At 28.4% G+C, this 72,089-nt stretch overlaps 4 protein-coding genes across 9 annotated transcripts in view; 3 read left to right on the forward strand and 1 right to left on the reverse strand.

Annotated features, from left to right (window-relative positions):
• LOC107455897 (zinc finger SWIM domain-containing protein 1) overlaps positions 1–3,273 on the forward strand; it is a 7,763-nt gene extending 4,490 nt beyond the window's left edge. The window contains exon 4 of the mRNA XM_043044343.2: positions 2,727–3,273. Coding sequence (XP_042900277.1) covers positions 2,727–2,861 — 135 coding nt within the window. The 3' untranslated portion in view covers positions 2,862–3,273. The remainder of the gene's footprint in view (positions 1–2,726) is intronic.
• Positions 3,274–6,651: 3,378 nt separating this feature from the next.
• LOC107455911 (sodium-coupled neutral amino acid transporter 7) lies at positions 6,652–36,297 on the reverse strand. 3 transcript variants are annotated; one of them, XM_043044346.2, is made up of 12 exons: positions 36,135–36,297; positions 32,730–33,083; positions 28,569–28,803; positions 21,709–21,885; positions 20,630–20,751; positions 18,884–19,082; positions 14,950–15,085; positions 13,566–13,658; positions 13,405–13,462; positions 11,535–11,797; positions 8,900–9,099; positions 6,652–7,672 (listed from the first exon to the last, which is right to left on the reverse strand). In XM_043044346.2, the coding sequence occupies exons 3-12, from the start codon at positions 28,777–28,779 to the stop codon at positions 7,491–7,493; spliced, it is 1,641 nt and encodes a 546-aa protein (XP_042900280.1). In that variant the 5' UTR covers positions 28,780–28,803; positions 32,730–33,083; positions 36,135–36,297; the 3' UTR covers positions 6,652–7,490. The 3 variants fall into 3 exon arrangements, with proteins under 3 accessions (XP_042900280.1, XP_071040394.1, XP_042900281.1); XM_071184293.1 differs by lacking the exon at positions 36,135–36,297 and having other exon boundaries at positions 32,730–33,248; XM_043044347.2 differs by lacking the exon at positions 36,135–36,297 and having other exon boundaries at positions 21,709–21,852; positions 32,730–33,017.
• Positions 36,298–46,926: 10,629 nt separating this feature from the next.
• LOC107455896 (cathepsin L-like peptidase) lies at positions 46,927–57,122 on the forward strand. The gene is made up of 9 exons (XM_043044348.2): positions 46,927–47,286; positions 49,308–49,410; positions 49,602–49,751; positions 51,241–51,393; positions 53,559–53,682; positions 54,553–54,653; positions 55,459–55,622; positions 56,641–56,751; positions 56,954–57,122. The coding sequence occupies exons 2-9, from the start codon at positions 49,315–49,317 to the stop codon at positions 57,051–57,053; spliced, it is 999 nt and encodes a 332-aa protein (XP_042900282.1). The 5' UTR covers positions 46,927–47,286; positions 49,308–49,314; the 3' UTR covers positions 57,054–57,122.
• Positions 57,123–67,162: 10,040 nt separating this feature from the next.
• The window catches only part of LOC122269753 (cathepsin L-like peptidase), a 22,382-nt gene continuing 17,455 nt past the window's right edge, over positions 67,163–72,089 (forward strand). The window contains exons 1-3 of one of the 4 annotated variants that reach the window (XM_043044350.2): positions 67,163–67,494; positions 68,683–68,795; positions 71,905–72,054. In XM_043044350.2, coding sequence (XP_042900284.1) covers positions 68,700–68,795; positions 71,905–72,054 — 246 coding nt within the window. In that variant the 5' untranslated portion in view covers positions 67,163–67,494; positions 68,683–68,699. Of the gene's footprint in view, positions 67,495–68,682; positions 68,796–69,457; positions 69,597–70,753; positions 70,867–71,904; positions 72,055–72,089 lie in introns of those variants that run through there. The other 3 variants (XM_043044351.2, XM_071184295.1, XM_043044349.2) reach the window with 3 other exon arrangements.

A 72,089-nucleotide genomic window follows, 5' to 3' on the forward strand; every position in this document is an offset into this window, starting at 1 on the left:
AAGAAACAGTTTAATTAATAAAAATTTGTTAAAACAACATTTTCTTACAAGGCATTTGCCTGTCGTCATTACATCTTTTAATAAGTAGTGCATGGCCTAATTATAATGACCCAGCATTTAATGAGATTCTGAATTTAACCCGGAAAATTTAGCCTTTTGTTTGTTACAGTATTATAAATGCATTAGAGAAATGAGAGTATAATTTTTGAAATAATAAGAATATCAAAGTAAAGCATTGTCATAACAAGCCATTATAAGCTATGGGGGTTCATGAAAGTCTACAATTTTGTGACCAACACCATGATTGTTACGTTGGAGTCAGTATTACACACAAGCTGTCTGTACACCCCAGTACCCATCCATCTGAAACTGAGTTGGCTTCAAGTCGCCTCTAAGAATCAGAATTGATTTTAACCACAAGGATAACTCAATGCCTTTACCCACTGAATCATTGCGATTTATAATATTACAATTATGTATTTTTTAATTAAAATTTTATAACCGGTGTTGAGCAGCTGGCCCAATTTTGAGTTTACAACTATCACTGTTCAACTCTGTTGCCTTGTAATTTTGAACCCAATCCAGAAGACAAGGGAGCTCCTGGATCAAGCTAGCTTTTTTAGAACACTTTTTGGTGAAATTAACCTACATTTGCGTTACATGGAGAAGAAAGCTATGAAAACTTTCCATGGTTAGCCGGATGCCGAGGAGATTCTAACCCATGATACAGATACTATTAAGGAATTAAGGATAAGCTCTGTAGTCAGTGTGAGCCAGGAGCAGAATTTATACCAACCAGCCACAGCTGGATTAGAATCTGAGTCACCTCATTGGGAAGTGAATACTTAATCTAAACCATCCACAACTCATTAATTATGTATTCAAAGTAGTGACGTCTCCTTTTTTTGTGCTTTTGTTTTTAAGATTTTATAAACTGAAATATTTTTAACACAGACATGCTTCAATGCCAGTGAAATGTAACAGTTTGGAGGTATGCTGTGTATGCCTCCTAGTCACAGCACATACATCCTTTGATTTTATTATCTTGAGTCAGGGTTGGCAAGGTTTAGGACAGATATGGATTAATCCACGGTTTAAACCGTCCTGTCCAAAACTGTCTTAAACTGTCCAAAACCCTTTTAATCAAATTATGTCACAATTTTATCTGAACAATATTTAAGAGGTAAAATAAACATAGAACTGATAACGTAATGATAATTAAATATAATAGAGAATATTTGTTTTCAAAAGTATAATGTTTTATTAATATTGTTTGACTCTTCAATTTAAACAAAGGAAGATGGATCCGTAATCAAGTTCAATTGGTCCTCTCATTCAGTAGTACATAACTGAAGTTTGGCCTTGCCATACAGGTTAAAATATTAGAAACTAAGTCATAAACAGGTTTATTTATCTATAATACTATTCAAGAATACTTTTATTTCATTCATGTTCAATTCTTTTAGCATAGTGGTGATACATCACCAGTGTCAGTAACTGAAACTGATGTTATGCCCTTCAAAATTGTTAATACATTTTTCAGTTATCTTGTATTTTCAACTTAAACTAATATATTTATATTTAAAAACAATTTTTTTAAAATAGATGTATTTTTTATCATCCTGTGATGCAGAAATTATAAAATTTTTTTAAAAAAATATGAAAGGTTAATTTTTGAACAAATTTAGTATTTTTTTAAGAAAAATTATTATTTTTTAATACTGCCATATTTGTCCTTATGCAAAAATATTATTTATCAGTATTAAAAGCATATTTATATTTAAAGGATTAGGTATTCACTTTTGTTGTTCAATGAATTGTGGAGCTTCAAAAATTATAAACCTTTTCCTATTATATTATATTATTTTCTTTTAATAAGTTTAGTAAATTGTATAAAAAATATCAAATATTTATTGATACATGTAATTATTATGTGTACAATGGTTACACCTATAGAATTTTTACCTTTTACCAAAGTTCAAGGTTTTGGACACTTTAAGACAGTTTTACCCAGTTTAGGACAGTTTTACCCAGTTTAAGACAGTAAAACCTACGTGTCCTGTCCAAAACCAGTTTAGGACGTCCAAAACCTCAACCCTGTCTTGAGTACTTAACTGTATTTGATACTGTACCTACTCTCTCTCTATCACTTTTGTACTATTAAACTCAATATTTACCAACCACAAAAAAACATAATTGTTGAATAAGTAGTGTCAAAACAAGGTTGGCAATTTTTTGACATTGCATCTGTTTTTAAACAGTTTTAATTATGTATTGATAAAGCCATCACATCAAAAACTATGACAATTATTTTTAATACAAATATTGCTATCCATATTTTTATTTTTAAAACTATCACTGAAAAAAGTATCTTTAAAACTGAAATTTCATGCTTTGCTGTAACTCCTTTTCTAAAACAACTGCAAATAAATTCTGTTATTTTGAAGGAAAAAATATATTTTTGAGCTTATTCATGTCCATAAGATTATTTGAATTTCCAGAAATATCTTGGAAATATTGATTTGTGTAGTAGATAGGCAATGCTCTGAGTTATAATTTATTTTTTGAATTTAACTTTGAAAGCAGTAATTTTTCATTTAATTGTAAATTTTTTAATTTAATTGTAATGTTCAAAAGTAAAAATTCTCTAAGTTCTTTGACATTTTGATATTAATTGTTGTTTATGTAAAGATCTTGAAAGTATTCTAATTTTTCTCTGGTTTCAGATGGATTCAAGTGGTTATGCTCAAGTATTAGATGCATGGCTAGAAAAACGAGCTAATGAAGACACATTTTTAAAATTTTTGCAAGATGCAAATGCAATGCATAGAAAAGATTCTGCAAAGCACTCTGTGTGGTGAAGTAAAAATAATTAGCTTTTCTTATTATAAGACTTGAAAGTTTTGACGAAAATTGACATTTTTAAAACTGGCAGGTTTAATTTGTTACTAAACCTTTATATGTTAAATAGTTGAGGTAGTTAAAATGCTACAGGTTTGGCAAGTTTTTTTTTCTTATACTTATGTTTAATTTAACTTCATGAGAATTTAATTATGTTGTGCAGTAAATTAGTTTTTTTTTTAAAATTTAATTTGCTAAGATGCATATTTACAATTATTTATCTAGTCTTGAAAGAGCTTATTTTTGTTATATCTGTCATATTTATTTGCTCTAAATAAGTTTTTGTGAGCTTTCTTTTGTTTTAAAGATATATATTTATCTATTATGTTATTTCAATTTAATAAAGTTTTATTAGTTGGTTATTATTATAAATATGTTGTATTTGTTAAATATGTAGTATGTGTTGAAAAGCACTGGTATAGGTACACTTGAGTAGTTTATTTAACACGAAGCTGATTCTGCTGTAGTTACCCCAATACAATTACAAATCAGACAATTGACCACATGCCTAAGACCAGCAATCAGTTTTTGCATAAGAAATGACATATTTGGATCCACGACAAATTAAAAAAAAAATTTATATATACCATGTTTTTTTTTCATCAATTGCTTAGACACTAGCTGCTTTTTGATGAGCTAACAAATCAAGTAAAACCCATTTGAAGTAATACAAGTCATTGTGCGTCTTTTAGGGCATTAGTTGTGTACTTAAAAATCTGCTAGTTTGAAGACCAAAATGTCATATTTGACTTTTACGCCTCTGACAATTCTGCACAAGAAGGTCTTATTTCCATCATTAAGCGTTGCAGAAAAAAAATAATCATCCAGTCCTTTACGTGAAAAAGCCAGGATTTCAAAAAATTAAACTTAATTTTCTGTAAATCTGATATTTTCTACAATACTGCATCAGAAAATATATTTTGTTGGAGAAATTGGTCACTTTAGTGAATCTCGTAATATTCTTACATTGAAGTAGTATTAAAAAAAATTATTTCTACATTTCATTTCCAAGTAGTTAAAAATTCTTGTTCTCATGGATTTGAAAGCTAAAAGCTGTTGCTCCAAAGTTGTCTGCTTTTAAAATCCGAAATCATTGCTGCAAATATATCTAAGCATTGTAATTATCAATATTTACCTTTAATTTTTTTAAAAAAAATTACCGAAAACTAGTTTTATTTATTTTAACTGGTCTTCTCTTAAGTGGTTTTAAGCCACAAAAAAAAAACTGCTTTTATCTTCATTAAAATTTGTGTATCCTTTCTGTATTGATATTGCAAACCAGCTATTATGGAAATTAGTCGAGGTTTAACTGTAGTTGCATGGTCAACAAATTCTACGCTTTCCACTGACAAGCTTTTCAATGCCTTTTAAATATATAATGAATCGTTTCTTCAGTAGTTACATGCAAAGAGTTAAGATACCATACGTATATTCAATTTTAAAATGGAATACTTTTTATAGCATAATAATTGACAATTAACATTAGAACAGAATGAAATCAATCATCGTTCGTCCATAGACATACTTTAACATATGTCAAAACGGCAAACGATAATTTTTATCATATTTCTATTTTTTACTTGAAATATAATACTTCTTTTAAGAACTGCAGTGGTTCAGGAGATAGAGCATTTGCCTCCCAATGAGGTGGTCCAGATTCGAATTCCAGCAGTGACTGGTTAATTTGAATTCTGTTCCTGGGTTACACCAACCACAGTGCTGAAGTGAATATGCTCTGGTAGACGATCATGGAGGAGATTCCCCTTGCCGTCAAGCTGACCTTGGAAGGTTTTTGTGGTTTCTCTCTCCATGCAATGCAAATGCGAGTTAGTTCCATGAAAAAAAAGTCCCCCACGAAATGGTTTGTCACAATGCTTGATCCAGGAGTTCCCTTTTCGTCTGAATTGGCTACGGAGTTAAACATTGATAGTTGTAAACTCAGAATTGGGTTGGTTGTTCAACTCCAGTTATAAAATAAAATACTTCTTTTAAGCTTTGCTAATTACAAATTAACACTGATTTAAGTTTTGTTATCTAAGGTTAATAGAGATTTTAATCAAACTGATTTAAATTAACTAACCCTAGTGTACACTAGACCCCTTTAGTAAAGAGCACTAATATATCACTCCATTGAATCAAAGTGCCTTGGTGCAACGTTTCATCCATTGCCTTCTACTATACTGTGAAGTTCAGTTGACACAAAGAAGAAAATGATAAACCTTTGGTAATCATTATTATACAAAGCGTTTGTGTATTATTATTCTGCAGTTAGTAATTTTGTTGCAAAAGGTTTCTTCTTGAAGAATCTACAAAGTTTTAATTGAATATTGATAGAAAAGTTGATTAAATCTACTGTTAGTTTTAAATCACTACTGATATCAACATAAAATTCTTATAAAAAATCAATTCATGAACATCTACATCATTGATAAAAATTTAAATAAGCAAGTAAAATGTTAAAAGAAATCACATGCTTAGTTAATTTTCCGTAATGATGCATTTTAAGTAATAAGATTGATTAAATATATGGTTGATAATGCTACTAAAATTTGAATGAATGCTAGCTGTTTTATTCATGACAGTATTCATCAAATTTATAATTGTAGTTTTTAGAAAATTTTACATTGAATGAATATTTGTAATCCTAGTTAGTTAAAAATAAAGAGACTTATATTTGTCGATTTTGCAAATTTTTTTTTTCTCTGACATTAAAATATTAATTTATGACCCTAATATTTTAAATTTAATCTTTGAATTATTCAAATGAAAATTACCAAAACAAGGAAAATAGAAGTATATATGAAATATTTATATATAATCTAATATTTAAAAATATTGATAAATTTTTACTCTTTTGTAACTTAGCGATGAAGATTTTTTGCTTGTTTTTATTACAGAAACAATTGTATATATCTTCTATTTTTATTTGTATCAATTTCATTTTAGTATTAAAATTTCAACACAAATATAACCATTTTTTCGCTCCCAACTTGAGCTATATTTCATTTTTTCCCACCTGTTGAACAGTCTTAGGCTATCTGATGCAGGCAATAAATAACATTTGTTGTATGGCTCATTATATTTAACTCTGTAACTTAGAAATTTTAAAACCAAACTCTGAAGATGACAAAACTTCTGTGTCAAGTATCAGGATGTACTTCTTAATGTTGAGAATTTCTAAAAAGCTAACATTTATTTCCTTACAAGGAGATAAAAACTCTCATGATAATTAGTTTTATGAAGGAGGTATTCACATATTTTGCATTAGCATTGCGGTTGATATAGAACATGTATGTTGTACAAATTATTCAGCCATTAACGAATTTATTTTATTTCAAATATAGATCATTTGTAGCAGAGCCATTTCAGTCTTATTATTTGTAATAGTATATTATATACACTATTATATGATATTGATGTTTAGGTATATGTTTATAGCTGCTCGCAATTTTATTTGTTTATTGCTGGCTGAAATTTTATAATGAATTCTTTCCATTATTTTGACTGCATAATTGAAGCATTTCTTTTAAAACTTTGAATTGCAATAGATTTGCTTTTAAAATATTCTTTTAATTTTAATAAGCACAAAAACGTAGATTCAAAAATTTTAGTCTGCTTTATGAAATAAACAATATTAAAACTGCATAATTGCTATAAAATTAGCAATAGAGGCAGAAACCCGAAATATACAAGTACTGTTAAACTTATTAATATTTGTAAAATTTTTAGGAATAATAAATGTCTTCAATATTTTATAAAAATTATTTAATTACATGTAAACAATAATATACTTTAAAACAATATAATATAAGTCCAATATCCAAAATAACAATAGATCCCTTATTAAATAAGTTTAATAACATATTATTGATGAAATAGTTCAGTTCTTTTTATGTCTTTTTTGACAAAAAGACACTTAATTTGTCAGTTTAATTTATTAAGTTTTCAACAACATAACTGAACAAGAAAAAAAAAATTTAAATGCATAATTTTAAACATTTGATATGCTCTCTGTTTAGTCAATCAAAATATCATAAGGCAAAATGATTGTGCGTGTAGAAATTGAATTATGGATAGGACTTTCACAAATTACACTATTTACATAAATATTTAAGGAAAACATATTTTTTTTTCACAAACAATGAATTATTCTTGATTATTTATATACAATTATTGAATCAAGCTTTGAAAACAGAAATAAACACACACAAAAAGCTCTGTTTTCTTAGATTTCTTTGGAAAATTTTTTTCACGATGTGAATTTTTTAATTCACCAGTTCCTAATTACACCAAAAAAACAAAACAAATTCACATCTTTTTTTCCCAATTAAAATCTTAAATAGTTAAAATGCATGAGCATCTAATCCATGGACATTTGTTTCAACTGATAAACCAATTTCCCCAAATCTCAAAAGTCAACTTTAAATGCCTATTATTTGCCAAGAATACTTATTCAGTATGTCCAAGACACATTCTTGAAATATTACATAAGCTTTAATATACTTCATGCACTATCTCTTGTTGCTGCACTTATGATTGTTACACTAAGGTTGAAACAGGATTTTAGTTAAAATTATAACAAGACTAGATCACAAGCAAAGCACCTCATCAGCTTCACTTCCACTGCCATTCATAAAGCAGTCTACAAGGATGATTCCACAGAAGAAAGCACCAACGGCTGCCAGAAGAATACCTGCAGCAATTAGTAAATAACTTTTCTTTCTTTTTAAATCCCGATCAGTTTGTAGTGTTACTTGTATGAGACAAATTCCTGAAAATAGCATGGATATAAAAAATTTGAGTTTTAAGCAATTAAATATTAAAAAGTAAAATATTGTATAATGTGCCCAATATAGGTGTTATATTTAATCTGAAGACTTGGATAGTGTTGTGTAGAGTTTAATGGCAAAGAACTGGATTCCTTTATACCGCACCAAATATAAATAACCTAACATACTTGAGGTAAACTCATTAAATATTATAAATTAAGCCTGATGCAAACAAATTTGTATTTGTATGCAAATTTAAAGGAAGTGACATACTATTGAAGATACTGTAGGTATCATTTCATGACCTGTATAATGAGACTCATTTTAAGAGGCTTTTTTCTCCTCCAAAATTAATTCATCAAAATATTTGTTTGCATTGAACACTTTCCTAGTCTTAAGAAAAAGATTCTAACTTGAAACATATAATAGGGTGAATAGCATTTTTGAAAAGTGCTTAATTTTCCCTTTTTCCTTTATGTTGATTTTCGCTACGAATTAGGCAAAAAGACACGGTTCACATTGTTCTATTCAACGTTTTCTCAATTAATTCAAGCCCAATCTATTTCGGAGTATTGTCAGTCCGTAGCATATGAAAACGCCATTCGTTTAACATTATTCAAAATTTCATGATTTTTCACAAAAACAATGCCATAAGTTTTTTTTTTGACATGACGGTTAAAACAAGATAAAACCGTCAATTGTCAAAAACGTTTTGACCCTGCCTAATAATATTTTTTTAAAGTGCTTAAAAATATTTTTTGAGTGCTTAAAAGGTGCTTATTTTTGTTGGATAATTTGACTATGCATTCTGATATAAATCTTAAAAATAACATAGCTAGAGAGTTTTTCTGACATGATTAACATATACACATATATATATATATATATATTTACTGGAAAATAGTAATTAATGTGTGGCTAAATGTTTCAATTGCAAAAAATTATTAGTTTGTACACGTTGCTTAAGTTAATTTTTACAGTATACTTATATACTCTAGTTGGAGCTTTAATTGCTTTCCTAGCTTTGTTATTATTTATTGACAGTCATTTTTTGATGTGAAAGCACACAAAATAAATGTTAGTGAAAGATTCGAACACAGTCACATAGTAATTATAAAAGTACAAATTTAAAATTATTAATTAGCTTTAATAAATTAAGGGTTTCTTGAAAGTAGGTGTTCAAAATATATATTTGTGCAAACTCATAGGTAGATTTAAAATATAATTACCAGGATAAATGAAAATATTAGCTGAAGAGACTGATCCCAAAGCATGAATCACAGTGCCAATGCTTTTAGTATAAAGTGCAATTAGCAATGATGAGCTGAACCACAAGCTTGCAATGATGATTCGACGTCTTTTTTCTCCTATCATAAATTCAGCAGCAGATAGTTTTCGCAATTCAGAATAGAGTCCATCCACGGCACCCCTGTAGCATAAATAGTTTTTAACTCAACATGATACCAATTATTTAAAAATATTAATTTATGAAGTTTTAATTGTACGTAAATTGCAGCTTTTGAGTCTAAAAATATTTTTCTTGCTCACATCATCAAATCATTTTAATCAGACTAATGTTTGGTGTAACTAACAATGAATCTTTTCAAATGTAGTTGTTTGTAATAGCTTGAAACTTCTGTTAAATGTAAAAAGAAGAAAAATTGCTTATCTAAGGAAAATTACATCCTAATTAATCATCAACAACATCATATTAAAAATATCAGAATTTAAAAAACCAAAACATGTGAAAAGTGTTAAATAAAGTAATAAATAACTGCCTAAAAAACTATCATCAAACGATGTTGAATTACAATGGGATCATCACAAACCATACGAGTCAAAAAGTGATATTTCAAAATCGAAATTCGAACGGCGTAATAACATCGTATTCAAAATATCGGAATTAGAAAACAATATGTTAAAGGAACCGAAAAAAGGATAGATAAATGCTGCTAAACTATCAACTAATGACAAAATTATGATGGAATCGTCACGAAACGAGCGCTTCGAAAAAAGTGATGGGCCCAATTTCGAAAATCATATGTCGTAAAAACGCATTAAATATGTAGGATTTAATTTGAAAAACCATAGGGAAGCAGCTTAAAAACAATTGAAAAAACACGGAATTTTTTTCCTTCTAAAAAGTCTAATAATAAAAAAACAATGTTCTTTACCAAATAAGAAATTTTCAAAAAAAAACTAATGAGTAAAATAAAGTAATAATTTCCATTCTTCATGAAATTGGGCCCTAAAAATAAAACCTGGATCGAATTCAGAATATTTTAGTACTTATAACTTTTTAGTTTTCAAGTGGAACAGCAATTCCCCTGTTTCCTGCGAGTTCTTAATAACGAATTTAATTGAATTCATTTGCCAAACCTTGGTGATAGAGGATTAAGAAAATTAACAATAAAAAATAATAATTTATAAGAGATAATAAGACACTATCCCTATAAATTTCTCAATAAAAATAACAATACACAATCTGAAGTCCATCCAGCCTTCTATCTGTCATCCTGTCTGTTAACCATACGCCCTTTTTAAGTTGAAAGTTTTCTATGTCGGAAACCATAGCATAGGGGTGCACAACCTGCGGCCCTTCGACTACTGAAGTGCGGCCCGCGAAAGCTTCTAAACACAATAAAAAATTTTTAAAATATGACTATTTTTAATCGCACTTTTAAGTCATCACGTTTTGACACAATCAATTTTAACAGATTCTTTAGTAAATGTACGTTTAACGCGCTTTCTTTAAGCCCATTTTATCGTAAATATAAATGATTTTTTTTAAACAGTTATTTCCGCTTCTCTACGTGATTTCGAAAATCCCGAATTTTTAATCTTTTCGCAATCAGATCGCAAATTTAAATAATCACTTTTTGTGCTCTTTATTTGTGACGATTTCATCTTGAATCTAAGTGATTTTTTATCTTTTTTTTAAACAATTTTTTTCGGCAGTTATTGCTATGCGTTCCCACGTATTATAAAAAATTCCAATTGTTCTATTACGACATACAAATTTTAAATCATGCATTTGACACGCTTTATTCGTGCTGAGTTCAGCATAAATATATTTTTTTCCCAATTATTTCTATACTTTTCCACATGATTTTGACGATCCCGTTATTTAACTATGATGTTATTACGACACGTGATTGTTAATCGCGCAATTAAATAATCCCTTTTTGATACGGTATTTCGGTACAGTTTTATCGTAAATCCTAGTTACTTTTCCTTCGTTTTTATTTCCGCAACGAATATGATTTGGTCGAATGTGGTAATGAATTGTGATTTGATCAAAAACCTAATATTCGGCAAAAAAAGAAGGAAAAAAAGACTGAACGCCGTACACGTGGGGCGAAATAGCAAAATCTTTTAGCAGCATAGCAACACTGAAACTAAAATTTCAATGCTCAGAATAATATTTCCTGGAAAAACATTCATAAATTAACTCTAAAAAATAAGGCCAATCAAAACGTTTTTGAAAATGTCGAAAAGCGAAACAGAGAACATAAAAATCAATCTTAATTTTTGAAAATTTTTTTTAAAGCTGAACATCTCAGTTTTTCAATTACCAGAAAAAGCCAAGAAAAAAGAATTAAGTCAACAGAAATGCTATTAAAAATTACTGCGTTATAATGAAAACGTCTAAAAAATCTTTTTTTTTNGGAAATGTTAGCCAAATATAGCATATTTGACTCTTGCTAAATCAAAATCCCTGACTTTTCCAGATTGTGGCGCAAAAATTTTAAAATTCCCTGATTTTTTTTGGAAATTTCCAAATTTTCTGCCTTTTTCCGATTTTCCAGGTAGCGTAGCAAACCTGAACTTAATAATGATAAGTAAGATTTGTACATAAATTACCTTCCACAAAGTGCAAGGACAGGATACGTGACAACCATCTTGATGATAAGTGCTCCAATGCCCACCATGACAACTGGATCACTGGCATCGTACATCTTCATGACATTTGGAGAGACTAGAGACCCGAAAGTCAAGTAACCAAAGCAACCAATGACTGAATAAATTAAGAAGAGAAAAACCATTGACAGACAGCAGGATTTCGTCAAGTTTTTCAAAGTTCGTTCTCGCATGCAAGCATATACTGGTACTACTACTTCTTGACACTGGAAATAGTAAAATTAACACTATCAAAAAATATTATAAAGGAAAATGATTTAGTTAATACAAATATTATTCATAATTATAAGCTTGTAAAATTATGATTATAAGCATGTCAAAAGATATAGTCGAAGAAAGATTCTGAGGAAAAAAAATGTATTTTTTTCCTCTAGAGAGCAAAAATAACTGATTTTTTTTTTACGATTGTAAAATTACTTGAAAGGGCCGAACCTACATTATGCGTTGTATGGCTTTTTTGTACACTTACTGATAACAGCATCGTAAAAAATCATTATAGCAATAACTGAATAGTTAATTAGTAAATAATTTCAAAATTTATATTTAATTCCTTTGCCATTGGGCTTATCGTGGGAGGTTTTCGTAGTTTTCAGGACCACAAAACGCAAATGCGCTTAAGTTCCATCAAAAAGTCCTCCAAAGAGACTAGTTTGTCACAATGCTAGATCCCTTGCCTCCTGACTTGAGATCAAAATAACAAGGCTACGGCGTTGAACATTGGTAGTAGTAAATTCAAAATTGAGTTTCGCTGTTGTTCCACGCCGGTTAAGAAATAAAACATAACTTCATACTTAGTTACCATGGGATAAATTAAAGACATTATTTTGGTGCTGTAATCGGCGAAATTTCAATTGTAATAAACAGAAAGTTTTAATTTTTTTCTTCTTGAAAGATGGATTTATGCTGAGGAAATAAAAATTTTATGCTGTTAATAATGGTCTGAGAGGAAGAGCATACTTCATAACGAAATCGAACTTAACTAAACAATATCTACTTACAACATACAAATATTTAAAAATCAGAAATTTTTTATTGCATTTTCTTCAAAAATTTAAAGATGGCAGGTTTGTTTAAAAGCAGATTCATCCCCCCCCCCAAAAAAAAAAAAAATTACAAAGCTCGGAAAAGTTTTCGACCACGTCTCAATAAATCATAACTTTAATAAATAAATGCTATTTTCTAAAATTATTAAAAAAATTATATTTATTAATGGAATGATTTTCAAATCATATTGGAATTTTTATTACCTATTCAAAACTACTTTCATCTTGGGATAAGTCATTCAATTTAGGAAAATCAATTTTTGAACAAAACTACAGCTGTTCAAATTCTCAATTTTAATTTTAAACCTTTATTATTATCAATAAAAAATGAATTTCTATTTCTGCAAAAGTTTCTATTCTTTTAACAGCTGACATTTCGTTCAAAATCTATTTCTTCTGAAACGAAAGTTTATTATTATAAGAGTTTTAGTGGTTACCAATGGTAAATTTTTTAAGGCAATTATATCTACACTTTAAGAGTTATAATTGATTTATATAGGTAGGATATTTTTTTAGACAATAACTTTTTCAGTCTCTGAAAATTAATATCTTGAAAACTTATTTATGTTTGTAAAATATACTTTAAGGAAAAAAAAAAAACGTTTTTAAAATTTTGAAGATAAATATTGTCTCTTAAGAACTATAAAGGGAGTGAGGCAATTAATTTATGCTGGTATTACTCATTCCGTACACCAAACTGATGATTGTTAAAATTATACAGCAACTTTTAAATGAACAAAAATAATTTTTAGAATTAAAAATTTGTTTACCTGATATGCTAAACACAGGACAGGAATAACAACAAAGAATTTAGGAATACTATCAGGCCTATGAAAAAAAAATATTATTAAATATGAAAGTTTTTTTTGATAAATATTTGTGTTTTTACTTTTAATAAACACAATACTTGAAAATTTATAGTAAAACTTACGCAGTTTTAACATGAACATCTTTAATATCCAATTTGAAGTAGCCATAAACAGTTAAAAACACTGGATATAACATTGCAAAAATACCGAGAGATCTGGAAAAAAATTTTATTTATTAAATATCACATCCTTAATGCTCTTCTTATTCAGTCTTTGAAAACTGAAATTTTGTTTTTTGTTGTTTTCTTAACAACAAAAATTTAAATTATGACACATTTATAAAGCAGTAGCGGGACATTAAAAAAATAATCCAGCTTGTATATAGAAATAAATGTAATTATTATTATTTTAAATTCGTTTGAAAATTACTCTTTACCAGTTAAAACAAAATGATAAATAATAGGTTATAAAAAGTTTTCTACAATCATCACCTTTAATACTTTGATGGAGATGAGGCACACACGTTCCTTATATATATATATTTTTTGTTTTTTTGCTCTAATAACAAGCAAAAATTTAGTTTGGTGTTTCAAAATTTTTAAAAAAACAGTCTAATAATTACTAAAAATAATCTGTTAGATTATCACAATTCTATTTGTTCTAAAATAAGTTATAAAAAATAGTTAGAAAATAATGAAATATAGTTATAAAAAATAGAAAAAAGTTTTTTTTTTCTTCATTCATATTTAAAAATTTATCAATAACTGATTCTTTAAATTAAAGAAATTTCAATGATGAATAACTGTTTCTTTTAGATCTAAATTACTGCAAATAAGTGCAAATTTGAAAAATTATTGTTTGGAAGTAGTATCTGCTTTTGAAAGACTTTACCATCAACGCAGAGAAAGACAAGTGTTTCATGCTGTATTTCATAACCATAAAATATTAAAGTGCTAAAAATAATATTTTTCACTTATTTTGACCTAAATGAATACAAAGTAATAAAAAAAGTATGAAAAATACGTTCAGTAAAAATTATGCGCCAAAGAGTTAAATATTTTTAAAAACTTAGTGAAAAAAAAAAAAAAAAAGGATTGTAAATGAATTTTTACGTAAACAAAAAAAAAAAGTTTTTAAAACATGCCAAATCATTTTTAATGAGGGCAGAATTAGAAACATCAAGGCCATTTAGATCAATTGAAAATTTTTTTTTCGGTTTTTACAATCACTTTTAGTTTTATTCAATTTTATCTATCAATCAAACAGGTTATTTCTTTTTTTTTTCTATAGTGATTCCTCATATTTTGGTATAGTTTTTGTTTCCCCTTAAATATTAATTTGCGATCCTTAATGAGCATGCTTTTTACATTTATGCTTGACCGGGATTCTAAAAATATGCATTAAGGGTGGTGAGTACGAAACACCCTGCATAACAAATTACATTTCATTAGATAACTTATTATAAAGGTAGAGATTTTGCTTCCACGTCGAAATATTGAAACTTACCCCGCATATCTGAGGAAATCTACTCTTTTGAAATAACAGATGGGTAAAATGAGGAATATAGAGGCAGCTGGAATGGTGAAATGACGCTCCAAATACCAGTGATGGCAAAATGTCGAACCTACAGCCGCTAGAAATACTGAAAAGAAATTTAAAAAGTAAATTAAGAGTTCGTAAAATAAAAGAGAATTGAAAGATTTTTAAGTTTTATGAATTTAAACTGGATAAATAAAAAAAACTATCTTCAAATAATGTATCACAGAATTGCGAACCAGACTGGATGTTTTTCCTAACAGCATAGTTATTTTCGTTTGTTAATTAGACAATTTATTGTAAGCGCAAGAAAGATTTAGCGTTCATTTTCTTTTTTTGATGATCTTTCGGCGAAGTCAAAGATAATAATGTAAAATCTTAAAATATAAAAAGGGCCACTACAAATAAATTAAATGTTTTTTCCCTCCATATTAAAAAATCGTAAAAGCCCCCCCCCCGCTGTTTCGGGGGCCACGTCACATTTTGTTTTACACAAATACTGTTAGACTTCAAATTACGGCGGTATGTAGAAAAAGGTAAATGATAAAATTAAAAAAAATTAATATTCGATAATTAGTTAAAAAATTAATATTCAACGAAATATTAGCTGTAAAACTTTAACAGTCTGGCCACTCTACAGACCGCAGAAATACAACTACGGATTTAAAATTTTACGTGCTGAAAGGGTAATATTTCTTTATGAAACTTTTTTTTTTCAAATTGTTCCAAAGTTATGACAATTTTAAGCTCTTTTTTTCGTGATTTTTTTCTCTAAATAATAATACTTTACTTTGTTATGATTAACATATATACAAAATTTTCTAATATAAAACTGCAAATATTTGTATATTTTGTTAACAAAATATTCTTTTTGTGGAAAATATTGACTTTTAAGAGAAAAAAAGAAGAATGAATGAGGAATGAGAAACAATTACGGGGTTGGTGAGTGAAGCGAGCAGGGGCGGAGCCTTCTAGTTAAATAATAATAATAAAAATGTTCAGATTGAATAGTTTTATTGAAAATGTAGAATAATGTATTTATAAATCTGATTGTTTTAATTGTAAAAACAACTGCTAAATTTATAAAAAAAAATTTTTGTTGAAAAAATTATACTGACTTATGTTTTTAATTTTTCTGGTTATTTTAGCCTTAAATAGCTTTAAACGAATTCAATTTTGATGCATCCTTTAAAAAATAAATATTAGTCATTTCAGATTATATGATGTCTAAAAAACACATTGAGGGAAGGGGAAAAAAACTGATAATAAAGTGAAACTGAATAAAAAACGCTAATGATGAAATTTGCAGATAGCAAATAAAGTGTCTATTTGAACATCTGGCTATTTTTATTAAAATGATATTAAGCTATAACATGCTGATTAAACTATCGAAAAAAATGTTGCACAGGTGTCAGAGTTACTCAAAGTTTGTTGCACTTATAGTATGCAACAGATCTGCTTAGTAACAAGATATTTTCTGCCGTTTTACAAATAATTGTTTAAGATATTCCAAATTCGAAACGAGTGTTCAATACTTTTAAGTTGCTTAACCTAAACCAACTTATCTACTTTTGTTTATTACTGAATTGTTATCAACGCTCCTGTATCAACGCTCCTGTAAACATATTTCACTAAAGATGGTTCGCTGGACTAGTTTAAAGCCCCCCCTTTTTTTGTCATTTTGTCAAAAATATGTCATTCTGTCAAAAATATACCGCAGTTTAAATTGTTCAGAAATAAATAAGGATAACACTTAAAATTTTAATTACCAGGTTTGTGAAATCCTAAATTATTCAGATTAAACAACTTAGAAACATTAATAGTTATAAATGGATTTTTAAGAGCATATTTACAGTCAGTGAACCACCGATTCATAGAATAGACTACGAGTTTTTAAATCTTTCCTAATGTCTACGATTTTTGAACCCGATTTGGAAAAATTTAATCAAGAAATAGGACAAATTCACTTTCTAAATGACATTCCGAGTTTGTGTTACATGGACGGGAAAACAATGAAAACTTTTTACTGCTTTTAAGTATCTTTACCTATAACTAGTTTATCTACTGTTCTGTTTATTACTGAAGTGTTATCAAAGCTCCTGTGATTTGTATTTTTCACTGAAGATGATTCGATGAACTAACTTGAAACGTTCTCCCCATTTTTTGTTAAAAATATACCGCAATTTAAATTGTTCAGAAATAAATAAGAGTAAGAAATATATTACCAGGTTTATAAACTCCTTACTTAATCAGATTAACCAACTTTGGAATATGATTAGCTATAAATCGATCATTTAGAACATATTTATCGTCAGTGGACCACCTATTCACAATAGCGGATTATGAGTTTTCTAACGTCTACGATTTTTTAATCCAATTTGAATGAAAACTTTTCACTGGGAACTTCATATAAAAGCAAAATACGAATTCATTAGCCATAACATCGGAAGCGAGCATTAAATATACTCTTCACCAGTAACTTTAGTTTACAGATTTATGGATAAACAATTGGAAATTACAGTGTTATTCTTCAAATTAAGTTAAATCTCCCTTACATTTTTTATAAATTTATTGATTCAGCATAGTTAGGTGGTTTATAATTAAGTACTTGTCTACTTGCGTCTAATTTACGTCTTTTTTCACGACAATATCTTAACAATGACTCAGTTCCGACTGAACAGACAGAGGTTCGGTTTCGTAATTCGACGTTTATCTGTTTGATTCGTGTACTGTTGTGGCCAATTCCGATTACAGTGGTATAAGGTAATAAATGACGCTGAGCTAACACTGAGAGGTTTTTCCTTTATAACGAATTCGATTTACTCAATTCATTGAAAGCAAGTTTGCTCCTATAATTTACTTAGACTTAGCATTATCTCTAATTACTATATATACATTTTACTTAGATTACGGTTCTCTTGTTTTCTGAGTCGGATTCAAAATTAGAATGTTAAGGACTGAATATGTTTAAGGCTAATCTATTTAGCGTTATTGTTTTTTTTTTAAAAAAAAATCCCCGGTTGATTTTGCAACAAGCTACAATAAAAGACAAACTATCAGGATGCGTAGCGTTTTTAAAAAGTGCTTAAAGGTGTTTATTTTTGATTTTCGTTTTTTAAAAACTCTTAACCCCTTCCTTCTCGCTCTCGTGAAAATAACGGGGGTGAGCTTTCGCCAGCTATTTCTCGCTCTCGTTATATTGACGGGCTGGAGTGTTCTGTAGTAACGCGCCTATAAGAATAAAACTAATTCATTTCTTTCGCCAAGCAGCATTTGCCAGTCAACATTTTATTTCTCAGTTCTCATTTAACAGGATATTTTTAAGGTAATTTTAGATAGTTTATTTTAAACTAAATGCCGGCACTAATCAAATACGTAATACAAATACAAAAGACAAGAAAAATAGGCACTTTTATGACCGTTTTCTTGAACAGATCGTTAAGAGGTTAAAGGTGCTTTTTTCATTGGGTGTTTCTAAAAAGTGCTTAATTTTCCCTTTTTCAAAATGAGATTTTCGCTACGAATTATGCAAAAAGCCACAGTTCACATTGTTCTATCCAACGTTTTCTTAATTAATTCAACGCCAATCTATTTCGGCGTATTGTCAGTCCGTAGCGTATGAAAACGCCATTCGTTTTACATGATTCAAAGATTCAAAATTTCATGATTTTTGACAATTGTCAAAAACAATGCCATAAGTTTTTTTTCTTCCTACGGGACGGTTAAAACAAGATAAAACCGTCAATTGTCAAAAACTTTCCGACCTTGCCTAATTACTATATTTTTTTAAGTGCTTAAAAATATTTTTTGAGTACTTGAAAAGTTCTTATTTTTTGTTGAATAATTTGGCTACGCACCCTGACTATATAATCAGTTTTGTACATGAATAAGTTTTGGTACTTACACCTATCTAACTGATCTCCAATGATGATGAAAATGGCAACACATACACCGTAACAAGTACAACATATAGAGACAGCTGCCAATTTTTGCGCTTTCCTTCCGCACATTGACAGCAACACATCGTGATATGTAACATCTAAATTGACATCAGAACAATGGGCAAGTATGAGCATTGTTAGTACTATAAGTACTAGCATTACCTATAAAAGAAAAAACATTCCTGTGAGTTTGCCCTCATTTATTTCATACAAACGTCGCAGAACCATTACTTCGTGATAATTTAAATTATTGCGGATACCTATTTTAAAAAATAATTTCTAGAACTCCAAGGAGCGAGGGAAAAAGAAGGATTTTAATTTATATTGTAAAATATGGGCTAGCGAAAAAGTTCCCGGAAAAGCGTTTTTTATTTTGTATAATTAAAAAATTATTTTCTCAAAAGACTTTTAAAAAAAATTACAGAACGGACAAAAACAGTGCATTTTGTGTCTATGTGTATATGAATAAAATAAATCCTTAAAAACAGCCTTGATTTGTTATTAATAAGCGGTCTCAATTTTTGATTTATTTTTATTGAAAATGTCGCATCGTTCTGACGTAGTTTTCATGGCAGGTAGGATTTATTTGATTAACTTAATGTCAAATATGCAATATTTTTTGTTCAATTTGCAATACTCAGCTTTGCATGTTTAATTTGCGATTTCCGGTTTACAATAGTCAATTTTCTTAAAAGAGTTTTCAATTATTGTTTTTTTAAAGCTTCTTTTCGTGTCTATATTTATGGAATTTTGCAATTGAAACTTCGAACCCTTTCCGACTAGTTGAATGCTCATATTTTAACTTCAGCTCCGTGCCAGATGACAATCTAAGTTTTAATCTAAAATCTATATATATAAGTAGGAGTTTTTGTCATTTTATCACCAAATCTAATCAATCGAAATTCCGACCCCGTAAAGAATAGCTAGAGTACTCAAAATTGAACTAGAGTTTTGTGCTGGATGACAATACAATTTCTCATTGTTTTCTGACCATTTCAAACAAGATATTCTGTTATTTTATCACCAAATAAACTAATCGTTAGTCAAATTCCAACTAGCCGAAGGTTGTGCTTGAGTGCTGTGCTTCATCGTTTCCTGATTGCAGCTGGTAGAACTCATTACCAAATAGGAATTGTGAATAGAAAATTCAACCACATGTAGTGATCAAATTTTAACTGGCGCTCGGGGTCTGTTGACAATTTTGAGTTGCCCTGGTTTTCTGATTGCAAGAAGTTGAATTTATCGCCGATGGAGTTCTATGCCTGTTGTCAAATATGTTACAATTGTTTCCTAAATGCTACAAGCAAAATAATTTTTTTTTTCAAAAGAAGTTTTTTTTACAAATAACCGATTTGTCAGATAGCTTAAGAGAAACTTAGAGAAAAAAAAACTACGCTTTTATAGTAGACTTAAAGGGAAGAAAATAATTTTGCTTATGACAGATCTAACAGGAACAACGTAAGCATTACTTTTAACAGATGTTGGGGGATTTGATGGAAGTATATTACAAAAGTGCTGCTCTCTATGTATTTGATCTGACAATTACAGAATTATTTGATCTTTTTAAGGTCTAATTTGGTCTTTAAAAGTTTTATTTTTTTATTGTTCTTTCGTGAAATAAATATTATGAATTGGTTTTTATTTCATGCTAATAATAATGAAATAATGTTAATAATAAAATAGTAAATAAATGTTATTTCACTACTTACTAATTGTGTGCATGTTGCTGATACAATTCCTCCTGCTAAATCATACGCAGCTGGAAAATTCAGAATTCCTATACCAAGCGCTGCATTGACCAGCAAAAATGCTGCTGTGACCCAGTTAACTCCTGTAGTTAAATTCAAAGCATTATGTTCGAATTATTAAATGTATTTAAATTAGTTAAAAACTGAAAAAAGAAATACTTAACTACGATTAAAAAATTTCAGTAATGAGTTGCTTCGGAATGGCTTCACATACTCAAGATACTTTCTGTGTTTTATAATACTTTTACAAATTTATCATTTTAATTTTCCTTATCGTTTTGCCAGGTGTTACACAAGAAGCTTCCAGACATTACTTTCCACAATATTATTGGCATAATGCTCTTATTTCAGAGCTTTCGGAATTATTGATCGCGACTTCAAAAAGCACCAAGACACGATTTGTTCAATTCTGGAACTGGAAACGAACTTGCAAGAATTTAGGATACCGCGAAACTCTTTCCAACAGGTCCTATAATTTTTAAGAAATAATGTTTAATGCTGATAATTGGATTTTTTTTCATCTAGTTAAATTTGATTTTCGTTTTTCTCTAATATATTCACATTACAAAGCTTTTTTATTCGCGATCGAAACGCTCGAACACGCCACCTGGGGAGATTTATAAATCAAGACCGGTTTCACGCTTACATCCTACCCCCTTCTCTCTTCTCAGATATATAGCAATATAGTACGAGATTTCTCTCCTCCATAATATTTTTCGCAGTTAGAATATCAAAAATATATTTTAAAACTTCCATGATACTTATATTAAGCACTATGCTTTATGCAGTTTTGAGTTCCATAGTTTCCAAGCTTAAAATTTCTTAATTGATTTATAAATCAAGAAAGAAATGAGCGTTTTTCTTTTATGCTAATGGTAAAAGTATGCCTTATGTTGCTATGGGTAAAAAATTTTGTTATGCGCAACCTTCAGCCCGTTTCGATCGTCAATAGATAAATGCCAATAGATTGCTAATGGATACTTGATGACATCGGAGTAAAATTAGACCGTATACTTATATATATAAAAGTACTTATATACCTTCGTGATCTTCTGGAATAGGTGGTATGATAGGTGTGACAGTTCTGCATACTTCAGAGATGGTTACAGGCTCATGAGCAGATATCGTAAAAGGTAGGTTGCTAACTGATGGCCACAGCGCTCTCCTGGCATTGATATTCTGAGCTGCAAAACGGGATGAGTTGATTTCAGACTTAGCTAGAATGACAAAGATTGGGGCAGTTAAAGACAGAAAAACACAACCTCCCTCGTGTTTGGTGCAAAATACCCCACGTATACTGTTTGATACAAATTCAATAAAACCTCGCATTTAATATCTTTCAACAAACTCAAAATAGTTCTGATACTAGTTCAAAAGGCGTTGCATTAAATTAATGAACGAAAAATAATTTGAATATATGCTTTTCCGTAGTTATATTATTTAGCTTTTGTATTTGTAGTTTTGTGAATCTTTCGGAGTAAATACTTTCCGTCGTTAGCAACATTAAAATGTGGATGTAACATTTATTTTGATTTCAAGTTACATTTTGTTCCAAACAAAAAATGTCGATTCCAAAAAAAGTATCTGGTAGATAGATATGAATTTAATTTCTAATAAATTATTATATTAATCTAAAAGCCAAGAAAAGGAACTTTTTCCCAAGCTACAAAACAGTAAATTAAAAAAGATTTTTTTTGAATATTTTTTTTTTAGAAGTTTAAAAGAATTGTACGATAATGAAACATAAAAAGCAAAATTAGTCTTTCCTATAACTTTCGAAAGTTTCTTGCAGATCCATGGCTACAATCGAAAATTTGTAGGAACTACGAAAATTCCGTAGTTGTATGTTTTACTTTCCCCAGCACGTGTTAGCCTTTAACGCTCTCAGGACTTTACATTATTATAATTTTTTTTTTTTGTGGAAGGGGGAACGAGAAACACTTCCTAAATGTCTGAATAGAAAAACCAAAACAATTTTTTTTTTTAAAAAAAGAAAAGAAAAACATGGAAATTAGATTTTCAGAAACATTCTTTGAGGCATAAATTAAGTAGAACAATTTCTATGAGTCAAGTAATCGAACAGTACTTTTTGTACTGTTCGTAGGTCACGGTTGTCTTAGGTCATTAAGGCAAAGGGGTGCGACTGTTATTGTTTTCCAGGGTGCCATCTATGGCCAAGAATTCGACTTCTGTCACACCCGTTTGTTGGGGGGATCCATTCATGCATCCACAGATCGTCATTTTGACCTGAACCAGAGAACGGCCCATCTCCAATTCAGTACCCCCAGAAGTATAATTTCTTATTGAAACATGGAGGACTTTGTGACCCGACAGATTTAACGACAGAGAGGTCTAGTCCGGTGACAGGCGTGTTAACAAGTCTCTCCCATCACCATCTAGGAAATAAACTTATTTCCAAATGTCTAAAGAAATTTAAAACTTAAGCGCTTTAATATCTTATAATCAATATGTTTGTTTATTAATAAGCGTTATCTAAGTATAACTCGAAAACTTTAAAGTTTTGTTCATCGGTCAGTTTGGAAATGTGAGTAAGGGGCCGTTCAAAAAGTACGTACATTCCGAAGGGGGGGGGAGGGGATTTGCTATTTTGTACGGTTTTGTATGATGGGGAGGGGGGGAGGTATTATACAAAGTANGCTTTAAAAATAATTTAGGTCGGGATAGCGAAAAAACGAAAAAGGAATTTGAATTGAAAAAGAGCGATTAAAATCATCAAAAATGGAATAATCTGTATACTTTACATAAATAGCAATACAATTCAGAAATATATTTATACATGGTGCCTAGCGTTTTTAAAAAAGTGCCTAAAGGTGCTTATTTTCGATTTTCGTTACTTAAAAGCCCTTAAAGGTGCTTTTTACATTGGGTGTTCTTAAAAAGTGCTTAATTTTCCATTTTCAAAAATGAGATTTTTTCCCCATTACTATGTCGATTTTCACCACGTATGATGCAAAAGCGTGCTTTTCTCATTGTTCTATTCAACGTTTTCCAAATTCATTTCGGCTTACCGTCGGTCCATAGCGTATAAAAGCGACAATCATTTCACATGTTTGATGAAATACTTGCGAGTCCGTATGTGCATCTACTGAGCTGGGTTCGGTGAGATTATTGCCTTCTCATGTGCAACTCTGCTGTATTTTGAAAAATATTCACAATTTCAGACTTCATTTTCCACCCTCTGATATCGAACCGAAAAATCGATCATTTTATAACGGCTAATATAATCAAGAAAAGAGTTGTTTGTCAGAAACTAGTTATTTTCTCATGATCATCTAAAGTTCATATTTTGTTAATGTATATAGCTTAAAAATATTATTTGGGTGCTTAAAAAATACTTATAAGGTGCTTATTTTTTGTTGAAAGATTTGGCTACGCACCCTGTTATAATCTACTATATATTTACGATTTTTGTACGCTTTTAAATATAAATTAACAACAAATTTATCTTGTTGAAAACAATTTGTTCAAGCAAAATAATTTTCGAAAATCTTACACGAATTTAAGTTATTAATATTTATGCTAAAAATTTAGTATTAACTTCTTCCTTTTTAAGTACAGCTCTTTTAGAGCCTCATTGCAATATTCCTTCACCGTTTTCCAATATTAGCACTATATATATATTTTTAAAGAGCACGCCACAATCAGAAATATTTAAAATCTCAATAGTATTTTTTTTACTATAGACTATAGATTATATCTACACATTTTTTCGTCTTTAAAAAATGATCTAATACAATATGCATTAGGTTTATAAGATCATGTCCGTGTTTTCCTGTTTAGCAAAAATTGCTTTTGCTTTCGAATAGAGATGAGATTGAGCTCGCTTTTGGAGATCCGAGCCCGAAGAATTTATGCAAGCCTACCTGGGACAGCGAAACGTAGAATTATTTGAAGCCCGAGATGTAGGTAAGTCAGATAAAGGCCAAATTTTGCGGTGCAAAAAGAAAATTTAAAATCTTTAGCTGAATGAAAATCATTTGTTAATTAGTGTTAGTCTTGTAAACCAAAAGCAACAGAAGTGGCAAATCGTTGAAATTTTTTATACCTAATAAATTTCAAAATTTTTTATACTTAACAAAACTTTATTTCAAAAATAGTAAAAAAGTTTATGAAAATTTTTTGAGTCCAAGCCCGAAACCTTTTTTAAGTAAACGAGCCCGAGCTGGTCTTATTTTTATTCTCGAATCGGGAAACCATATCCTACTGTCAGTGGAAATGTATTTTTCAAAATACGAATAATTATTATTACTAAATCAATAAAATAAATAAAAAGAAACGAAGAAAATAAACCTAGATAAAATATAGCTCATTATGATTTCATGACGTTGCACCATTTCAATGACAACAAGCCTTTAAAAGATAACAAGTAGTTAATCTAAATTGATTAGTGTCAAAATTGAACAATCGGGAATTTGAGGACACGATGATAGAGTTTTTAAACAATCTGTGTTTTCTGAGTCAATACTCTAGCCAGAACCAGCAAAAACCGGAATATAGCGGTTCTTTATTAAGTGAAAGTCGAAATTACCCGCTGATAAAAACCTTGATCCCTTAAAACAAAACATGAAAAGAAAATGTGTCGCATCAAGAAGTTGACCTTTCCTAAAATACGTACCTAATAACAACGTCTAGTTTATTTTCTTTCTGCGATCCATCAAATTAATGTTTTTGAAAAAGAAATCGATGCAGATAAACGATCATTAGTTTTACATTTTATTTCCTGTTATTGTGAATTAATTCCAAACCTCCTGTAGCAAGGTAACATACTGCAATGTTTCACAACAAAATAGAATACGTTTATTCAAAAACCAAAATTTTTCTCATTGAAAACAAGGTTATATTATGTAACAAGCAATGGAATATGTTATAAGTCAATATTTTATCAGTGAAAAACATATTTTAGAAGGCACCGTATTGCTAACTAAATTGATATTTTTTGCGCGTTTTCAATTTGAAATGACGTAAGCAACCGGAAAAATCTAGAAGTTTAAAAGTTTTAATTTAGAAAAATACTTTTGAGGGAGCAATTTTAAAAGCAACATTTCATTTATTTAATTTTAAAGCTATATGTAAATCCTTTGTGGTCGTATTTAGTCTATTCACAGGGCCTGATTATCGATTAGGCCCGATAGGCACGGGCCTCGGGCCAACACTTTCTGGGGGGGCCTCGAAAATTAGTAAAAAGTTTACAATATTACTTTTTTCTGTTAAATACTGAAAGAAACAGTTTTTTATTTTATTTTTTTATCAAAAAAGGCATTTTTTTAATTTCAAATTTTCGTTATATTGTAATAAACCAAACTCGTGTAGACATGGCACTTATCAAATTCGTAAGTACAGCTGGATTTTAGTTGGTGCAATTTTTACTCCAACAGCTTAAGCAGATGCAACGAGAATGCATATTCGCTAAGTCTCTTATAAATGATTAGTGTCAACAAGAACTAAAAGCTTATTCTTAACAAATATGTAAAGCTGTAGATGGAATTCTACAATCTTCAAAATAATTCAGCTAATCAGTGACTTTTAGCAAAAATCACTGATTTCACTTGTTTGTGGTCACCAAACTATTTTTATTTTCACGCAACATTTTATATTTTGATTTAATATTTAGATGCGTAAACTTTATCTTAAAAAAATAATCTTCAACTGTCTGCTTTCAAAATTTTTTAGAATGTTTCTCTTGAATCATGCACTTCAATAGATTCTTTTTATTGTTAAAACTACTGTTCAGAAATTTAATTTCAAAATAATTTATTAGGGGCCCGGAAAATTTTGTGGTCCCTGGGCCTAAATTTGTCTTGATCTGTCCCTGAAGTTGTTATACGCGTTAGAATTGATCTTTGTTGGATAAACATAATGCGTAACCTTCCAATATGTCACCTTCAAGACCCAGTTTGTCACCTTTCAAATTATCTTGTGGTGCAATATATAAACTCAACCCGAATGCACAGCACAACTATATTTAAATATACAAGTTCTTCAACCTCTCCTCCAATCCTAACCCCTTAATTAGTTTTAAACAATATTCCAACCATTTTTACAACAATGTAGAAAACAACATTAATGAACGGATCTAAAATAAATACTTTGTAACTAAGCTTATTATTTCTATAAAAACGCAAAATTACTATAAATAATTACTTGACGTATAACTAATTATTCAACACTTCACTAATTATTACTTAAGACAACCTAACAAAAGGAATAACAACTATAGTGTTGCTAATAGATAAATGCCAGAGTTTAAAGCAGACATATGATTGGAACGATAAAATAGCTTCAGTGACCGAGAGCAGATGTACATAGTATATATAGTATATCTGCTCCCAGCTTTGCGGTTGTATATAATACAACGTAAAGAATAAATAACTTTATTTAAAAAGAAAAGTAAATATCATTCAAATTTTTTCGAAAATAACTTATCGCTTTATAATTTATTTGTTTTATGTTTAATATATAAAAATAATAAAAAAAATTATCTCAAAACTTAAAGGAAAAATAAAAATTCTGTTAAATACCAATTAAAATAAAGTTTTCCTAATTTTCAACGAGAGTTTTGATTACCAAATCTTGTATTTTTCAGAAAAACAATTCTTCGAAATAGCTGAAATAATGACTTTTTTTTGGGGAATAAAATGTTTTAATTAACTTACTAAATGAATATTTTAATTCTGTCAAACAAATAACAAAATCGAAATATTTTATTTTAGCAAACTTTTGACAAGGAACCAATCTCCGCCGTTCAGCATATTTTTATTATATATCTGGTTTTCTAGATTGATTGGAGCATGATTATGAAAAAAGATTTTTTAATTATTAATTGAAAAAAAAACTTTAATATATTAATTGAAAAAAACTTTTTTTAATTCGTGATTAGTAATAATTTGTATAGTCCATTTGAGTTGACCCTGAAGTTAATCGGCTTTACTTTAGAATCAGCTATACCTCACTGCTAAACGTTACTGCTTACACAAGGTAAATTGAATCAACGGTGTTTTGAACTAAGTCCAGTGTAAAAGAGGACTGGGGTAAAAAGGCCAAAATTATGACTGGGGTAAAAAAGGAGAAATTGTGACAGGGATAAAAAAAGCAATAATTATGAGTAGGATAAAAAAGGCAGTAATTATGACTAGGGTAAAAAGGCCAAAATTATGACTGGGGTAAAAAAAAAAGGTAGGAATTACTGAGGAAAATTAGAAGAAATTATGATGGGGTAAAAAAAAGTAGAAATTGTGACAGGGGTAAAAAAGCAATAAAGTAGGCAAAAAGCAATTACGAGTAGGGTAAAAAAGCAATAATTACGAGTAGGATAAAAAAGGCAGTAATTATGACTAGGGTAAGAAGGCCAAAATTATGACTGGGGTAAAAAAAAAAGAAGGTAGGAATTATAACTGAGGAAAAATAAGAAGAAATTATGATGGGGTAAAAAAAAAGTAGAAATTGTGACAGGGATAAAAAAAGCAATAATTATGAGTGGGATGAAAAAGGCAGTAATTATGACTAGGGTAAAAAGGTCAAAATTATGACTGGGGTAAAAAAAAAGGTAGGAATTATAACTGAGGAAAAATAAGTAAAAATTATGACGGGGTAAAAAAAAAAAAAAACAGTAATTATGACTGAGGTTAAAAAAAGAAGGTAAAAAATATGACTGGGTAGAAAAAGGCAGAAACTATTATTGAGATATAAAACGCAAGTCTCTTGTAAGTTTTTATAATGTTATAAAGTTTCTGATGTTACATAAAGAGTTGTAATAATTAATAGATTTATTATTCACCAGGTTTAAAAACTGGGGAATGCAAGTAACAAATTCTAAAAATTTAAAAGAAAATGTAACTTAATTAAAAAAATCAATTTAAACTGGAATAAGACAAACACGCACCTTGATATATTTCATTGTAAGAGTAATTTCTTTTCCTTCCTTTTAATAAAGGTTGATGTTCGGTGTTTATAGCATGTTGAGCAGTAGATTTTGACAACCATGTTGCGCCTGATAAGACTTTCTGGAATACATCTTTAGAAAGAGTCCACTGCAAATGACCAGGCAATGACTCACTGCTCTCTCCCAATTTACCACCTATCTGGAATGGCATTGTTTATGCTCACAGAGGAATATCCTGAAAGAAAAATATGTTTTTATCAAGTTAAATGTAAGAATAAAAAAATTATTTTACATCGAAAAAATATATAATAAAAAAATATTACTTAAAATCATTTCCTATTATTTCTACTTGGCTGGTAGGCTGATTTCAAAAAACTTTTTTGCAGAGAACATCCAACAACAACAATGAAAAACAGAGAATTTTAATAACTTTAAGATTATACTGCACTGTTAAGATGGGCATTAATTATTTTATTGAAGCATTAATTATTTCCTGAAATTTTATTTTATATTTGTAACATGGAGAGGAAGATCACGAAAACCTCCCGCAGTTAGTCTGACGGCAAGGAGACTAACTCATGATCCGTCTACCACTGAGGATGTTTCACGTCAGCACTGTAGTCGGTGCAAGTCGGATGCGGAAATTGTATGGTGGACCAACCATCGCTGGGATTCGAACCCGTTCACCTCATCGGAAGGCGAACGCTCTACCCCTAAGCTATCGTGGCTCTTCCTATCATTTGCACTTGGCTCATAAGCTAAATTATTTTTAAACCTGAAAAAATGAGTATTTTAACAAGCTAAATAAGACATTAAAAGTTTATTACGCACTGTAAAATTGCATAAAGTAATTATTAGATAAAAAAAAATCATTTCCTATTATTAGCATTTGGCTAGAGAGCTAATTTCCTAAAATTTAAAAATTATTTTTGCCACTAATTTTGCAGCAAACAATTAAATTAAAAATAAGGAATTTTAACAATTTTTAAATTTGACTGCTCTGTTAAGATGTCTCAAAATAAATTGCATTAATTATTGCTTTTGGCTTGTAAGCTAAGTTAATTTTTTTAAATGATGTGAAAATTTGTTTCGTCACTGATTCCGTGGAGAACATTTCAATTAAAAATATAAAATTTTAATATTTTAAAAGTAAACTGCACTGTCAAGATGTTTCAAACGAAATTGTGTTGCTTATTTACTAATTATTTCATTTTATATTTTGTAACTGTCGTTGACCAGTCGACCCAATTTTCGGGTTTACGACTGCTAATGTTCAACTCCGTAGCCTTGTAATTTTGAACCCAATCCAGAAGACAAGGGAACTCGAGGATCAAGTATTGGGAGAAATTTGCCTTCGCGGAGAACTTTTGATCGAACTAACCGCCTTTGTGTTATATGGAGAGGAAGACCACGATTCCCTCCCACTGTTAGCCTGACGACAAGGGGACTATGACCCATGATCCGTCTACCACTTAGAAGATATTTCACGTCAGCACTATGGTCAGCGCAAGCCGGATGCGGATTTGTATCGACCGTCCACCGATGGGATTCGAACCCGGTTTACCTCATTGGAAGGCGAACGCTCTTGGTTTGTAAGGATTTTTTTAAAAAAAAAGTTTGCGTTTTAACTCCTTGATGCACCATGGTAACTTGGAAACAGCATACAAGTAACAATCGTTGTATTTTTGTCGACCGATTCTGTAACTAATTACAATAATAAAATGACTGGCCTTTTATTACACTAGTTTCTGCTATTACAATCTTAATTTTTGATTTGAAATTTATATTTGGAGGTCTTTTAGGGTTTGAAATATTTTTTCCAGCTATTTTTTATTAAATTAAAGATATTTCGAAGTAAATAAACGTTTACGACAATTCTTTTAAATATTTATGTAAAAACATTAGGACCAAATCACATTTGGAATTTATTAAATTTTTTTTTTAACTCCAACTTTTAATCAAAGATGAGAGAGAAAGAAAGAAAATTATCCGATTTCGTTCAAACACACTATCTTGCGGAAATATTTATTTTATATGTCTCACTCAGATAAAAAAAACTATACCAAAGAATAAAAATAAAGTACACGACATATTTAAAATCTACACCAAAGAAAATTGAAAAAATGAACACTCTCAGTAACATTTATCTAATGATTAGAATTTCGAGTACGAACACTAAATCTGAAAGGTTAATATTCTTATTAATTAAAGGTTAATATTCTAATTAATTAAAGGTTAATATTCTAATTTTAAGTTACGGAATTAGACTCATAATCGTAATCTATCTGAATGAACTTATAATTTTTCGTAAGATTTGGATTTCTAAATTTCAAATCTAGTAGTTTAGACCAGATAGAGTTAAAAAAATTGAATCCCTTAGTTTTAGTTTTACTTTTTGCGTAATTTGCATAGTGAGCTTCTCAAGCGATTGCATGCATTTATAAAACTAGTTTAATTAATGATAATTCTATGTAAAGAATAAATTTTTTAATTATTCGTAATTTTTTATTATGTTTTTTAATAATAGTAGAAAAAAAGAATTGTAAGGTCTACAAGTTTTTTTAAACATAATTTTAAAATGTGTAGCTTTAAATGACAAAAAATGTTTTTTGAACGAAGTCTGTCGAATAATTTCTAAGTTATCAAATTTTAAAAAGTTACGTTATTTAAAATTTGTATTCTCAACTTCGATGAAGATATGCCCAATATAAAAATATTTTATTAATAATAAATTTAAAAACCCTTTCTTTGGAATACATTAATTTTATTCTATTTTTGAATGTAACAAATTTTAGCAAAAGTGCATGCTTCAAAAAAAAAAAAAAAAAAAAAAAAAAAAAAAAAAAATTCTAAGTTGAATACTAATTGAAAAAATTAAACTATGAAATATAAAACAAAACATTTATTGACGAATCTTCTAATTTTGATCGAATAAACACTGTATATAAATTCTGAAATTAAATCAATCTCATCAATACTATTTGCTAATTTTCCTTTTTCTCACGAAACTTTAAATACATAAATACAAATAAATTATGCATATTTTCGTTCAATAACGTTTCACGTTTACTCTGATAATAGAAACTGTCACAGTTTATTAATGAACCGGTATTTTTAAGCAGATTTCTTATTTTGATTTTAATTATTTTAATATTGTAATAAAGACTAAGTTATAATATTAAACAATTTTAATATTTAATATTGTAACACTACTTTATAAGTAATAAATGTGATATAATTAAAGAAATATTCTAATTCAAAATGATCTAAGTAAAGTGAAATTGGGAAATTTAGTAATGCTTATTTATTATATTATTTATTTAAAATAAAAAACATTTGCTTTATACTATAATAATATTATATATATTATTTAAGTAAAAAAAAATAATATTGCTATTATAATATATATATTATTGCTATTATAAATATTATGATAAAGACTAAGTTATAATATTAAATAATTTTAATATTATAGTATTTAATATTATAACACTGCTTTATAAATTTGATATAATAAAATTTGATTTAATAAATTTGATGTAATAAATTTGATATAATAAAATAAATATTCGAATTCAAAATGATCTAAGTAAGGAGAAATTGGGAGATTTAGTAATGCTTATTTATTATATTATTTATTTAAAATAACAGCAAAACATTTGCTTTATACTATAATATTATATATATTATTTATGTATAAAGCAAATAATATTGCTATTATAATATTAATTTATTATAATATTGCTATTATAAATATTATAATAAAGACTAAGTTATAATATTAAAATATTTTAATATTATAATATTTAATGTTATAACACTGCTTTATAAGTAAAACATTTCATTGAATACATGTTCTAAGTAAAGAGAAATTGGGAAATTTAGTAATGTTTATTTATTATATTATTTATTTAAAATAATAAGAAAAAAATTGATTTATACTATTAAAATAATGTTCATGATTTTCTTCTATTTTTTAAGAATGGCTTTAAAACAAGTTCGATTTGAATGAGGATTAAATTAATGAGAATTTGAAAAAAAAGTTAATTAAAAGCAACAAAAATATATTAATACAGTGACACAGTTTTAAAAATTCTTTTTCAAAAAAGCAATTTAACTCCTGAAAATAAACACTAAATACAATTTATTAAAACATCTTACCTCTCGCAAATAGAAGTTTAAGCAGACGATAACATTGATTTCGCGCACGAGATGAATATCTCAACTCGAGAAATGGCGGTCATAGTAAATAAAGCAAGGCGACTGACATTTTGGCATTCCATACCATTCATATAAAGCTGGCTCTGTTATATTGTAAACGAGATCCTTCAAAAGGCAAAACCGAAGAAGAGCAGTTTAAACTGGTTAGGGTGTTTTCCCAATATATTTTTTTTTCTTAATAGAAATTAAAATCTTCCAACTTGGATCGTTTGGACCTTGCTCACGTCAATGACGTCAAATAGTCGCCAACCAGACGCACAGAAGGTCAGTTTCTGCTTAAAACGGCGAATATAACTAGAAAAAGAAATTCTACTATAATTATGAATTCAAAAAAGAAATAGCATATTAAGAAGAAGAAATATCATTTGATGGTAGAATAATTTATTTTTTAGATATATTTTATCCGTATGCATTAGCTAATTTATTTATTTTCACGTAAGTTCGAACTAATTCGAAAGTGACCTAACACACTGGGTGCTTCCACGGTTTTGACGGCACTTGACGCCTGCAATAAATATATTTGAAAAAAAAAATATCTTGAAATATTTTAGTACATAAAATATGTGAAAATCTATTCACATGTATATATATATATATACATAATAACATAAGAATACATAAATTCCGCAAGCGGCCTTAGGCGACCAGATAAATTTTGATGATGATGATGAATACATAAATTACCTTATGGAAATTTTTGCCTTACTTAAAGAATACAAAATGTCCAGACGAAAAACTTGAGCATAAGTGCCAATTTATGAATTTTGTAGATTTTTTTTCGGTATTCGTAAATTAAAATTTCAGAGCAGGATTTTGATTACTCACGCCTTCACTTCTAATATCACCTAAAAATACTCAAATTTACTGTATAAATCTTTCAATCGTTCAGGTAACATTGTGGTCAAAACAATTTTAAATATAATTTTTTTCAACTTAGAATTAAATATTTAATTATTAACTTTAATACCAATAAATGTTTCGCTAAAGCGTGAAAATTACCAGCAATAGAATAGCTGCCAATTTTTACATTACCATAGACTGTTCATGTATTAAAAGAGCGTATTTATTCCTGTGGTATAAGCAGAAACAGTTCATTAATTACATTAATTTCTTGTTATTTATTGCATTTCTTATAAGCACAAGTTCGAATTAAATTGAAAATAATTATTTTAGAAAGAGTTATTAAGATTAAGAGATATCTAGTTTAGAACTTGTTTGTGTGAGATCGTAATGCTAATTACTAGAGCCCGGATTTTGATGACCTAAAACATCTTAACTAATGCCCTTAAAAAGTGCAAAAAATGCCCTTAAAAAGGGCCAAAAATGCCCTTAAAAATGCAAAAATTGCGCAAAAAATGCCTTAAATAAAGCAAAAATATTGAATTAAAAAAATATTTCGGTCTTTAAAATTATTATGAGTCATTTAAAAAATATNGCCTCAGGCACCCAGATAAATTTTGATGATGATGATGTATACATAAATTGCCTTACTTAAAGCATACAAAATGTCTAGACGAAAAACTTACAGCAAAAGTGCCAATTTATGAATTTTGTAGATTTCTTTCGGTATTAGTAAATTGAAATTTCAAAGCAGGATTTTGATTACTCACGCCTTCTCTTCAAATATCACCTAAAAATGCTCGAATTTACTATATAAATCTTTTAATCGTTCAGGTAACGTTGTGGTCGAAATAATTTTAAATATAATTTTTTCAATTAAATATTGAACAATTAACTTTCATACCAATAAATTTTTCTCTAAAGCGTGAAAATTACCAGCAATAGCTGCCATTTTTTACATTATCATAGAATGTTCATGTATTAAAAGAGCGTATTTATTCTTGTGGTATAAACAGAAACAGTTCATTAATTATAATGATTTCTTGTTATTTATTGCATTTCTTATAAGCACATGTTCGAATTAAATTGAAAATAATTATTGTAGAAAGAGTTATTAAGATTAAGAGATATCTAGTTTAGAACTTGCTTGTCTGAGATCGTAATGCTAATTACAAATAAAAATTTTCATTTTTTGAATAAAAATTTTTTTTTATTGGATTGGGTTTATTGTTTTAGAGTGTTTTTTCCCTAATACCAAGAAGACGAAAATTTCTTACATTCATGATTTTCACACAAAATGTTATTAAAATAAACTTCCACATTTCATTCAACTTACTTATTGCTGTTGGGAAAGTATCATAACATGTTTTTATTCATAAAAATTAAATACTATAAACTGCAAACACAAATACAGTTCTTAAATCAAACGATTCTAAAATCGCTTTTGGAAATATTTTTCATTTTTTAATTTGAAATTATCTTTGTTGCATTAACTGTGACGAATAAAGAGAAATAGAATTTAATTATATGCAATAATAGTAAGAAACTGAACTTTTTCTTAAGGTGACATTTTTACATCTAACTGCTCTTTAGTTTTGTTTTAAATAGGCACTTTAGAAGCTTCCAGAACTTCCGCTGGACTATAGCAAAATACATAACAACTTTTTGCTAACTTATTTTGTGACAATCGTGAAGTTTTCCACTTTCCAAAACCGCTTTCCTGCTAAATTTGAAAATGTGGCTTGTCATTATATTACTTGATCTGAAGTAGAAAAGTTTCATAGGAAATCACTTTAATATTGAAAAATAACATCTGACAGAGTAATTTCAAAATTTTTATTCATTTATTACTCAATCAGCAGATATGTGTGCTCGAACGGTTTATGAGTTCTTGTCTACATGAAGATTAAATAGCATAAATTCTAGAAGGATATCGCAAATACGTTAGGAATCGAACCCACCATCTCACACTGCAGAATCTCTGGCAAAAGAGCAATATCTTAGAAGGCACCTGAATTGTTATTTAAAAGAATATGTAGTAAGTTTAATTAGCAGAAACTGTAGGGTATAATAAAATTCCTGCAGTTCCGCGCCGATCAGTTGCATTCAGTTAAGTTCCGACACATAATACCATAGGAATGCTACAAAATGTGANTCTATAGATTTTCTTCATTGTTTGGAAGCCAGTGTAATAATGAAAATTGATAAAAAATAGTAAAAATTGGAAAAAATTTACAAAAAAACTTTAAAAAATGCATTAAAATGCAAAATACGCCCCAAAATTTAAAGAAAAATGCCCTATAAATCTAAAAAAATGCTCTAAAAGACAAAAAATGTCCAAAAATGCAAAAAATGCATAAAAATGCAAATGTCATCAAAATCCGGGCCTTACTAATTACAAATAAAAATTTTCATCTTTTGAATTAAAAAAAAAAAGATTTATTACATTCATGATTTTCACACAAAATGTTATTAAAATAAACTTCCACATTTCATTCAACTTACTCATTGCTGTTGGGAAAGTATCATAACAGGTTTTTATTCATAAAAATTAAATACTATAAACTGCAAACACAAATACGAAATCAAACGACTAAATCAAACGATTCTAAAATCGCTTTTGGAAATATTTTTATATTTTGAAATTATCTTTGTTGCATTAACTGTGACGAATAAAGACACTTTGTGAGTAAGAACTTAATGTGTGTATAGAATTTAATTATATGTTCTTTATTATTAGACAAGGTGGCCTACAGATTTAAGTTCTGAACTGTAAGAAATGTCAGAGATTCGTGTTCCGAGGTAAATGTAAAATTTCAGAGCTAGCAAGAGAATGGCAGATGAAGGTTATTTGAAGATCTTGGGGGCAATAATAGTAAGAAACTGAACTTTTTCTTAAGGTGGCATTTTTACATCTAACTGCTCTTTAGTTTTGTTTTAAATAGGCACTTTAGAAGTTTCCAGAACTTCCGCTAGACTATAGCAAAATATATAACAACTTTTTGCTAACTTATTTTGTGACAATCGTGAAGTTTTCCACTTTCCAAAACCGCTTTCCTGCTAAATTTGAAAATGTGGCTTGTCATTATATTACTTGATCTGAAGTAGAAAAGTTTCATAGGAAATCACTTTAATATTGAAAAATAACATCTGACAGAGTAATTTCAAAATTTTTATTCATTTATTACTCAATCAGCAGATATGTGTGCTCGAACGGTTTATGAGTTCTTGTCTACATGAAGATTAAATAGCATAAATTCTAGAAGGATATCGCAAATACGTTAGGAATCGAACCCACCATCTCACACTGCAGAATCTCTGGCAAAAGAGCAATATCTTAGAAGGCACCTGAATTGTTATTTAAAAGAATATGTAGTAAGTTTAATTAGCAGAAACTGTAGGGTATAATAAAATTCCTGCAGTTCCGCGCCGATCAGTTGCATTCAGTTAAGTTCCGACACATAATACCATAGGAATGCTACAAAATGTGATAAATAAGTTAAGCATCATTATGACTCAGACATTGGAAAGTTCTATGGTTCGTATCCCGAAGACGTCAAAGAGCTTCAGCACTTATAAATTTTATTTCATAACCGTCATTGAACACCAGACCCAATTTTGGGTATACGACTATTAATGTTCAACTCCATAGCCTTGTATTTTTACACCTAATTCAGAAGACAAGGGAACTCCAGCATCAAATATTTTTTAAATTTGCCTTTGTGCAGGACTTTTGATGGAACTAACTCGCATTTGCGTCACACGGAGAGGAAAGCCACGAAAAGGCCCCACGGTTAGCCTCACCGGACTCTAACTCATGATCCGTCTACCACTGAGGATGTTTTCACATCAGAACTGTGATCGGTGCGAGCCGGGTGTGGATTTGTATCGACTTGCCATCGCCGGGATTCGAACTCGGTTCACCTCATTGAAAGGAGAACGCTCTATCCCTTGAGCAACCACGGCTCAGCATTTATAAATTATGAATAACATGCTAACGCTTGATTGAAGAAGTACCAACTTTATAATGGGTTTTGTCGAAATATGCACGATTTCTTTTTACGAACGTCAACTTTTTTTTGTGCTCTGGGTAAATGTATAAAAATATGTGTTCTAAGAAATCAACTGAAACGTATTGTTATCAAATTTAAATCTAAAATCAATGCAGTTATGTTTAAAAATAAGGTGATAAATAAAAAAAGTGTTTTCGGAAAATTTGAAAAGAGTCGATAGATAAAATGTTTAGAATGATAAGAGTGTATTCCAGATAAGAATAATTGACATTTTGAGTTTTAGTGTCCATTTTAAATTCATTTTATATGTAAAAATGAAGTAAGCAAAAAGCATTTTCATACAGAATTTCATGTTGTTTATTTTCTTATTTTTCTTTAATCTTACACGATAATCTATATAAATATCTAAATTATACCTTACCTTTGAAATATAATTCTTTTCCTAACGATCGAAAATTTCAGAAATTATTCTAAATCTAGAAATATGTTGACGTATTTGTTAAAGAAGAAAACATTCTTATAATACTCGGTGACAAGGGTGCATAAAAACAAAAATAGAAGAATTCAGATTTTCATTTTCTAAGAGAGAGTTTTTCATAACTTCTACTTCAACAGATATTTTTAGAATGCTTTTTAAAATGAGGTAAAAAAATAACACATTGGAATCCTAAATTAATACTTAAATGAGAAAAAACCAATCAAAATTTGACGCACCCTTATCGAGAACAATAATTATGAAGACTTAACTGAAAGCTTCAAAATCAAATTGATTGCCAAATTGAACTGAAAGAAAGTGAAAGGGGGCTATAATAAACTTTTCAGTTTCATACAAAAATCAAACGGACCTTGCTCACGTCAATGACGTCAAATAGTCGCCAACCAGACGCACAGAAGGTCAGTTTCTGCTTAAAACGGCGAATATAACTAGAAAAAGAAATTCTACTNTTTTATGACCGTCGTTGAACAGCAGACCCATTTTTTTGGGTTTACGACTACGAATGTTCAACTCCGTAGCTTTGTAATTTAGAACCCAATCCAAAAGACGAGGGAACTTATGAATCAAGTATTGGCTGAAATTTGCGTTCGTGGAGGACTTTTTGATGGAACTAACCAGCATTTGCGTGACATGGAGAGGAAGACCACGATAACCTCCCACGATTAGCCTGACGGCAAAGGTAATCAAACCCATGATTCGTCTACCACTGAGTATATTTCACGTTAGCACTGTGGTTAGTGCAAGCCGGATTCGGATTCGTTTCGACCAGCCATCGCTGGGGATCCGAACCAGGTTCACCTCATTGGAAGGCCAAAATCCTCCATGTTTTCAATAAATTATCCTATTTAAATACTTGGTTAGTAATCCCATTTTTTTTAATTTAGTTGTTATTTATTTTCCTTATCCTAACAACTATTTATAAAACACTGTGTAAATTTTTTTTTTCTGCATAATTATAAGTCTTGTTTGACCCATAAATTTCTCGGCGTATTTGGCTCAGATAAAAATATAACTCACTCATATTAAGCTGACGACAGAGTTTTTTTAAAATTCATTTATCAATTCATATCAATCATGCGAATATTAACTGTTTATCTCAGATTCCAAAACGGGAGTTTTTTCGAACATTGTAGAACGCAGATATTTATTTGATATGCTTTAATTTGGACAAAGTCCGTAGTGCGACCAGTTTTATCAGGTTAATATTAGAAGCTGTTGATAATTTGTAACAGTCTCAGCTTAATAAAAACAATATTTCTGTTCTTAAAATACATATTGACTCCCTAATAAGTTTATTTACACTTTGAAATCATATTTTTCTTAGTTGTTCGTTATTCGCTCTAATCGGTTGTGAATCAATCGTTTTCTTTGCAAGGATAGGAAAAAATTAAATTTTTTTAATCAACTTTTATAAAAATGTCCCATTATCTTTTTTTTTTAATCATAAAAGTTGATTTCACTTATTTTAATATGATAAAAAGATAAAGGGCTTTTCAATGCTTTGTCCCACACGTGACCAGGGAATTAATTTAAATATTTGTCAAAACTATTGGACAAACTTGTAATATGTAGAAAAACATATTGTAAATGTCTATGCGAGAAATATCGTAATACCAAATGTCACTAGATAAAATTAATTTTATTCAAAAGAAAATTCTATGAGATTATAATTTCTAATGGCTCCTTAGACGTAGACTCGCCCTAACAGATTTCATTAGAATAGCTAAACTTTTGGCTAATTTTAAATTTTTATCTCATTCATGGTTAACATGAAGCAACAGTTAACCCTTTCTCACAAAGCTTGTATTAAGCATGTTTTTCATCATTTTGTATTATTTTAGGCCAAAATAAGTGAAAAATATTATCTTCAGTATTTTAATAATTTATGGTTATGAAATACAGCATGAAATACTGGTGTCTTTTCTGCATTAAAAGTAAAATTTTCTAAATATGGCTCACTTACGAACAATAATTTTTCAAATAATTTCAATTTCACTTATTTTTAGAGTCGTGATGGCTCAGAGGATAGAGCATTCGCCTTCCAATGAGGTGAACCTGGTTCGAATCCCGGAGATGATTGGGCGATATGAATTCAGTATCCAACTTGCACCGATCACAGTGCTGACGTGAAATATCCTCAGTGGTTGACGGATCATGGGTTAGAGTTCCCTTGCCGTAGGCTAACCGTGGGAGGAACTCGTGGTCTGCCTCTCCATGTAACACAAAGGCGGTTAGTTCGATCAAAAGTTCTCCACGAAGGCAAATTTCTCCCACTACTTGATTCTGGAGTTCCCTTGTCTTCTGGATTGGTTTCAAAATTACATAAACCCGAAAATTAGGTCGGTTGCTCAACGACGGTTATAAAATAAAATTTCACTTGTTTTCAGTTATTTAGATCTAAAAGAAACAATTATTCATCACTGAAATTTCTTTAATTTAAAAACTAAATTATTTAAGAATTTTTAAATATGAATGGAAATAAAGTTTTTTTAAAACTACTTTGTTTGCATTTTTTATTTTCGTGCAGTGTAATATGGGGTTTTCCCATAGTGAAAGTGAAGTGATAAAGTTTCGTAATTCCGATGGCAACGGGATTTTCAGAGCGTCTGAGTATCGATTTGTTTTCTGTCATGGAACCGTCGTCGTTTTCGTCGAGAGTTGTTTGTTTGCATCTGATCTGATCGGATTGCATTAATGTTTTTTCGCGAAGCGTTCAATAATAAAAAATGGATTTTTTTAAAAAAACTTAACCCAGAGTTGCTTTTTTACAAATCTATCAAACTCCTCTATGTTTCTTATAATTTGCTTGTCGACTACATTTAGTTGACTCCAAAGTATAACTTTTGAAACTATCAAAAACACGATATATTTTATTTTAATTAAATACTTGTTCAATTTTTATATGAAATAAAACTTATCAGCTGTAGATTGTCTAATAACTTTTTTAATCGGAATTGCAACGCTCTCACAAGTTTTAGATCTGAATCCAGTTTTAAAATTGACTTTTTGTAACTCGGTGTCTGAATAAGTTATAAGACAGGATCTGGAATGATGCGATTTGCAGACACATAAATCTGCAATTTTTTCGTCCAAATGACGAATAAAATCGTCTACTACAACCAGATCACCATCCTCGTAGGTATACGGGGTAACCCTCTCACTAACTGAAAATTGAGTTCCTCAACGAACCACGGAGCGGAATACAAGTAACACCATTTAACTTTTCTAGGTGAATTTTCGTACGCATCGTTCTTGATCATTTGGTGAACCAAATACGTCTTTCCCGCTTGGCTAGGTCCGACTATCATGGACGAGCTGAGAAATTTAAGTTTTAACATTTCAAACACAAGCGTCGAAATTGTAATTCATTTGAACTGATTGAAATTGTAATTCATCGAAACTGAGCGCCAATGATTTCCGGTTTTAAATAACCCGGTTCGTCCCGCCAGAAATATCGAATATTAAAAAGTGTCCCGTGAAGCAGATGTGAAAAAACAAAGGTCTTACGATGTTTTCGGAAAAGGTCGTCGTAATTACAACTCTTGAACAAAATCAACGATTCGAGGATGCCAGCAACACTCAACAAATTAATGACAGAGATGTGTTTATGCGGAACATTTTAATGAAATCTATCTCAGTAACACGCAACTTTAAATATAATAATAATAATAAGTTATCTAATGTCTTTTTTATTCCACACCTTAGGGGTTTCGCGCCAATTGTATGCCAAAGCAGAAAAGAAAAGAAGGAAAAAAAAAATCGATTATCATATTAATGTGTGTTTATATTATACATATCTTGAATAATAATGAGTATAAACATCTGCTGATTTTATTCCTTGCAAACAAATAATAATAAAGTGTGAAGGAAATGAACGCATGCAAGATATTATAATATAAGTTATATAAATATTTTGCTTCATTTTTACGATGGATGGAAGAGGAAACCAGACCCTTTTTCTCTCTCTCTCTTTTAAAATAATATATATATCTATGTTAAATATTTATTACATTTATTTCAACAGATCCTACATCGAACATGATGAAAGTTTTGTTATTTAATCTACAATATTATAACAGAAAGTCCGTGGATTGGAATAACTTGACGGACGATGAAAAATATATACTCCGATATGGTTCCTTTCCACCCGAAATGCCCGAATCGCAGTCACCATCACAACCACCGCCACCACCCTCACCGCAATAGAAAGGTAATTTTTTTTATAAAAAATCCAACATTATTTTTTATTTATTTTATTGTACGCTCCGCGAAAAAACATTCGCGCAATCTGATCAGATCAGACGAAAACAAACAACTCTCGACGAAAACGACGATTGTTCCAGACCGTGACAGAAAATATTTGCCGATCGATACGCAGACCCTCTGAAAATCCCGTTGTCATCGGAATTACGAAACTTTATCACTTCACTTTCCTTCCTATGGGAAAACCCCCATGTTAAACTGCACGCGACTGCTCCAGATCGTGACATGCTGAAGTAAAACATGACTATATCATACCACTACAGCGTCCAAGATGGTTAAATAATGTGGAAAAGTGTCTGAGCAATGAGGGAGTAAATACAGTAGTGGCTTAGTAATAGAGCGTGGATGCAATAGAGTAGTGGCGTCTGATAGATCAAGAGGAATGCAGCTGCTTTAGACCATCGTGGCTGGCAATCGGTTACAGTGCTGGTAGAAGAAGAAGAAGCATCGTTTTCAGTCACACCTTCAAAATTTGAGTGGTGCCTGGTTTGTGGAAATAAGTAATTAAGTTCGGAAAATAACTGAGAACCAGTTAGAAAAATAAATTACGATTAGTTTTAGTCGATGCTCGAAAGGGGAAATGAAAGAAAATTGTTTCAGGGTGTTTTCAATCAACGCATCCTAAGCCTTCGTACTGGTTACTACAAACAAAAAATTAGCGTTGTGACATCTTTGTTTTTATTTTTCCTTCACTGGGCAGTTTAGTAGTACTGGCGTTTTTCTTATATTTCTCACTGCGCAGTTTAGGTTCGTTACATGGGACTGTTAAATTGACCCGTGCAGAGGCCTTCTCTCTTCTATAGGCTGTTGTTTCAATCCCATATTCTGCCCAAATAACGGCTTATTATATTTCAGAAAGTTCTGTTTTTGCCTAATATTGTTTTCTGAGATATAAAATTAAATATAGAAGATTGAACCATGTGTGTTTTATTGCAGGTGTGAGCATAACTTTAATTAGACTATCGAATCCTCTGTTTTCTGCATTATGAAATGCATTGAAGTACAATGCATTTCGATACCTAAAATTATAGAGCTTGCCACTCTTTTTTCAAAGGTGACAGTTTTACATGAAATTGATCCTCAGTGTTGTTTTCAGAGATGCATCATACGTTTCCAAAAATTCTATAAAATAAGAACATAATGCAGAGAAATATTTTAGTACCTACAGTAACCTTCCAAATTATTAGGGACACTTAAAATGTCTAAAAAATTGTCATTTTTCAAAGTGTCATAACTTTTTCAAAAATGAATCAATTTTCATAAAAATTTCAGGATATCATGTTCAGGTCTTCTACTTTCACCTAAAAATTATCAATTTAATTTATCTCATTTTTTTGCAAAAATTTGCATTTTTGAATAAAGCAATTTTTTTTTAAAAAAAAATGTCAAGTCTGACAAGTTGCTACTTTGTAACAAATTTTTTTGCATAAAAATTATTATTTACACACTAAAGTACATGTCATTAACTTTAAAATGCGCTGAAGTAAATGACTTTACGATTTTTTGTGACTGAGATATGAGATTTTGAAAATTTTTTGTCATTTATAGTGAAAACGAAATTAATGTGAATTCGAAAATTATTTAGTATTTAGTATTATTTTTTTGCAACTTTCTTATTCGGATTAATTATGAACATTATTTATAAATTTGCAATAAAATTTTAGAAAACGACTCAAAAAATTTAACTTTATTATAAAATTCAAAAACATTTTTACAAAAACAAATATAATAAAAAAATCTTAATATTTTGTAACATGTCCTTTTGCTTGTATAACTGCGTTTATTCTTCGCGGCATACATTTAATACAAGCTTTTGCTTTTGCAATAATATCTGGGCTATTCCAGGTTTCTTTCACCAAAAATACTGCCACAACTCACTTTTCCCTATAAATGGCAAAACATTTTCAAAATCTCATATCTCGGTCAAAAAAATCGTAAAGTCATTTACGTTAGCGCGTTTCAAAGTTAATGACTTGTACTTTAATGTGTAAGTAATATTTTTTATGCAAAAAACTTTGTTACAAAGTAGCAACTTGTCAGACTTGACATTTTTTTAAAAAAAAAAATTGCTTTGTTCGAAAGAGTAAATTTTTTGCAAAAAATTGAGATAAATTGATAATTTTTAGGTGAAAGTAGAAGACCTGAACATGATATCCAGAAATTGAAGTCGGTGAACAAACATGAAAATTGATTCATTTTTGAAAAAGTTATGACACTTTGAAAAATGACAATTTTTAGGAAATTTTAAGTGTCCCTAATAATTTGGAAGGGTACTGTACTTAGAAGGTATAATGCTTCTCACCAAAAACGTTTTTAACAAACACAGTATTTTATAGAAAAAAAAATAGTTTCCATGATAAAGAGAGAAGTACAAAGACCTGCAATTTTTTTTAACTGTATGATTCATATGTGGGGTTTTCCACTCTGATCACTCTTACTGTATATTTTTAGAATACTTGCCAATATGAATTTAGAAACGGATACAGACTAAGATTCAACACTGCTGGAAGTACTAGTGAAAAAGACCGAATGATAAAATTTCAACAAGTTTGATCGACTGATGAAACCCAGAGTTTTTTTTCCCCATTCTTCGCCGAAAATTAAATAGGTTGTGATATTCTCCTTTTTGCCCCTTTGTAGAGGTAAGCAAAATCTCGTGAGCGTTAATTTTTTGTATAAATATTAGTTTGAAACCTAATCAGGTATTCAGTTTTGACAAATATTCTATAGATATATATTATGGGAAGTCTATACGGAACACCCAACATTCATGTATATTTGACTTGATCAATTAATACCGAATTAATGTTTAAATTAATGCCAAAATTAATATGTTATTCCCAAGGATTTTAAAAACAGTTGTTTTGTAACAGGTATGCTGATAAAATCAGGAATCATTAGAATCAGGAAATAATAAGGAATTAAAATTCATATTTTTTTAAATCCATTTATTTTCGATTTTTTTGTTGCAACTTTATGTAACAGTATTATTATTGCTTTCATTATCTATAATTTTTCTGGATATTTCTTAGCAAATAACCCATTCTAATTCTTTCGAATTTTACTTTCTATAGATGATAACGANATCTGGCTTGCACCGACCACAGTGCTGACGTGAAATATCCTCAGTGGTAGACGGATCATGGGTTAGAGTCCCCTTGCTGTCAGGCTAACAGTGGAAGGTTCTCTTGGTCTTCCTCTCCATGTAAAGCAAATGCAGGTTAGCTCCTTTAAAAAAATACTCCACGAAGGCAAATTTCTCGTAATACTCGATCCAGGAGCTCCCTTATCTTCTGGATTGGGTTCAAAATTACAATGATACGAAGTTGAACATCGGTAGACGTAAATCCATAAAATAGGGTCGGTCGGCTGCTCAACGACGGTTATAAAATAAAAATAATATTGCTTTCTGAGATATTAAATTAAATATAGAAGATCTTATTTAATTTAATAATAGAATATAGAAGTGTGCTTTATCGCGGGTGTGAGCGTAACTTTAATTAAACTATCGAATGCTCTGTTCTCTGCATTATGAAATGCATTGAAATACAATGCATTTCGATACCTAAAATTATAGAGCTTGCCACTCTTTTTTCAAAGGTGACAGTTTTACATCAAATTGATCCTCAGTGTTGTTTTCAGAGATGCATCATACGTTTCCAAAAATTCTATAAAATAAGAACATAATGCACAGAAATATTTTATTACCTACTTAGAAGGTATAATGCTTCTCGCCAAAAATGTTCTTAACACAGTATTTTATAGAAAAAAAAAGTAGTTTTCATGATAAAGAGAGAAGCACAAAGACCTGCAATTTTTTTTTAACTGTATGATTCATATGCGGGATTTTCCACACTGATCACTCTTACTGTATATTTTTAGAATACTTGCCAATATGAATTTAAAAACGGATACACACTAAGATTCAACACTGCTCGAAGTACTAGTGAAAAAGACCGAATAAAATTTCAACAAGTTTGATTGACTGATGAAACCCAGAGTTTTTTCCCCCCCATTCTTCTCCGAAAATTAAATTGGTTGTGATATTCTCATTTTTGCCCCTTTGTAGAGGTAAGCAAAATCTCGTGAGCGTTAATATTTTGCTTAAATATTGGTTTGAAGCCTATAATCTGATACTTTTTTTTAATTTCATTTTTGACAAATATTCTAATACGAAACATAATGCGAAATTTTTGCTTGAAAAATTTATATCGAATTAATATTAAAATTGCTGTCAAAATTGATATTTTAATACCAAGGATTTTAAAAACAGTTGTTTTGTATAAGGTATGCTCATAAAATCAGGAATCATTAGAATCAGGAAATAATAAGGAATTAAAATTCATATTTTTTTGAATCCTTAATTATTCAAAAAAATTAAAAATTCATAATTTTCCTTAAATGACTAAACGATTTAATTTGTTGCAACTTTATGTAACAGTATTATTATTGCTTTCATTATCTATAATTTTTCTGGATATTTCTTAGCAAATAACCCATTCTAATTCTTACGAATTTTACTTTCTATAGATGATAACGATATTTTTCGCAAAGATTGACGCTGCAGTTTTAATTGAAATCATAAGTTTGTCTATGATAAGTGATCACTCACAATATTTTTTTTGTCATCTTATCTTTTCTGTTTTCTTATTCATCACCTGAGCATCGTATATCAAAGTGGAGGACTGTACTGATAATATTGTAAAATGTGATATATTTTTCACACGAGGTTTGTCATATCTTTGCATTCTGATAACTAGTCAATTGATGTGACTTAATCGTCGATAATTTGAAGTGTTTTCATCGACTATAAATATTAATATCGGATTGCTCCAAATACCCATAACCAGGGATATCATTCTGAAGTTCAGTTGGATAACTATTTGTAAGTATTTAATGTATATTTCGGTTTTGTGCAATTACTAGAAATTTTTAACTTATTTCTAGATCAATAGGACATTTATTTTTTTAAAAATATTATCAAAGTTTAAAAAAAGATTTGAAATTATAAGTTTTGAATTTAAATTAACGAATCAGAACAATTGTCGTGTAATAAATTTTGAAAAAAATTATGTTGTTAAAAATTAACATGGTGCTTTCATTATTTCAAAAAAGATTTAAATGAAATATAAATTCTCAACTAGTGAATGGTAATTTATTTAGAAAATATTTTTAACCGCACGTTATAAAAACAGAAGAAAACTATGAATAAAAAATTTAAAATTAAATAGCTATTAAATTTTTTGATTTTGTTTTCGTTTTTCCTTATGCAGATGTGGCAAATACTTTTATTTGAAACATTTAATTATGATACCTATAATATGTAGTTATGATACTTATAATTATGATACCTATTTGGAATGAGGTTATTAACTTAAAGCAAAAAAATGCATGCCAAACTGATTAAATATGCATTTTTTTATAATCAATTCTATATGTCAAATAAATTTTACACATTAGCAGATTGAAACAGGAAGTTTAAGGCAATCCGTTAACTTTTAAAATCATTAAAAAAGCGAAGTTTTAGTTTGTTTTGGATATTAATGTAATTTGAAATTATTTTAAGTTTTGTTTCGAAAAAATCTGTAGTTTTAATCTTTGTAACTTATTACAGACTTGAAAATACAGGCTTCTATACAATTCAAAATTTAAATTTAGGAAATCAATATGTGCATTGGAATAAAATTTTTTAGCATTCTCTCATTAAAACATTTATACTTATCGTGAAAACCATGATCTATGTTCAGCGTGATATTCTTGACATATTAATACACAGATTTTAAATAATTAGCTAAACATTTTTTCTAATTTTTTTTGTTATGTATAAGATTACATAAAAATATATATTTGTACTTTTGGATTGAGTTAAAATATTTATTGAAAATTTTAATAATATCTTTTAAATTAAAGTGTTAAACTATTTTCGGCAAAAAATAAAATTTCAAAAACTGCTTTTTACATTGAGAAAAAAATATGGTGAAATTTACAGTGCTTCTGACTCCATGGGAACACCAAAAATTTACCATATGAACGGAAAAAATTACAAAATAACCAAATGAATCGATGAAATACTGTATCTATAGATTCAGTTTTTTTTTTAAAAATTAAATTTTTTTAAAATTTTACAGAATGCTAATTTTATCAGAATTTTTTCTCTCTCTGTACTGATGAACTCTTTATCTCTAAACCATCAGCAATAATTTAGTAAACATAAATACATTAATTTACTATTTAATTTCGTTATTAAAGGTGTATACTTCTGGAAATGTTCACATTTTTTTCCAGTCTGTTTAAAAAAAATATAATTTAAAAATGCAAATAGTGAGCACAGTAAGATAAGTATTCACTTTTCGATTGCTAAAATAAATAGAAAAATGAAATTATTAGTTCTTTAAACATAGCGATAATCTCTTAATTTTTCTTAAATTAATATTTTCTGATTTAATTGTTTTTTTTTACTAACTTTCAATAGTTCTTTATAATTTTAAATGCTACTCATAGTTGTTAATTATAATTCATAAATTATACAAATAAAAGTAAAAGAAAAAATTATAAGATTATTGTAATAATTCATAAGGCTCAATAAAATTTTTAATAATTTGTATAGTCATTCTCAGAACTTCAAATTTTGCACTAATCGTGTCAAATTTTGCACTAAAAGTGCACTAATCGTGAATGACAATCTTTATTTTTTTGGTACAATAAATATTAACTTAATTAGTAAAAATAGGTTTTTAACTGTATACTCTTTATCGAGTGTAGTTTAAATTATTTTTCCTAATTATAGTCACATGGAGTTTCATGAAATTTTCCATTATATTTTATGGAATATAATTAACTGATAACATTTGTAAATAAGAAGAGCATTGTTACGTTTATTTTAAATTTTTGTTTCTATTTTTTCAGTACCAAAATGAAATTTATTGCACTTTTTGCCTTCATCGCTGTTGCAGCAGCGACTAGACTACCTTTCGATTCTCAACTAGACGAACATTGGGAAAACTTCAAGGTAAGCAATTCATTGAATAATTATTCCAAATTTCAAATCTTACAATGCATAGTCAAATTAATAGAATGATAAACTCGGCAACGAAAAAAACTTTTTTTAGTTTATGAACTATTTCATTTATTATCCTGTTTGTTTATTTTTTGAATAGTTTTTTATTACTGAAATTAACGTATGTAACCTCGTTTTTTTAGAGGGCTTTCGGAAAGAAGTATGATGGTAAAGAAGAGTTTGCAAGGCGTCTAATCTGGGAACAGAAAGTTGCTGACATCGTAGAACACAATCTTCAAGCTGACATGGGCCTCCACAAATTCAGAAAAGGTCTTAACCAATACAGTGATATGGTAAGATTTCAATTATTTCTCTTGTCTTTTATCTATCTTTAAAAAAATCAGTAAAAAAAATTCTAATTCTTAATTTTTAACTTAGAAGCAAATAAATTTTGAACATTTCCCATAATATTCAAAATTGTAGTCATAAGTGTAGTTATTGGTCACAAATTGAACTGGTAACACGTTATCAAGTTATACAGATACCCATTATTTTTAATACGTATTTTTATAACACATTTAATATTTTAACTAATTTAATCATTGAATATGACAGATGAGTTTATCAATTTAATTTCATTGAAGTATAAATTTTATTTAATTCAAATATTTATTTAATAAAATTCAGACATTAATTTCATTTAATAAAGGTATTAATAGTTTTTCTATTATAATAACACTGAGAATAATATATGGTCAAAACTACCAGAATATGGCACAAATTTTTTATACATATTTATATAACACATACGATAGTTTAAGTAATTTAATCAGTGCATATAATAGATCAGCTTATCAATTTGATTTCATTCAAGTATAAATTTGATTTGATTACCATATTTATTTGATAAAATTCAAATATTAATTTCATGTAATAAAGCTATTAATAGTTCTTCTATTATAATTATACTGAGAAAAATGTATGGTCAAACCTACCACTATAAAGTAAAATTTACCATATTTCTGATTCTATGAGAGCATCGAAAAGCTCAGTAATTTTTACCTAAGTGTTCGGTAATGATTTCGGTATAATGAACAAAAAATTGTGGTTTCATATTGTGTGATATAATTTGGTAAATGGGATAAAATTTGTTAGTTTTATCATGATATTTTGGCATATGATAGAAATCATTCTTTCGGTTAACATTATTCTTCAGTTTTGTATCTTTTATTAAATGTGTGGTAATAAGAACTGCAATTTTGAAAACCGAATTTCAGGTAAACCGTTTCTATATAAACGGAAAAATTGTTAAATGATTGATATAAATACCATACATTTAAGTTTTATTATCAAATATTAAGTTCTTTTTTTTTTACCAGAAATTTCCTTACCATACGGTACGGTAATTTTACCAAAATAGTTTTTTCTCGGTCTAAAATTTTATATTTTCGTTTCTTCAATTATTTTCTCAATTAAGAGCTTTCTCGTTTTTTTAAATTTTTAATTAATTACAAAGATGGTCGAACATTGAATGTGAGGAACATGCCAAATGTCTTGCTTAAAAGAAGTGCTATTAACCATTTTTTGGACAATACTTTAAATTATAGCTTGGTTTAGTATTTTTTAAATAACGAATATTTATTATTTTTTTTTTTAATAATTAAAGATATTTTTTGGCGTTTTTGAAACTCAAGTGCTTAATAAATAAATAAAAAAACTGCGAAGGTCATTTACTCTTATAACTTCACAGTCTTTAAACATTATATTAAAATCTTAAAAAAATTCTATATTTAAGGTTATGTAAGAACAAGTATTTAATTAAATTTTTTATTTATTTTATAGAGCCATGATGAATTTGTGAAACATTTCAATGGATTTAGAAGCCACGGTTTGAGAAGCAGAAATGGCAGTGTCTGGGTTGAACCATTGAACGCCGAAATTCCCGATACCGTTGACTGGAGGAAGAAGGGACTTGTTACCCCAATTAAAAACCAGGTTCGTTAAAAACTTCGTTAATTTAAAAAATAGATGATTTTTTTATTTAAATGCGTTTAAAGCGTTTTCAATTTTGATTATTATTCAAAATTAAAGGCTTAAAGGTAAAAGTGTTGTTCCTTTATTCAATTATCAAGCAATCGCATAACATAATATTCAAATTGGACCCATAATTTATCATGCAACTGTTTATGATAAAAATATTTAATTTCCATTTTACAATTATTAGACAGTAAGTTATATTTACTTTTAAACTAAATTTTATTTAAAGTTGTGTCCAGTAAACGTAAGCATTTAAAATAATGAATACAAAATAACTGTTTAAAATGTTAAGTATTTTAAATTTTAAGTTTAAAATTTGACTTCTCGCCCAATTTACGAATAATCTCTTCAGCGTAAAAGCATTTCACGTTTCGCCAGTTTTCATTGTTTCTCAAAAGTGAATATGAATTTCAAATTAAAGTTTCTGATAAAATACCCAAAATAATTAGGTATAAATTAAACAAAAATAGAATTGGAAACTAAATGTATGGAACCAATTCTGTATTAATGTAATAAATTTTTTTACGATCTTTTAATTGATTAATTTTTAATTTTGATCTAACAATCTGCTTAACAAAACAAAAATTATAGTGAAGATACTATACTCTTAAAAGAGAGAAGGCCTTTGCACTGATTCACAACGTTCGAACTACAAGAGGATTCGATTTCTCGTTAATGGTAACTTGTGCGAACGCCTTCTCTCTTTAAGGAGGTGTTGGAAGATATTGTAGGGGTTGTTGAGAGAAGTAATCAGGGGGAGGAGCCTTCTACTAAGGCAGATTATCTAAGTTTTCTTGGTGAAAATTATTCTGCAAAAGTAGACAGTATATTGTGTAGTAATTTGAAGGTTGTTGAAAAATTGAGATTTCATTTCACTTTTTTTTTCTGTAGAAAATGTGAACGTTGAGCTTCTCAAGGGGACAATAGCAGTTAAAATTCTTCGGTCTAATTGGACGCTCAATATTTATTTTAGACGAAATTATTTTAGTTGTTTACCATTGTATCGGAGATTTTTAGAATGAAATAATTGCGCCAAAGTTGTGCAACCTTATCTTCAATTTTCATTACAATAAGTACATTGTGTGTTTTACATAACGGTAGATAACCAGGTAAGCTACGCCAACAAATAAAGATAACATCACAGCAAAGAATATTTTAAGAACGCTTTTGACACTTTGTTTTCATAGAGCTTATCACCGAAAAAGAGTAGACAGATAAGAACAGTTTAAGTTTCTTTACTTAAATAACTAAAGCTCACTAACCGTCTATGTTTGAAGAAACGTTTATCGCCATCTCTTTCTTTTGATAGACAAGGAAAACAAACATTTATTTTGATTAAATGTAATATGTCTTATTTAATGGACTCGCTAATCATCTATATTTGACGAAATGTTTATCGTTATGTCTTTCTTTTGATAGACATGGAAAACATGTAATAATTGATAAGTTTATGTCTATTTAATGAACCCGCTAACCATCTGTATTTGACGAAACATTATTGAAATGTCTTTCTTTTGAACGTTATTGAAAACAAATATTTATCTTGATAATCGTAATATAATGGAATTGATATCATAAAATGAAATTTTTCTTTTGTTTGAATAAAATACACTATCGGTTTATGCTACAGTGATAAGCGTCGCTTTTCTAAAGATGGCTTTTATACATCAAGCTGTTTCTTAATATTGTTTCCAGATAAGCAGTTTGCAAAATTTGGAGTTTTCATTTGATTACAGCACAATACACAGCAACATCTCATTACACATATAAAAATTTTAGCATTTTTTGTTGTTGTTGATAAAAACGAACTCCTAAACAATTTCAAAATGTGGGTTATTATATTTTCAGAAGCTCTTCATACGAAAATTTTATTTTGAGAGAGTAACAAGCCAGAATTTTAATGTTCTTGAAAAAAAAACATTTTCTCGTTTCTAATTAGTTTCTAGGAACAATAAAGATTCACAACCTGAAAATAATTATGAACAAATAAAAAGAGAACAAATAAAATTTAGTTTCGAAATTCCTCCTATCTTTATTTACTAAATGAAAAGTGGTAGCTAAAACAAAAAACTATCGGCATATTTAACAATACAATTATTAATTTAGAGAGTTTCATTTAATAGGAACAATGTGGTTCTTGCTGGGCTTTCTCCACCACCGGATCTTTGGAGGGACAACACATGAAGAAGACCGGAAAATTGGTTTCACTCAGTGAACAGAATCTCGTAGATTGTTCTGGAGCAGAAGGTAAATTTTAATAAATTAAACAAGAAAAATTGTTCTAAGTTCCTAGATTTATTTAAATTTTTTAAAAATACTCTGAAAGAGAGAGAGAAAATTGTGACCTTGTTCGACAGCTGATATGATTTATAAGTTTCATGTAAATTTATAAAGACGCATAATGCACAGTTTTCTTGAATTGAATTTAATCATTAATTTTAATATAAAAAGATTTGCGTAACATGCATTTTCGCTTCATAATCTGTGCTTCCAAAGTTAGACATTATCAATGGGACATTCCCTTAAGAAATAATTTTGTGATTTAGTTTCGATACCGGTAAAGAAGTTTCTTAAAGTCAGGGTAAATTAAAAAATTCGTAAATGAATAAAACGATGAGCTAATTGACATCCGACTATATCACTCAAATTTTTAGTGTTAAAAGAAATGCACATTCAATAAAGATGTGTGTGGTAAAATAATATGTAACACAATGTTTAAAATTCATGAGAAGTAAAATAAAAGAAATATAACAATTTGAAATGTTGAAAGTTTATCTTCTTTTTAAAGAGAAATATTCTTGAAAACAAGAATTGAAAAATCCTTATTTGAAATAGTAGAATATCATTCAATAAAATGTTCTGAAAGGTGATAAGATCTAATTAAATTTTCTAGTGAACGAAGCCATTAAATGACAATAATTGAACACTTTTTAGAAAACGGAGCAGAGAAAATTATCTTCGCGATCTGATGAGTGAAGTTTCAATTTATAAACTAAATATACCCTATCATCGGTTTGTTAAGATTCATGGCTATCACATATTATGGAGAATATATGAACAAAATACATTATATTATGTATCACATGAAAATGGTAGATAATTATTTTATATTTGTAGGCAACATGGGCTGTGAAGGAGGTCTTATGGATCAAGCTTTCCAGTACATCAAACAGAACAAAGGAATTGACACTGAAGCATCCTACCCATACACAGCTGAAGTAAGTTTTTTTTAACAACGTATATTTTAAAAATGCTTCAAAACATATTGGGTTTAGAGAAGGTCTTGAATTCAAGGAATTGGAATTGGCAATATCGTTGAAAAGCTCATAGCTACAAACTGCATTGTCTCATTGTGAGGAAATTTACTTTAAAAACGTTTTATAATACGAAATCTTATAAAGTTAGTCCGAAAACAAAAATGTTGCAAACCAAAATTTGTTATGAAGTTGAGGATTTCTTGTAAAACGAAAGCAATCAGTTAAAACAAGAGATTGGAAAGACTATGCCACCACCAGAATTCAGACGTATTCAATTTCCCTAAAAGCAAGTGCTCTCTTGTCTGGAGTGCTCTATTAAATTGAGAACTTTTGTAAAAGAACAACCGCCGATTACAATGACTTAGAAAAGAATCTGCTACAATCAGGATTCATGATTATGCAGCCTACGTAAAAACAAGTGCTCTATTAATAAGCGTTGCCAGATTTTGTGAAAGAATAAGCACAACGAGTTTTCAAACCTTAGTAAAAGCAAATGTTTCATATGCTGGATCTTGAGCATTTTCATAAAACAGGAGCAGCTGTTAAAGTATATTAATAGAAATAAGCTGCCACTACCAGGATTCAAGCATACCTTACTTTCCTAAAGGAAAATGTTCTGTTATCTGACTACACTCCCATATTTTAAATAATGCTGAATATTTTAGTTTGCCCGATAAAGGGTAAAAATACAATTAGAGGATTGTATTTGAGAGCAAATTTACCTAATTAAAAATTCTTGAAATCTCACAGTTTTGAATTTTTGTAGGATGGTGACAGATGTCTTTTCAAGAAAGCCAATGTAGGAGCCACATGCACTGGATACGTTGACATTCCAACCGGTGATGAAGATGCCTTGAAAAAGGCTGCTGCCACTGTAGGTCCAATTTCAGTTGCCATTGACGCCAGTCACGACAGCTTCCAATCATACCAGTAAGTTCAATTAATAGAATTTTTCACTTTAACTCTCTTAGAATGCAACTGTTACCTTTCCATTTAGTTTTCGCTCGTAATGAGTATTCTGCATCATTTTCAAAATATTTATGCATGCTGGACTATAGTATCATGCAAGTTTACAGCGTAATACTTCATGAAGTTTTTAAATGACGAATACTATTTATGTGAAAATTAATATTTATACTCTTGATTAAGGGACATTATAGCAAACTAGAACGAAAACGCTGTGCAAATTTTATAATCTTAAGCTTACTGTTAATTTTCCAGATATCAGTACCGTTATTTTGATGAAAATTTTAGATTGGTTTTATAAATTAATACCATTTACTAATGACATATTACTCGAAGTCTGATTTGCTATTTTAATACTTAAATTGTTTCAAGGATAGAATAATAATATATGAAATAAAATGTATCTATTAAGCTCTGATCATGGAAATATTTCTTTTTAAAATTAAAGATTTATGCTAAAAATTGGTGAACTAGTCACAGAATTTTACCACAAAATTAGTACATTTATTGAATCATATTTGATATGAATATATATTTTTTCGAAGTGAATTTGTAATAGCGGTTAAAATAGTTAAAAATGAATATTGCTCTTTCAAATTACTTTCGAGCAATTTTCTTTAGTTAAGTTAGAAAACTAATTTTTTAAAAGTATTTTTATATGTGCGAAATAAGTAGACCTAAATTTTAGTATTTTCTTACGGTTATTATAAGAAATAATGAAATTTGAAAATGTAAAAATTCATTTTTCAACCATTTTATTTATAAAGCTTTCAAAAATTTAAGTGATTTATAAAAGTATTTACGAAAACAAATTTTAAAGTCTGAGTATTAATTTAGTGATATACTCAAGAAATTATTTTCTAAAGTCTAACTTCTTTTTTCCTAAACACTTCTTTTTTTCTAACACAAAAGAAGTGTTTTGTTTTAAAATATAACAGATGTATTTAAATATGTGTTTTAAACATTTTTTTAATTTTTTCAGAGACGGAATTTACGATGAACCTGATTGTAGTACTGACCAATTAGATCACGGTGTTTTGGTTGTTGGTTATGGAAGTGAAGATGGTAGTGATTACTGGTTGGTCAAGAACAGGTAATTATTTATTAATCATTATTTTTAGAATGTCAAACGAATAAACATTATAGAATAATAGTAAAGATTTTGTTCATATATTTTAAATTAACAAATTTTTCTCCATCTTTTTTAATTAAAATTATTTTTAACATCTCTTTTTGGAATAAAATAAATAGTTTTTTCTCCTGACAAATAAAAATAATATACTTTTTTATTGCAGTTGGGGAACAAGCTGGGGAATTAAAGGTTACATCAAGATGTCAAGAAACAGTGGCAACCAATGCGGTATTGCTACTCAAGCCAGCTATCCACTTGTATAAACTTTCAAAATATCTGTGATTAAAGTAACTGTGATTTTTAGGACTTGAAAATGGTTTTGAAAAGAAAAAGATTTTATGTTACGTTTTTATTAAAAAATATTTTATAAAAAATACATTTTTGTTTTATTTTAAAAATCATCGTAAGTTTATACACTAAAAAATAGAAGAATCTCGTAACTATTTAATGATTTTGAATTTAATAACCATTGCGCCTAAAGAAAATACATTAAAAAATCTAATTTTATTCGTTCAATAATTGAGGACATACTAGCAAAAATATGTAGTATTGAAAAGCAATCAGAAAGTAAATCAATCCTTTTCAGCAGTAATAAGATTTTTTTCTGCTTTTATCGTTTTTATTGAAAGGAAAATACTTTGAAAATTTTTTCAGAAATTTTGAGAAATATTAAAAATGCAAGAACAATTGAATTAAAATAAGAACAAAATTTACTGATTTTGAGTTAAAATTGTGAAACTCAGAGAAATATTCCTAACAAATTTAAAATAAATGTATTTAGTTCATATATATGTTCATGTATCATATATTATATTCCACATCAAATTACGGAATAAAGTACCGGCACTTTGGGTGCATTATCCGTAAAATCCATTTCTATCACAAAGTCTATTTTTATCGTAAAAAATTCACCGTAATTTTCATAGTAGTATTTATTTATATTAGAGTATTTCGGTGATTTTACGGCAATTATTGCTATAAAAATTATGGTATATCAGAATATTTTGCTCTGTAACATGTTCCGGTAAGAATGATAAAAAGTATCGGTACCCTGCTGAGTGTGGTACTTTTTACCGTAATTTGATTCCATAATTTCTTTACAGTGTACGTCAATATATCTAGAAGCAAACTCTATACAATTTAGTGAATCAAATTTGATAGTAGGAAAATCCTTAAGGAAAGTTCAACTGAAAATCTTTTTCAAAAACTTATTTTTCATTTGAATCCTCTGCTTTGCTTGAAAATTTCATAAAAGAGCTTTCCTAAGTTTGAAAAAATTAATTTTTGAAATGTAATCTGAAATTTAAAGAACTTTTAAGTCCAAAAATAATTTTATGAAATTGTCATAAATGGCTTTTTATGAAAATTTTAATAAATTATTCTCTAGGAATGTGCAATATCAAGAGAAACAAAACGAAAATATGTTTAAAAAATCTATTTTTGAAGGTGTAGGTGAAATTATGCAAAAAATGCGTCATAAATAAAAATATAAATATGATTACAATATTCGATTTTTATGTGTATTAATTTGCAATCTTTATGTTTTACACTAAACATAAAAAATATACTAATTAATTAGCATAACTATTGAGTTAAGAAACGAAATCAGAAAATATTATGAATGGCCTTTTAGATAAGTAATTCTGTATTCACTCATTTAAAATTCGAAAATGATCAACTGAATTATTCCTGAAATAGAATAATTTTTTTAAAAAAAATGTTATAAAAGCGTACAAGTCAAATAAAAATAATGATAATAAGCTAAAATTATTCAAAATAAGCTAATAATAATAAAATAAGTTAATAATAGTAAATTAAAAGGAATAAGAAATACACACCAGTATAGTTTAGTAAATATACGCTTTTGCCAACCTGAAGTGTGACACATTACATATTTACGGAGGGGTGGGGGAAAATGCGGATGCAAAACATTACCATAAAATAGTTTAAGAGGAAACACCAAAATGACTGTCGAAAAAAATATATTTTTTTAAAAGCAACTTTTATGATTGCATAGTGAGGATAAACTTGGATTTTTATTTTTGCATCATTTAACATGTTCTGAGCAAAATTTAAATCCGATAATAAGAGTAAATTAGGTCAAACAAAATGCCTGCACGATCTAATATGTACAATTTCCTTTTTGAGATATCTGAAAGGTCAGACATCAGTCAAATCGAGTTTCAATTTCTCCATCAAATTTAGCCGATTTCACGGAGAAAAAAAATTCTAGTAAAATCACCGGCAATGACAATTCTATTATTGAAAACCAAAATATATTGAAGTTAAACCCTTTAATTAGTTAAAATTTTTCCTTTCATATGATGCTGTTCATATATAATTTTGGAAACTATGGTTTTCAAAAATATAGCTCTTATTACCACACATTTGGTAAAAAATACATAAGTGAAAAAAAAAGTTGTATTAATTTTTTAAATTAATTTTTTTATGCCATGCTCTGATTTTTCATGAAGAAATTGACAAACTTTACCACATTTACCAAATTTTATCACAGATCATTAAACCATATATCATTGTTAATTTTATCATATCATTACAAAAGCTCTGCGGTAAAAAAAATACCGAGGTTTTTGGTGTTCCCATAGAGATAGAAACACGATCAATTTTATCATATTCTAGCAGGTTTGATCATACTTTTTTTTCAATGTTGCTTTAAAATAACTTAAGAAAAAAAGATGTAGTTTCCCCCATAATACAAAGCATGTTTTCTTATATATTTAAAACAAAGCAAAAATCACATAAAAAATGCGCCAAAAGTTAGGGTCTACCACTTAATTAATCAAAAGCTATAAATGCAATAAAAATACTATATGTTATGGAAACTATGTGTATATATGTTGTGAAAATTTCAAGTGAATCAAATGTTAAACGCCGCTTTACCTTGTAAAAAGTATCTACTACTTTTTGATTTATATGGGCTATCATTTAGCCTTTTAGAGCAAGTGCTTACTATAAAACTATCAAGAAAAAAGGGTTAAATTATGGAAATTTTGCCTTTGACTTTTAGAACAAGGGCTTACTATAAGACTATGAAGAAAAAAGGATTAAATTCTGGAAACTTTGACTTGGTCTTTTAGAGCAAGTGCTTACTAAAAAATATTAAGAAAAAGGATTAAATTTTGGAAATTTTGACTTAGTCTTTTAGAACAAGTGCTTACTATAAGACTATAAAGAAAAAATGATTACTTTTTGGAAATTTCACAATTGTGTTTCCCCTAAAGAATTTCTGAATACAGAATTCAGAATATAAATTCTTGATCGAATTAAGTTACTTTACAAGAACATGTTATGGAATAAGAAATCTGATATACCGTAATTATTGCAGTAAGAATTGCAGTAAATAGGATATAGGATATAGGATATAGGAATAGGATATAGTATTTTACAGTAAGAAAGGATTTTACTGTAAAATGAAATTTTTGGATGATGCAGTACTTTCGGTTGTAAAGTGAAAGTACCATAATTACCATAATTTGTACCGGAATTTCTTACTGCGAAGAACATTTAACTCCATAATTGAAGACTAGAAATAAGATAAGATTGTTAGAGTTATATTTTGAGTTCTAAAGAAACGCAAATTTACACGTGCAAGAACAAATCCAAGTGATACATTTTTGACAGAAAAGATTGATGAATAATCAATAAAATTCTAAAATTTACAGCTGAAACATTTATTAAAAACAAGTTTGAATTTATTAAAAGTAATTTGAAAGTTTTTTTTAAAGAAAAATAGTTCAACTACTGTTGCTTTTCTATTTTGTTTTATTTTATTGAGCAATTTGAAAAACCTGATCACTACTAAGTTCCTAATGAATAGTGAAAAGTTCATGACGCATTCAATTTAAATGCAGTTCAGGTCCACAAAACTGCCCTGAAGGAATAAAATAATTCGTATGCAGTCTTAGATCTTGAAATCTGGTTGCTTTTAAACTGTTTTTAAAACATAATATCAATTATTATTTAATTGAGAATCATTATAGTTAGCTTATTTTTTTGCATTATTATTAAGTATTATTACACAGATAAAAAAGCATGGTCAAAGCTACCAGAATAAGGAAACATTTACCGAGTTTCTGACTCTATGAGAACACCAAAAAGCATGGTGATTTTTACCGAAGCGATTTGGTGATGATTTTGGTAAAATTAACATTAAAATATGGTTTTATATAATGTGATTAAATTTGGTAAATGTGATATCATAATACCTTAAAGCATGGCATAAAAACCATTTATACGGTTAAATTTGCTCTTATAATTTTTACTAAATGTATGGAAATAAGAGCTATCAGTTTGAATACCAGAATACCATTACCACATGAACGAAAAATTCCCAAATGAATGGTTTAAATACCAGATATGAATAATACTAGAATTACGTTTTTTTCAAATTTTTCTTAAATCAGAAATGTCAATACCATACCTTAACACTAATTTTGTTAGAACTTTTTCTCCGTGTATTATAACTTATGAAGTTTTATTATGTGCTTCGTGATTCCATTAAATTTCTTTTGCCATTGTATATGGTGACTGGAAAATATTAAATCAACGCATATAATTTATGATAAAACTATTTTATTGTTTGCTATTCTAAATTGTCTTTAAATTTTTAAATTTAAGTTAATGAGAATAAAATTAAAATGGTATTTATAATTTTGGTTATTGAAATGTTCTACAGACGATAATTTTAAAAACTCAGTTTTTACATGATTATGTATTGAAACTGCGAGTTTACATGATTATGTAATTCACAGCGCATCCTGCGTCGCACTCCAAGCTGAACATATTACTCTGTACTGCAACTTTTGCATTTTTACGAAAATCAATTCAATATTTTGATACAATTATCCTAAGAGGATAAACTACCAAAAGATGCACAAAAAAAATTCTTTCATTTTTTGAACATTTTACTATATTGTTTCCCCTTAGGTGAATAATATTACTTGAAAACGAGCAAAATAGAAGAAAGTTTCAATCAAAGTCATATCAATACATAAAAGTGAATATATTTTTACAATACTTTCATAAAGCAACCATCAGCCAGGTTATCTACTTTCTTGGATAAGCAAAATAAGATACTTCGTTTAGTTTAATAAATGCTCCTTTTATTGTCCATGTACCTACCATCCCCCCCTCTTTATTTCCCCATCTTGACAGTTTACTATTAAAATCAACAGTCAGTGTCATCAATGGCATCAAAATCTCACCTTTTCATTGTTATTTTAACGTTAAACATTTATATTCGCCTATAAAGATAAACATTCCATAACGGCCCACCCATCTGACATAGTGAATTCTCATCATAATGAAATTTAACTACAAATGTATCGTAAAATTACAATTTTATAACCCTCCTTGAACAGCCAACCCAATTTTATGGGTTTACGGCTACTAATGTTCAACTCCGTAGCCTTGTAATTTTGAACCCGATCCAGAAGACAAGAGAACTTCTGGATCGAGCATTGGGAGGAATTTCCCTTCGTGGAGGACTTTTTGAAGGAGCTAACCCACATTTGCGTTACACGGAGAGGAAGACCACGAGAACCTTCCACGGTTAGCCTGACGGCAAGGGGACTCTAACCAATGATCTATCTACCACTGAGGATATTTCACGTCAGCACTGTGGTCAGTGCTAGCCGGATGCGAAATTCGTATCGACTGGGATTCGAACCCGGTTCACCTCAATGGAGGGCGAAGGCTCCATCCCCTGAGTCATAGCGGCTCTGCAAAATAATAAGTGTAAAAGTCCGCTGATGCTCAATGAAAATTATTTATTGGATTTTGTAGCGTGATTGGCAGGGTGTTGGACCCACGTATGCGAGAACGGGAGTTCTAATCCAGCCGGCCGATGACTCTCCGGGTAATAATTGGTGACTGGTGCTCCTTAGATCTGTCGGGTCACAAAGTCCTTCCTGTTCCCATAACAAACAATACCTCCTAGGTAACCGAATTGGAAATTGATTGTCCTTTGGTTCAGGTCAAAATTACGATGTGTGTATGAATGGATGTATGAAAGGATCTTCCCTATAAACGGGTGTGACGTATGAGTGTGGCGGAAGTCGAATTCTTGGCCATAGATGGAGCCACTGGAAAGCAAAAATTCACTCCCCCTCTGCCTTAATGGCCGACGACAACAACAACAATTAGTATACTGCTATTTATCATACACCATATTTATCATACACCATATTTATCATACAACGGTATCTTTTCATATGTTTTTTAAACCATAAAATTTTAATCATATGAATAGTTTTCTTCGAAATCTCTTGAAACTTAAGCTAACATGTAATTATCAAGTCGGAAGTACATTTGTAACACTCAGTAGTAAAAATTTTTTTTTTGCTATATATATTTTTAAAAATTTATCTTCTTTTTAAACCATTTTAACACCTTTGGAAAGGAAATATAAAATTTTTAGTTTGGAATTTTTAATTTTGTGATATTATGTTTTAGATACTGTAACATAACATTAACAAATTGAAATTTAAAAAGTTATTTTTCTAAGTCTGTAAAGGGTTAGAGGGATTAAAATTTAGTTATGTTTTAAAAAAAGCATGCATAATTTTGTTGTAAACTATTATTATAATTATATTATTTAAATTATATGCTATATATTTTTTAAAATTTGCTTGTTCTACTGAATTTATAAGTTAAGTTTGTTAGTTATTTTTTGAAAAAAGCATACATAACTTTGTTACAAACTATTATAATTATATATCTTTTGGAATTTCTTTGCTCTACTACGTTTGTAAAAGTTTAATTTAAGAAATATATCACACAGAGGACAAACTATTACTTTTTAAATAACTTATGGCTAATATTGCTGCGTATTTAACAAAAACGTTCAAAAACACAAATATTCTTTTAATTTTGTGGTATAATGAAATGGGAGTTTTGATTAATAATTGTAGGTTTTAAACACTTATGTTGAAAACATTTTTACAAAATTTCAAGTAAATTGGGTCTACCGATTGATTTCGCAATTGAAAAAAGGGAAAACATCGTAGAAACTCATTTTAAGATATAAAAATAAAGAGACAATTAATAAAATGCAGACCTAAATAAATTTTTAAATATTCAAAAATTTTCTCACTTGAAATAGAAAAAAAAATCCTCTAATGCATTTGTGGAGATGTAGTGTATCTACCACTACAAAATTACAATTACAATTCACTTGTATATAACACATGATATCTCGATTCTATGATGGGGTACCTTTTCATAGATGAAGGTTGACATAGTCGATATCTACTCTCCCCACATTGGTGACCCGAACTTGATGTGAACACACTTACTTTTGCAGAAACGCCCACTTCGATCTGAACACGCGCGCCTACTCCGATGGATGGTCCACATTGAACAATTGACTTGCTACTTGTGACTGCGACATAGTCCTCCTCACGCTGTTGCTTCTCAGTCTCGATCACACACAACGTAGAACGTACACACTCGACTGCTAAAGGCAAAACAGGAGCTACCACGACCGTGAACTTAGTACAGCTCTCACGATCAGCAAAAAAAGTACGGTGATCTTAATACAGCTCTCCCGGCTTCGCACAAAAACAGCAATGTCTCAACTAGTGGTATTCATACATCGAATTCTATCATAGTTATAATTCTGGGAGGAGGGAAGTACTGTGAAGTTTGACGATTTATCCAATATTGGTCTAAAAAATTTTTTTACGAATCCAGAAAAAACGAATCTATTATAATTAAAATTTAGTCGAATTGCCGAAATCACAGATGGATTACGGACATATTATAAGTATAAGGTTGCATTGAAAGGAAGTAAGTATCGTAAAACATTAAATGTTTAGTTTGAGAAACATTATAAAAATTGATTTCATTAAGAGTATTGAGGAGCGATGAAAAAAAGTAATGTTGATAAAGCTTTTCCTCTATCTACTTAAACACTGCTTCTTGTAACACATTTAAAAAATCATTCATAATTAGCAGAATTGATGATACTTTCATAAAAATAAGATTCGCTGTTTTGCAAAACTTATTAAGTACATTTAAACTATTTTGATAATTCATATAACTTGAAAATAAATCGTATGCGATCTAATTTTTAATATTTAATAACATTCAAAGTAAAGCTAGTAACACAATCAGTGCAAAGCACTTTTTCTAAGCGGCAAGGTAAAGAAAATGTGTTATAATTCAGAAATGTAAGTAACTTGATATGTAATTACAAATAAACAATAAGTTATTTTTAACATTTAGGACAGTTTTTGCTTCTTTTTTTAAAATAAATTTGGCAGTATTATGGTCAGCCCACTGCTGAAAACTATACAAAAAGCTACTTAATTCATGTAAAAAAAATGCATAATTTTTTTTCGTTCAAAACTAATTTTAAGTAAGGATATTAAGGTTATGTAAAAATTAAAAACGTTAAACATTGCAATAGCATTGTTTTTTTAATAAGGTTAGGGACGACATAACCTTATTACATTTCTTATCAAAGTGAAAGTGATAAGGAAAGCATGTAAAAACGTAAAGCTCACTGATTATGCTAATTCCCACAGCTGGAAAATATCTTTTTATCGATATATTTTTAATTTTTTTTAACCAAAATTTTTATCAATTTTTTATCTATGTTCAACTTAAAAGAATTGCATGTGAACCAAAAGTGAAAAGTGAAAGGAACATAATTATTAAAATTAAATTCAACACAAAGAAGTTATATCAATAAATACGAAAAAAGTTTGTAATTTCCAACATGTAGCATTTCGCATTATTTTTAAAATTAATTAATAATATGATAAAATGAACCAAATGATTCTGCTGACTTGCTTCAATGTCACCTAATGATAAAAAAATAATATTTTTTAATTTATGGCATTTAAAAAATTCCACTTTAATTTTGTCAACTTATCTCGAATACTGTAAAATATTACGAATAATTACGGCATAAAGCACCGGCACTTTGGGTGCGTAATTCGTAAAATTCATTTTACCGTAAAATAGTATACTGTAGTTTTTACAGCAACATTTATTTAAATTATTGATTGAGTGATTTTACGGAAATTATTACTGTAAAACTGTTACGGTATATCAGATATTTGTGTTTCATAACAAGTTAATAATAGTTATAAATAGGGCGGTCACCCTGAGTATCGGTAACTTTTACCGTTATTTGATCTGGGATATTTAAAGTGTATGCGGGGTAAATTAGAGATAACACAAAGATTTAACAGAATTGCTAGAAAAAAGGCGTCAATAACACAATTCCTTTATATCAAACTTAAAATTATAGAATGAGGGCACAGACTTTTTTTAAAATTTTTTTTTCTGAGATTTTATTATTTCGCGTTAAATAATAATTATATAAAAAAGAGCCTGGTTATGCATCAACATAGATAAAGTGGTAAAAAAATATTAAAGATCAAGGTAGACAAAGACACGGAGAAAAAAATTTCTGATAAGATTACCGATAATGACAATTTTGATGAAAAAAGTAATCCTGGTAAACCATTCATTTATTACTTTTTCGGTTCATATGGTAACGGTTCTCCGGAAATTCTGGTTTCTAAAACTATAGTTCTTATTGCTTCATATATTGTAAAAGATACAAAACAGAAAAATAAATTTAGCCGAATAAATGGTTATTCTATTCTCTAATGTACTATGATAAAGCCACCAAAATTTAAAAATTAATAAATTTTTTTCACTTATTATAAAACCTCATTTCACTGTTGATTTTACCGAAGTCATTACCAAAGTGCTTCGATAAAATTTTTTGATCTTTTTGGTGGCCTCATACAGCCTGAGACACTGTAAATTTTACGATATTCTGGTAGTTTTGACAATATTTTTATTCTACATTCTTTTAAACCCTTAAGTTAAGGCAAATTAAAGCTTGATAATTTATTAGAATATCATATGCTGCCTGAATTCATTACTAACTCATGAATATAGGTAAATATTTCATATATGGTTTTGGTTAAAATAATTATTTATTTTTATCATTATTTTTTAAGAAACTTCGAAAAACAATATGAATACTTTTGGGAAATTCTTTTTATTTTTCAGTTTTTTTGCCTCTATGGTTGAAAAACATATTTGACTGCCTATTGAAACTCTTTTTAAGTCATTAGCATGATTTTTAAAACTTAATATCGTAAAATTATGCGCACAAAAAGAAATAGTATTTAGCTCTAAATAAATTAAATGATAAAATGTTTTTGAAGTATTTTTCGAAAACGTTTGCATTTGAATAATATCTGTGCTCATATTAAACTCTTACAAAAAATTCAGAACCCTAAGTTTTAATTTAGATTAGGTCAAAAAAGTTATTCATAGTTTTTTTCTCCGCGAGATCAAAATCTCCTGAGCCCCTTAAAACCGTGGTAAAGCACATTATATCACGCGCTGAAAAAGAATCATATGTTAAATGTGATAAGCTTATGTCATTTGTTTTTCAATTTTACCCAATTTTACGTTACTTCTCATTTTATTATCACTGCAAACCTAGTCACGCATTGGAGTTATATTTTAAAATAGAAGTCATGATTGATAATTGTATTGATATCTAAAAATTATATCAACTGATTTAGATAAAACAAGAGAAAGTTTTACGGTTTTACTGAAATTTAACCCTGATAAAACAGGTATAAATATCAGGAATCAAATCCAAGTAGCATCCACAAGCAAAAGGTTCTGTTCAAATAAAGCATTAGCGTAAGCATTACTTTTTATTATTTTCATTTTTATAATACTTTTGTTGTTCTTTTCATTTTAAAACAACCAACTTATAACATTCAGGGTTTAGATTTTAATATTATATTTGTCACCATCGAAAAAATTATTCAAAAATATTTATCAATCATCTAACTATCTAAGCTCCACTTAAAAAAATAAAATATAAATTTAATTTTCCAAAATTTATTATGTTGATTCTTTTGAATATGTTTTTTAGATCTATAATCGAGCAAGTTTCAATCATTGGATAATAAAAATAATCATCATTATAATAACATTGGCTAATAAAGTTTTAAGTTTGAGGACAAAAGTTAAAAATTCATGTAATAAACTTATAGTGAAATTATAACTTAGATTATATGTAATAAGTTTTTAACATTTTTGGTAAGCAAAATTGTTTATGTACTAAATTTTTAAGCTGAATATTAACTGTGAGATTTGTAACGAATATAAAATAAGGCTAACAATAATAAATCTAAATTGTTATAGTCTAATTGCTATTTTAGAGTATATTTACTACAGTTTTTTAGCCTCTATTTAAAAACTTGGTTCAGAAAATGATTTGTATCTAATTTCGTTCAATAGAAATAAGATGCTCTTAAATAATAAAATCTAATATAAGAAAAATAAGAATTAATTATTCAACAATGCCTATTAAAGTAGCATTTGAAAAAGTGTTGCAATATATCATGCAACTTAAAAAATTAATTCATCCGAATGGTTAATATTTATTTACAAAGTAGTTTATTTTAAGTTAATAAACTTGCTTGCTTAATTATTTGATATTTAAACGTATTTAATATTGTAAATTAACTAAAATAATAACTAGTCTATGATTGTATGGGAAAATAATTTTTTACTGAAGCTTTTATAAAAATTCAATCAATGAATATAATAAATAATGGATTTAGGGACTTAATTGGCTTACATTTCACATTTGAATGAAAAAATATTAATTAATTTATTTTTCTCGTACGATAAAATATAATGTATGCTCACTAAAGTATTTCAAATATTTAATCAGTTACTTAAAGTTCTACCTTTTTTATTTAATGATAATAAAATAATATAAATAAAATAATATAAATCATATTGAATAAGTATTATTGTTTTAAATGCACATTTTGAGCTTAAGTGAATGCTAAATTATCTATTATTATTTTTCAGTACTATTTTGGATTACGATGAAATACTTGGCAATTTTTGCTTTTATTGCTGTTGCTACTGCACTAAAATTTCCCTACAATCCTCAATTGAATGAACACTGGGAAAATTTCAAGGTAAGCTACAATTGCATTTAACTAACGTCAATAGAGGTAAATAAATCATAATAATGCGTTGAAATTGTTTGTGTTTTGATTATTTATTCTAAATTCTATAATGCAATAATGGAAAAGTAATATCAATGAGGATTGTATAATCCAATGGTCATTCGTAAAAACCAAAAAATCTTAGTTATAATAAATATGTTTAATAGGCTTTTTAAATGCTTACAATGAAAATGTTTCGAAAGAAATATAATTTGGTCAGTCACTTTAAGGTTTAGGAGTTTGATAAGGAAGTTAAAAATAATTATTTGATATTTATATAGTGTGCAGAAAAAAAATACGTCAGAATTTATATGTTTAATTAAATTATAACTTTAACAGCAGCTGGGAATTTGTGTTGATATTAAATATTGTTCTATTAACACAAAACTAAATTTTTTTATTAATATTTTTAGTAAACAGTATTATATGTTACTCGAAAAATTTAGATTAAAANTATATCACGCGCTTAAAGCGAATCATATGTTAAATGTGATAAGCTTATATCATTTGTTTTTCAATTTTACCCAATTTTACGTTACTTTTCATTTTATTATCACTACAAACCTAGTCACGTATTAGAGAAATATTTTTAAATAGAATTCACGATTGATAAATGCATTGATATCTGAAAATTATATCAACTGATTTAGATAAAACAAGAGAAAGTTTTACTGTTTTACTTAAATTTATCCCTGATAAAACAGGTATAAATATGAGGAATTAAATCCAAGTAGCATCGACACGAAGGTTCTGTTCAAATAAAGTATTAGCGTAAGCATTACTTTTTATTATTCATTTTCATAATGCTTTTTGCTCTTTTCATTTTAAAACAACCAACTTATAACGTTCAGTGTTTGATTTCAATATTATATTTGTTACCATCGAAAAAATTATTCAAAAATATTTATCAATCATCTAACTATCTAAGCTCTACTTAAAAAAATAAAATATAAATTTAATTTTCCAAAATAAATTATTTTGATTCTTTTGAATATGTTTTTTAGATTTATAATCGAGGAAGTTTCAATCATTAGCTAAAGAAACTGATTATCATTATAATAACATAGGCTAGCAAAGTTTTCAGTATGAGGAATAAAGTTTAAAATTCATGTAATATACTTAATGTGTAATTATAACTTAGATTATATGTAATAAGTTTTTAACAATTCGGTTAGCAAAATTGTTTATGTCGTAAATTTTTAAGTAGAATAATAATTATGAGATTTGTAGCGAATATAAAATAAGGCTAATAATAATAAAACTGAATTGTTATAGTCCAATTACTACTTTAGAATATATTTACTAAAGCAATTTTTTAGTCTCTATTTAAAAATTTGGTTCTGATTATGAATTGTATATAATTTTGTTCAATAGAAATGAGATGCTCTGAAATAATAAAAACTCATATAAGAAAAATATGAATTAATTATTCAACAATGCCAATTGAAGTTACATTTAAAAAAGTGTTGCAATATATCATGGTACTTAAAAAATTAATTCATCCGAATGGTTAATATTTTTTTACAAAGTAATATATTTTAAACTAATAAACTTGATAGTTTAATTATTTGATATTTATCTTGTAAATTAATTAAAAAAATAACTAGTAGATGATTGCAAAAATTTTTTTTTACTAAAGCTTTTATAAAAATTTAATCAATGAAATATAATAAGTAATGACTTTAGGGATTTAATTTGCTTACATTTCACATTTAAATAAAAAAACAATAATACATTTATTTTTCTCGTAAGATAAAATCTAATGTATGCTCACTAAATTATTTCAAATATTTAATCAGTTACTTAAAGATTTACCTTTTCTATTTATTGATAATGAAATAATATAAATCGTATTGAATAAATATTATTGTTTTAAGTGTGCATTTTGAGCTTAAGTGAATGTCAAATTATTTATTATTATTTTTCAGTATTATATTGGATTACGATGAAATACTTGGCAATTTTTGCTTTTATTGCTGTTGCTACAGCACTAAAATTTCCTTACAATCCTCAATTGAATGAACATTGGGAAAATTTCAAGGTAAGCTACATTTGCATTTAACTAACGTCAATAGAGGTAAATAAAGAATAATAATGTGTTGAAATTATTCGTGTTTTTATTAGTTATTCTAAATTCTATAACGCAATAATGTAAAAGTAATATCAATGAGGATTGTATAATCCAATGGTCATTCGTAAAAGAAAAATTTTAAGCTATAATAAATATGTTTAATAGGCTTTTTAAATGATTACAATGAAAATGTTTCAAAATAAATATAATTTGGTCAGTCATTTTAAGGTTTAGGAGTTTGATAAGGAAGTTAAAAATAATTATTTGATATTTATATAGTGTGCAGAAAAAAAATACGTCAGAATTTATATGTTTAATTAAATTATAACTTTAACAGCAGCTGGGAATTTGTGTTGATATTAAATATTGTTCTATTAACACAAAACTAAATTTTTTTATTAATATTTTTAGTAAACAGTATTATATGTTACTCGAAAAATTTAGATTAAAAGTTTAAAAACTGTTTTTTTAAAATTGTATAATTAATATATTAATAAATGTAATTAATAAATGTAAACAATATTCACTTAATTTTAAATACTATACCAAATCCATTAATCCGTTCTGATTAGTCTCGACTGTTTAACATTAAAATTTCTTTTGCACATTTAATTAATTCTATTTAACTTATTATTCCATTATATTATTTATTATTCTATTATAGTGACTTATTATTCTGTTATAATATTAACTTATTATTCTATTTAATTTATATGAAATTTTTTTAAAGATTTATGAGGTATTCATATGTATTTCAAGACTAACTAAAATTTAATTTTTCTTTAAAAGTTTGTTTATTGCATATGATGAAGTCGGGAGATGAAATCATAAGTTTAGCACATACATAGCTCATGTGTATAATTAGTCATTAAAAACTAGAAAGTTTAAAGAAAAAATAACATAGCTTAATATAAAAAAATGCTTTAAGCTATACTTTATTTTTTTTAAAAATGTAATCCTTAGCAGAATTTACTTTCGAGGTTGTTAAAATGTGACGTATTTCTATAGAGAATCTATGGAAAAAACTATGGTAGCAGAGAAGAGTTTTCAAGACGTCTTGTTTGGGAAAGAGCTGTCACAGATATCATAAAACACAACCTTCAAGCTGATTTGGGTATTCATTCTTACAGAAAAGGCATTAATGAATACGCAGATATGGTAAGTTTTCATAGAATTATTAAAATATGTGTTTT

The sequence above is a fragment of the Parasteatoda tepidariorum genome, chromosome 8 (genome assembly GCF_043381705.1).
Source record: "Parasteatoda tepidariorum isolate YZ-2023 chromosome 8, CAS_Ptep_4.0, whole genome shotgun sequence".
Lineage (NCBI taxonomy): Eukaryota > Metazoa > Arthropoda > Arachnida > Araneae > Theridiidae > Parasteatoda > Parasteatoda tepidariorum.

Excerpts from the sequence above, each read along its gene's own strand:
- LOC107455896 (XM_043044348.2), top strand. The coding sequence starts at position 49,315 with ATGAAATTTATTGCACTTTTTGCCTTCATCGCTGTTGCAGCAGCGACT. Across the intron at positions 49,752-51,240 it reads TTAACCAATACAGTGATATG|AGCCATGATGAATTTGTGAA; the intron begins GTAAGATTTCAA and ends TTTATTTTATAG. Across the intron at positions 53,683-54,552 it reads AGATTGTTCTGGAGCAGAAG|GCAACATGGGCTGTGAAGGA; the intron begins GTAAATTTTAAT and ends TTATATTTGTAG.
- LOC107455911 (XM_043044346.2), bottom strand. The coding sequence starts at position 28,779 with ATGCCATTCCAGATAGGTGGTAAATTGGGAGAGAGCAGTGAGTCATTG. Across the intron at positions 21,886-28,568 it reads TTACAATGAAATATATCAAG|CTAAGTCTGAAATCAACTCA; the intron begins GTGCGTGTTTGT and ends TTGTCATTCTAG. Across the intron at positions 19,083-20,629 it reads CAGCAACATGCACACAATTA|GTAATGCTAGTACTTATAGT; the intron begins GTAAGTAGTGAA and ends TTTCTTTTATAG.